The sequence below is a fragment of the Sinohyriopsis cumingii genome, chromosome 2, assembly GCF_028554795.1.
Source record: "Sinohyriopsis cumingii isolate HCF-2022 chromosome 2, ASM2855479v2, whole genome shotgun sequence".
Lineage (NCBI taxonomy): Eukaryota > Metazoa > Mollusca > Bivalvia > Unionida > Unionidae > Sinohyriopsis > Sinohyriopsis cumingii.
Window position 1 is genome coordinate 105118606 of NC_142962.1, and position 69730 is coordinate 105188335.

General features: G+C 39.3%; 1 protein-coding gene across 1 annotated transcript; it reads left to right on the forward strand.

Moving 5' to 3' along the window:
• Positions 1 to 23011: 23011 nt before the first annotated feature.
• Positions 23012 to 49783, forward strand: LOC149805542 (RNA 2',3'-cyclic phosphatase ANGEL2-like). Its single transcript, XM_089950148.1, has 4 exons — positions 23012 to 24091; positions 28715 to 28947; positions 37214 to 37283; positions 47759 to 49783. Exons 1-4 carry the CDS (start codon positions 23467 to 23469, stop codon positions 48844 to 48846), a joined length of 2016 nt encoding a protein of 671 aa, XP_089806274.1. The 5' UTR covers positions 23012 to 23466; the 3' UTR covers positions 48847 to 49783.
• The last annotated feature ends 19947 nt before the right edge of the window (positions 49784 to 69730 follow it).

Genomic DNA, 69730 nt, shown 5'->3' on the forward strand with positions numbered 1-69730 from the left:
TTCAGCCTTGAAATCTTTAAACTTCACCGTGTATTTGTAACCCGTGGTTCTAAATTTTCTAGAGGAGCGCTTTTCCGTCTCTCGAATGGAATAGTACTTTTCAGGGTTGACTAAGGGTGGTGAACTTGGTTTAGAGGGTTCAAATTCTGGTTCACTCATGTCCTCTTCAAAATCACTGGCATGAATTTGTGCCAAGACTTCAGCTCTGGTACGAGGCGATAGATCACGTTTCTGCCTCTTACTTTCTTCTTCTTCTTCTTTCTTCTCGAATGAATAGGATCGTTTCATCTTGAGTGCAGAACGTCAAATGACTCAAGTTTAAACACCATAGACTAATTTATAGTCATGGCAGACCAGCGTATATAAAAGGGTGTGTGTCTTGTCCTTTCACTATTCATTTCACTCTCAAACCGAGCACAACGATGGAAGAGACTAGCCTAATCGAACGTTTCGTCAGAGCTTTGCGAGGGGTCATTAGAAATTTCTCTTCAGACAAGCCGACGGACTACTCTCCTTCCTTTCGAGATAAAAGTCTAGATACTTGCTATATCTGTCAGAAGAAAGGGCATTGGTCTTCAGAGTGTCCAGACCGTCAAAAAAGAACAAAAACAGGGGCTAAAAAAGACAAAAGTCAAGATACCTGTTATTATTGTCAACAAAAAGAACATTGGTCTCCAGATTGCCCAAAAAAGAAACAAGAGGAGTCAGAAGAAAAGAGGAATTCTTCAGAAGAAGAGAGGGATTCTTCAGAGGAAGAGAGGGATTCTTCAGAGGAAGAAAGAAGACAATTTTATTTACAAGAGGCAAAGAAAAAGAAACAGGAGAAGAAAAGAAGAAGGGAAGAAAGTGAGGAGGAAGAAGAGGAAAAGACGGTGAAGAAATTCAAAAAACAGAGAGACTAAAAAAGGAGAAAGAAGAAGTCAATGAACTTTATATTAAAGTGTTCTGTTGTGAATTGTGAATTGGATTGTAACAATGGATAAAAGAATAAAGTAATTATATAAGGTAAGTGTCTTTGAGTTATGATTTTAAAATAAGAACGTACACTCACGCACTCATACAAAGACACGTACTATAGGGGGGTAAAATTTTTTTTTTTTTTTTTTTTTTGAGTTATTGGCAAATTGAAAGGCTATCTCTTTTCGAGAAATGTGGGTGGCCCTGACAAGGGCCTTTTTTTGGTGCAGGGGTGAATTTAAGCAATCAACTTTAACTGCCTTAAGCCTTTGCCACGGCCAAGGCCTACTTCTGGACTGCGTAATGTTGATGATTGGGTTGAAATCACTAAGGGTGGTACGGTAGGCTTAGTCACAGGGTTAACGTGTTTAGCTCGGGAAGGTCGTATTCTCTTCGGTCGTAATAAAGAAGTCTGATACATTTGTTTCAGACTTCTTAACTCCGCTAAAATGTCCAACAGTACCGTGACCGTTTGATTTTCACCCTCTTGTTTCTTTGCTGCTACTTCTTCTTGCTGTTGTTGCTGTTGTTTTTTTCTTACCTCTTCTTTTTGCTGCTGCCGTAGGAGAAAAGCTTGTTCCGCTTCCTTTTGTCGTTGTATAAATTTCTCCAATTCTTCTTTCTGTCTCTGTCTAAAATTCTCCACTTGCGGTAATGAAGAAGGTAACGAAGGTTCCGGAACAAATTCTTGCGAGGTAAGAAAATCCACAAAATCCCAATTCACCTCTTCTTAAAGTAAGTCCGGGTTCCCTTGGGCAGTCTCCCCTGCTGGTGCACCCCAATGGATCGTTTACTGAGTTTCCGTCATGTTGAATCACTGTCGCATAGATTGACTGTACACAAGCGCTAGCGAATCTGTAAAGACCACGTGACGTCACAGACTGCTCTCTTCGGATTGGATGCGGGCTGACTGAATTTTGTAACGCGTGTTCGGATTGGTGAATGAAAATCCGTTTCAATCCTTCCTCTACCTATAAATAAGCGCAGTTCACTGCATTGATTCACCTGTTCTCGTCGCTTCAAGATGTGGACCACAGTCGAATCATCCACCCTTGTGTCTTCCATGATGTTTAGGACGGACATGCTCATGTATGTCCGGTCCAAGTGCACCGTTGTCGACAAGTCAGACACCAGTCTGTGGATACGAAGAGTGTACGTAGAAAGACAAGGTTGCCTCAAGAGGACACTGATTTATGGCCCTCGAGTAAGACGCAGCTTCAGGACAAGAAGATGCCGCAGATTCCCTTTATGTTAATGGATACATTAACATAAACCCAAAGGCCCTTTTCAGGGCCACCCATATTTCTCGAAAAGAGAATGACTTTCAATTGCCTACCCTTTTTTTTTAAAAAAAATTATTTTTTATTTTTTTTTTTAAAAAAAAATTCCCATATTCAATTTCCCTTGACGCTAGACAGTCCCTCGATTTTTTCTCCATATTCAATTCCCCCTTGACGCTAGACAGTCCCACGATTTATTCCCATGTTCAATTCCCCTTGACGCTAGAGTAGCCCACGATTTATTCCCATGTTAAATTCCCCTTGACGCTAGATTGACCCACGATTTTTCTCCATGTTAATTTTCCATTGTCGCTAGAGTGACCCGGGGGGGGGGGGGTCTGTAATGTTAATTCCCATTGACGCTAGGATGACCCTATTCACTACTGCCGTTATATATAACCGCGCGCGCGAGCGTGCACACACACACACACACACACACACACAACAACAACAACAACAACAACAACAACAACACACACTCACACACACAGACTTACGAACGAACGAGTTGCCACCCAAGTAAATAAAGTCAACAACATTCAGTAAAATATGCTTTATGATGGACACGGTAATAATAATAATAATAATGAGGACTTTGTATAGCGCCTACTCTTTAGAAATTCTAAGCGCTTTACAACATTAGACAACACCTACAACATAAAAAACCTATATTGATAATATTTTTAAAAAAACACCATGAAATTAGAAAACATAAAAACATGCTGAAAATAGTTAAGGTAGGGAATATTAGGTCTTTAAGTTTGTTCTTGCAGTCGAAATAAGTGAGTTTTAAGAGCACTCTTGAATGGGACCACTGTGTCTTTGTGTCTAAGTTCAGTGGGCAATTCATTCCAAGTTGCTGGGCCCTGGTATGCAAAAGAACGCTGTCCATATGACTTCGTTTTCGTAGTGGGAATAATGAGCATACGATTGTCAGAAGAGGAGCGTAAGTATCTTGCTGGTGTGTACACATGGGTGAGGTCGGATATGTATGTTGGACTGTAGTCCGTCAGTGAAACATAGCACAGAGAACAAATTTTGTGTTGATTCTGGATCGAATGGATAGCCAGTGTAGGGTACAGAGCAGTGGGTAGGTGTGCTCTGATCGTGGTACTCTAAGTCTGATCCGATCAGCTGTTTTTGAACTCTTTGAAGTTTCTGAGGTAGATATTGAGATGAACCAGACAGAATTGAGTTACAATAGTCCAGTATTGAAAGTACTAATGAACATACAAGTGTTTTAGCTGCATCAGCTGAAAGATATTTGCGAATGGAGCTGATGCGTCGCAGCTCAAGATATGCAGCCTTGCATATGTTCATGACATGTTGGTGCAACGTGAGAGTACTGTCCAGAGTAACACTTAGGTTTCGTACTGACTGCGTGAATTTAATGTTGGTGTTACTGATATTTATTGTTTGTGGTAAAGTCTGTGACTGAGAATGTATTTATGTTGTGATCAGAATGGCCTCAGTTTTATCATCATTCATCTGCAGCTTGTTACATGTCATCCATGATTTCACATCAGAAATGCACCTCTCTAAACCTTGGATGGTAGCATCAACTTCAGTTGGGTGGCTAGATTCGTATATTTGGGTGTCGTCAGCGTACAATTGGTGAGACACTGGATGATGATCTATGACACTTGAGATCGACTGAGTGTATAGAATGAAGAGAACAGGTCCAAGAACAGACCCCTGTGGAACACCACAACATAGATTAACTGGGCTGGAGTGTATTCTGTTTGCAGACACAATTTGTGTCCTGTTGACCAAGTAGGACTTGAACCATATTAAGGCTATATCATTAATGCCAAATACATGCTGGAGACGGTGAAGTATATATCATGGTCTATCGTGTCAAATGCTGCAGACAAATCAAAGAGAGTGAGGACTGTAATCTTTCCACTATACAAAGCAGAGAGAATGTCCTTAACTACTTTTATAAAAGCAGTTTCAGTACTTTGGCAAGGGCGATATACAGATTGTACATTGCTAAAAATACTGTTTGAATTCAGATGAAATACATGGGATAGAACAATCGTTTCTAGGATTTCTGATATGAATGGCAGACTAGAATCTGGGCGGTAGTTCTTTAAATCGTTATGGTCGAATGTTGGTTTCTTCAGCAGAGGCTTTACAATGGCAGTTTTGAAAAGTGATGGGAATTCCCCGGATGAGAGAGAGAGAGAGGTATTAATAACATCAGCTAGTGAAGACAATACTGGATCCAAGCACTCAAGCAGCAGTGATGTTGGAATTGGATCAAGTTCACATGACTTTGGAGCACTCTTCATCATGACTGTACGTACTAAATCCATAGAGACAGGTTCAAATGCTGCTAATGGTTGCCGCTCAAATTCTGTATCCCAACTGTATGTTGACGACGAGTCAATTGAAATTGTGTTGTCAAGCTGATCTCTAATGGTTTGTACTTTGTCACGGAAGAAATTTGCAAACAGGTCCGGAAGGACGACTAGAGACAAGGTAGTTGGAAGTGGTGTACATTTGTTTCTTGACATTAGCTTGTTAGTAATCTCGAGGAGCTCTTTGCAGCTGGAACTTTCTATGATCTTAGTAGTGTAGTGGGCTGATTTCGCTTCATGGACTATGTGTGTGATGTTCGTCTTAGCGGCCTCATAGATTTGGTCATGAATAGTGAGTCTGGTGGAAAGCCAAAGCCTCTCAGCTTTATGGCGGTCTCTTTTAGCAGTGCGAAGCTGGTCCCTAACACTGTTATACCATGGAGAACACTTTTGAATTGATACTCTGCACTTGGTGGCTGGGGCATATTTGTGGAGCAATGAACGCGGGCAGTTATCGAGGTGTTCTGCTGTAGGAATTAGGCAAGTAGTTATGTTTGCTTGGATGTCATGCACTAGTTTGGTTCTGTTTATCATACGGAGGTTTCTCTTAGTAGCAAATAAAGGTGGAGGGTTAGAGACTGATACGTCAAGATGGCATATTATGCAGAGGTGATCTGGTGCAAGTTCGTGGGATACCAGGTAGGAACGTAGCATATTATCATCAGTTCTATAAAGAATCCAGTCTAAAATGTGACCATGTTTATGGGTAGGTTGGTTAACTGACTGTTTGAGGTTGAAAACATTAATAATAATAATAATAATAATAATAATAATGTTGGGCAAAATATGCAGATCCCTCACGTACACATAGGAGCAAAAAATCCCTACCTCGATATTACTGAAAATAAATGTCAAACATTGAAATCACGTTTGAAAAGAGACAACATGAAATCAAATATAGGGCTGATCTCACTATTGTTGTTAACACACACGCACACACACACACACACACACACACACACACACACACACTCTCTATCTCTGTCACCAAAGAATTTTGTGACTGATACACAAGCTAATAACAAGTTGTTATAAGAACCAGTTAGATACCAAGTACTAGATGTAAAAGTACGATTTTCTTTTCTAGATTAGACATGATCTTGTTTACAAATAGTAATGACGTTAGTTTTTCTCTTATGACGTCAACTGTATGTGGACACTCACGTTTGACCTGGTGCTGTATATCAAGCCCAAATTGTTTCTTCGTCTTTAATTGCTTTACCCGCGACAACAAAACATGCTGCACGAACAGAATGTGAAGAAGACGTGATGCACTATTTCAGCCACAGTTTTTGACGACACAATCAAAGAGAAGAATGTCGGGTACGTGTAAACAATGAATTTGACTTCACTTATATATTTATGCAGATGAAGATTGACAGAAACCAATAGTGCATACGCTTGAGAATTCGATATTTCCTAATATAAATAGGCAGTGGTGAACTAGTGTATTCACGAAGGGGGGGGGGAGGGGGCGGACGGGATGGTTACCATGGACGCCAGAGGTTTTGGGTCGCCAAAACAGCTGATAATGTTTGTTAGAAAATGGCCTGTTACTAAATGCGCTGTTTCGATTTTAAGTTTGATGTGTATGCAATTTCCAATTGTTGTTTACCACCATATCGTTTTTTTTTTTTTCAACAAACTAGACGATGGGAACTAAGACATGGATATGTGTGATTCCGGATTAAGATGGTAGGAGGCCCCGGAGCAGTTTCGAAAGGTGCCCCCCCCCGAGACGCACTGTATAGTTATTATTTCACTGCTCTGCGGGCCTTCACACGCCCTTTCCCCTTCCAGCGCCGGACTGTGGCTCTGGAGCAACTGTACCATTTGGTCCACCTTTAATCCGTCCTTGTATAAATGCATATTTGTGAATAAGCGGCATCATTTGGTATCCCTTACAATCACTGTTTCATTCAACTCGGTGAAATTACGCCGTCCTTTCCACTTCGTGCACTACCGTCTAATTTTCGGGGGGGGGGGGGGGGGGGGGAATGGGACTTGGGTTTACTTTCTAGCTGGGATAATTTTATTTCTTTTACCTCAAGATAATGTATGTTTCACGAATACAATGGATTTAATTGGTTTGATCTTCTATAAATCGGAGCAGGGTATTTGTTTAAAAAATATCGCCCCCTTTCTTGAAAATGTTAAATAGTTGGTCCCTTAGGCAGTGAAAAGTACAAAACCTGTTGCTTTTATTTAAGGAGAGCAATGGCCGATTTTTGTTATCTCAGCCGACAGAGAAATCATCTCAAAAAAGATCTACCCTGATGGAAAACGAAACTATTTATATATGCCCCATCTGCCACATTGATACACCCCGACTCCCATTTTCTCCTGTATGTCCCCAACCTAGCCACAATTTCGCTGGCATGTTTTAAAATTAGGTCTGGACTTGACATGTACGAATGTTTAAATTACTGGATTCTTGACTGAAGTTCCAGTCTATATTAAAGTTCTTTTAGTGAAATCAATGCCTAATGTACAGGGTTCTCAAGGTAATAAATTTCATAGATGTACTGACGGGTTATTATGCCGCCACACACAACGATATCCGAGTATGACGTCATGTGATAGTCCATCCAAGCACGCAGCTTCAATTTTCCCCTTCACGTACGGTGAATCGAGGTCAATCACAGCCACTGGCAATGGGTCTCGCGCGCTGTTCGCGTACTGAACCTCAATTACCTCCCCTGTGTAGTCCTCGGGCTTAGCATACTTCTTGTCGACAAGGGCGGGAACGCTACACCCTGTGTCGTACAAGAGGGTGGCACCATCTCCGTTGACGTTTGCTGGTTTACAGCTTGCCTTCGCCTCGCACTCCTTTCTAGCGATGGCATTCACTTGGGTGTGCCTGACCTGGGTGTGCCTGCAAAATACCCCGGGCGTTTGCAGTTTGAGCATGTCGGCGGCCATCGTCGTCCTGCAAGGCCCATTTTCGGGGGTGAGGCTTGTCCTGGTCTATGGGTGGCATCCTTACCTGTAGATCCCCCTCCGACCTTCCCGTTACCCTGAAGGTTACGGACAGCCAGCTCTTCCTCAGTGGGTCGGGGTCGGTCCGTTACCCCGGAACCTCTACTCTGCTTGTATCTCTCTGCCATGCTGGCGATCACTTATAGCCTGTCGTATTATCGTTCTACTTCTGTCATCGTTATGCACTTCTCAAATAACCCTCGAGCACGGGTGTGGAATTGAGATTGGGTTTCCGTTGCCTTTTTCGTCGAGTTCCGAAAAAGCTTACGGTACGTTTCGACAGTCAGCCGATAATGGCAAAGAGGGGCCTTCTTTAGCGCCTTGTAGTCGTCAGCTTCTTCTGTGGCTAAGTTATGGTAAACTTTGCGATCTGCACCCTGCAAAAAGGCTGAGACGTTTACCGCCCAATGTTGCTCGGGATTTTATGAACGCACGCGAGTTTCTCAAATTTCACCAGGAAATCTTTTTTGTCATTGTCCGCGGCATACTTATATGTACCATTCGGTGGTTGATAATCGGTCATACTCTCCCTCCTGGACTCGTACTGGATTCGTCCCTATCGGTGGTCCTAGCTTCTACCCCTAATTTCATAATCTGGAGAGCATGAGCGAGCTCTCTTTCTTTCACAGTCGCGGTTATCCTGGCCAGCTCCATCAATGTCTCTCTGTCCGCTGATATCTTGTCCAGCTCCTTCTGTGTGTCTCCGTCCGTTGCTATCTAGGCCAGCTCTCTTTCGGCTGCTGTTTTGGTCCTCCTTTCTTCGATTCTCTCCTCTATGAACGCTGCTAGGCGATCTCCCTCGTACCCTAGATTATCCGAGCCAATGGCGCGATACTCTTTAATCATCTGTCTTTCAGCAGCCATTTTATGATGATACTAAAAGTAAGTGATACCTTGTCTCGACTTACTAAACACTTGACAGCTGTTACACGTTCCTAACCCAATATTGACCTGTTGACAACAACTACTTTCGCTCAGATAAGATATTTTGCCCGATATTTGCTTCACAATTACTGCAAATAACTGAAAGCTACCAAGCATGCAAATATCAAATAATAACATACCCAAGTTGAAAAATCATAATTCAAATAAACAGGATGGAAAATATCTCACAACTGTTTACAAATACCTCATAACAAATAAAACTTTAGGCCGTAAAGATAATATTTGTGTCTAATTCAGATCCCAGACGAAGCCGCCCACTGTGATGTGGCGGGAAGTTATACCACCTCTGTGGTAGGTGTGTTATGGTTGGGGTGAGGTGCTCCCAATATTTTAGTTAAATTATTATAGAAGTCCCATCAAGGCTCAATTTTGGTTGGAAGTCAAATTAGTGAAAGATAGATGTAAAGCTCCGAGCCCCCAGTCACAATGCCGAGGATTAAATGATTGAATATACAAAAAGTGAAATTCACCGAATAACAATTTAATGACAGTTCAATAGTCAAATGATTAAAATTTCTCAAGTACTCTCCTTCCGCTCGACGCTGTGATAGCATATTTCAGCATTTGATTAGTAGTGTGAGATATCTTTCCACATGCCCTTGTATTCTACACATCTGTGTATTCCTATCTCCTACTCTTCCAATTCATTCTCCTCTTCCTCTCGACTTTCTCCGAATTCCTTCTCCTCGTCGACTTCTCTATACTACTCCTTCTCCACTTTCTCCTCCTCGACTCCTTTCCTCCTTCTCCTCGACTCTCTCCACCGACTAGGCTTGTCGACTCCAACTGCTCTGCTAGTCTCACTTCCGTCACCCCTCTCAGAGACTCGGGACTTACGTTATGTATATTTGATTTAATTATATCTGATTTAATATATATTTATTTTATTTTAATTGTTTGTCAGTTTTAATTATTTTTTATTTTTCATTACATGATATTGTAATGTAAACTTATTCATTGGAGATGATACATTTTTTTAGAAAATAACATGTGACATAAGACTTAAACTGAACCGGAAGTTCTGTCGCCAAAAAGCTTCCTGTTAAATCACAAGGACGTACAATAATTTACCTTAGCCCTCTCATCTCATTACACCCAGCCTATCGCTCCGGATGCGGAATATAGTGGGTTCGATCCCCGGCCGAGTCATACTAAAGACTTACAAAAATGGTAATAACATCTGCCTCGCTTGGCGCTCAGCATCAAGAGGTTAGTGTTAGGACTGGTCGGCCTGGTGTCAGGATGATGTGACTGGGTGGGACATCATGCTACATGTCTGCGGCATGATGCCCAAGTTCTAGACATCACTATAAACTGCCACAATGCAGACATCGAAGCGATATGACTGAAAAACTGTTAAAAGCTACGTTAAAAATCTAAATAACACACACACACACACACACACACACACACACAGCTTATCGTTAGATATTGGCTATTAAATGTCTTTCGTCAAGCTTTCATTCACATCGAAATACTCATGTTCTTGTATGGTAAAACAACGTTGTAATGAAAGCACGATATTAAATACTTCTCATACATACATCAATAAATTGCGTCACATCAGCACATATTCCTAATCCCATTATACTAAACAATATCACAACAATCAGACGCATTTCTTTACATTACATCTCATACAAAGTACACAAATATTAAATATCCATGCTCTGATATATCCATACATCCATCTTAACGAATTTTACACACTTCAACCATTTCCCAAATTCATAATTCAAGCATGTGTAAATTTTAATATTTCACACGAATAAGTGCACTAGTTTACTACAAAGTAACCTGATAACGAATTACAAAATGAATTCTGACCACAAGCTAACAATCTACATAATTCTCTACATAATACTCAAAAAATTATTGACCTTTACGAAACTTTGTGTTTCTTTAGAATCTCCTCTCTAAGTTTTAGCGCCAAACTAAGAGTGGCTTCCTCGTAGTAACCCTATATTGCTCAGCAATTTTCCTAGGCGAGACTACATTTTCGCTTGCTAGTTAGAAGTTACAATTCGGATCGAAATTGTTATCACACCCTCTGTCTCAATTCCGAGTGGGTGTCGCTTTGACCCGATCCAATCAAACTTAGCGGACAATGTCCTTCTCGTTGTCTGTCTACATGGGGATGGATTTAGAACACACCCGGTCCTTCGCGGTTCCTCTTATCTTAGCACTAAGCTGTAACACATAGGTGAAAAGTCGCGCGATCCAACGCCTGTGCCGATTCAAGTTGCCGGGTCCTCTCTCTGGTCACTGTAACCTTGCATAAGAGATTAACTCTAGCCTGCAAAAATGTTTAGACATATCAAGCCATGGCTTGTAATAATACCTTAGTTTATACAAGTAGTAAAGTGGGACGATATAGCGTCAATGGGACTTAATATTACAAACCACCCTGGGATGATATGGCGTCAATGGGAAATTTAACATTACGGAAACCCCTGGGACGATATAGTGTCAAAGGGAATTTAACATGGGAATATGGGACTGTTTAGCATCAAGGGGAATTGAACAGGGTGGGACTGTATAGCGTCAAGGGAAATTGAACAGGGTGGGACTGTATAGCGTCAAGGGAAATTGAACAGGGTGGGACTGTTTAGCGTCAAGGGAAATTGAACGGGGGAGAGGGATACAACACACACACACACACACACACACACACACACACAAAATAGACAATGGACATTTGTTAAAAAAAGGTAGGCATGAAAGGGAATCTCTTTTCGAGGCATGGGAGTGGACCTGAAAAGGGCCTTTGGTTTCATCATCATCTTCTTCTTTTATTTCCTCCACTTTTTCCACCAAGTTCTCACTTTTTCCATCATTCCTTTCTTCTTCTTCTCCTTCTCTGGCATCCAGTCTGGATGACCTATCGCTTTGAATTTCTCCTGTATCATGATCCAATTGTTGTTGAGTTTTTCAAAGGCCTCTTATTTCTTTAAGTTTTCCTTATCCTTTCGTTCTTTATTCCACTTGTCTTTGATCTTCATGACTTCTTCCTCCATCACTTTTCTCATAAGTTCTTCCGATTTCTTAAGCTGGTCCAGGCCTTTTTTGACAAAGGACCACTCTGTCCATTCCATTACGTCTTCCAAAAAGCAATTTACTTCTATCACATTATCCATGGCTTCCTTCAAGTGACCAATCTTTACATACTCTGGATCGATAAAGCCTCTTAGTCTTTTTACTTCTTCTATCATCTCTTTCACCAGATCCATAGCTAATTTCAGGTTTGTCACTTGCCCTCTGACAAAATCCCGGGTAACTTCATGCTTCCATTCACGTTCAATCCTTTCCACTACACAGGCTCCATCCACCATCCAATACCAAATGTCCTTCAACTGGTTAAACAATTCTGTTACAGCCACCATCTTCCTTGTCTTTATTCCTTAGAATGGTGCGAACGACGAACACTGTGGGTTCTTATATAAAAAGCGCGGACGTGAAGGAAAATATCCCCTACTTTTGTCATCTCATATTATATACTATCCACACAGTAATGACTAGATAAAAAACATAACCATAATCTACTATCCACACACACGCAAAGCAGCCAAATCAAACCCAAACTATACTATCCACACAAGCCAAGCAGCAAAAAACATAACCATAATCTACTATCCACACACACGCAAGGCAGCCAAATCAAACCCAAACTATGCTATCCACAAACGCCAAGCAGCAAAATCATATCCATAATCTACTATCGACACAAACGTACTTGAACACTTAACAAAACCCAATAATCTACTATCCACACAAACGTGCGTGAGCGCTTACAAACATAAACACATACACTCACACTAGGAAAAACAGAGTCAGTGTTTATATTCACACTACTCTACATACACACATTGGCAAATCGATTACTATTTCTTTTCTAGAGTATGGGGAAGCCCTGAAAAGGGCTGTTTTTTTCAACTCCACAGACACCTGTTAGTGGTTGCACCTCCCCGGCCTGGCACCGCAAACGCATCTCCTACTCCAGTCTCCTTTCACTCTTTTCGCTGGGAGTGCAGAGGCGGGATGAGTGGCTTCAGAATCCCAATCTTCTGTCTCTGGGATTCTGAAATTTCCTTGTTGTGGCTGTGGTACAGCCATTCTTCTCTCCTTTTCCTCCTCTTCTTTTTTTCTTCTCTCCTCCTCTTTCATCCTTCCTTCTTCCACTATAGCCTCTGCGGCCAGCTCATTCAGTATGAGCCTGGCATATTCCAGGCGCACATGAAGTTCAAGAAGTTTCGCTAGCCTTCTGCTCATTTTGTAGTGTTGATCAATCAACAAGGGTAGCTAGACAGCGGAGCGGTTTTTCAATTTATACGAAAAGCACGGACGTGAAGGAAAACATCCCCCTAAGACCCAAATCGTATATTACCTAGATCATCACTTAAAACGACCATTCACATCAAGACCACTCAGGGGAGAAGACCTAATTTGACACCGGACCAATACGCTATACCTATCTCGGCACGCACTCCGCCCTGATAGATGGTTTGTTCTTCGACTTTTAGATTGCAAATCCTTTGACCGCCAACTCCACACAGCTTACATATCCAACCACAGAGGCAAAGAGACCATTAAAATCGGATCTAACCTGACCGACTAGCAGCCATTAGCCGCCATCTTGACCAGAGCAGACAAAGGAAATCCAGCCAAGCAGCCCGCCACGCAGCCATTTTGGATCATACCACCTCGTATAATAACTAAGTACTTTAGTACAAGGTAGGAAAATTACTAAGCCTGCGGACAATTAAAACTCTGTGCTGTTTACATCTCACTATAATATATTTTACCTTACTTATACTAAATTCCGTATCTACTCAATTTGCCGCCTATTCTCTTAAACAGTCTCTAGGAACCATACTAGAACCGATTGGATTGAATCCACACATGACAAAAGCACCAAATATCATTGTGTGATTTTCAATCATAGAGATTAAATACGACAAATTACACAACTAACCACTACCATTTTCTCATAATAACAACTCAACACTGTTCCCGAAAACAGGTACTAGGAAACACACTAGTACCACGCCTTGTCAGAATCCTCACAAGTTACAAACACAAGTTAACCGCTGTGAGATTTTCCGATTCACGGAACGTAACAGAATCTACTCTCTCCTTGTTTCTTCCTAACCACAACCGCTATTAACAACAATAACTAACCTAAACCTTATTCAAAACCAAAGTAGGAGTGTCTCAATCAATCACAAACAAACTTAACTTTAACACTAGAAAACAAATTCTGGGAAACAATAGGCTTGAAAAGGAAATGAAATCATATAAACCCCCCCACCCCTATGACACCAAACCCGCAAATAATCATGGGGAAATTGGATCTCAGTGCAAACTCCAAGCACCTTGAACTTTGCGAGAAGAAACTCAACTTCTCATCCACTCCTGAAAGGAATGATTTAACAATACCGCATCTAACCACCCCTGAGAGAAATGAACTAATTCAAATATCAGCAGCCGACTTAAGTATCAACTCAACTGTAAGTTTCAAAAACTTACTAGATCCATCGGCAAACAATGAACTGGACGATAGAATACCTATAGAAACACCAATATCGCCATTCCAAAAACAAGACCGGCCACCCACCCCCAAATACATGGCCACTGCACAATCACCGGCAAAAAAAACTATAGCCATGATAATAGGAAACCCACCGAAAATAGGGCCCCACTCATGTAACAAAGGAAAAACTACACCCAAAATGGCGCCCAAGGGGACGATAACTCCACTCCCACCCATTCATATCAGTAACAACAAACCGAAATATCTTAACAGTCATACCCCTGGACCATCAAAACCCTTAACTGAAGAACAATTACTCAGCAGCCAAAACAAAACACAAGCTAACCCAACCACCCCAACCACTAAATCAAAACCCAACGTGTGGGATGGCAAGGGTAACGGGAAGGGACCCATGTTTACCAAGAACAAACCTGTCCCCCAAAATAATTCAAACTCACCCACCCCCAAAAAACCAAAGAAACAGGCCAAATTTTCATACCACCCCATAGAACACACACTTTATATCAGTAGCAACTCCAATAAACTGATAAACTTAACTGTTAACAGTCTCACACAGACCCTCCTTAGGGTTCATCAAGGACAATTCAAAATATTTAGGCCAAACACAAGATACATAATAGTACACTGCAGCACTCGCAGTCAAATGGCCAAATTCATAGAAATTGAAATTATTAACAACATTAGGGTTAAAGTCGAAAGACAAAAACAAATAGGGACAAAGAACATAATAACCAAAACACACAATAGCGACCAGACCCTCATAGCAATAAACAATAACACACGAACAAATGACTTAGCCACACCCCCCCCCCCGCACGAACAACCCCACATTTAAAGCAGTTCTAAAACTCACAGGACAAAATAAAGGGATAAACAATGAAACCCTCACTGCCAAACTCAAAGACAGTGGTACCCCCATAAATAGGGCGTATAAACTCAGAAATCATTTAGGACAGGAAACCAATACAGCGATACTAGAATCAAACTCTCCACTCTTAACCATGATAAGACTAGGTCACTCTGGGGCACGCCACCGCCTTGAGACCTATATAAACAAACCCAGGTTCTGCAGCAACTGCCAACACTGGGGACATTTCTCTAACAGATGTAGATATACCCAACTATGCTACAAAAGCGGGGAAACCACAAAGGTGTATGTCGTAGAACCACACCCAAATGTACCAACTGCAGGAGCCCCCACCTACCTAAATCTCACGAATGCCCCAACACTATCAAGGAATATCAAACCATAGATATCATGAACAACAAGCAAATCCCGTATCATGCGGCGAAAAAACTAACCCCCAGTATTAAAAATCACCACCATATCATGACCCCAAACAAACCAGCAACTGAAGCAACCACAGTCCAAATACCCAACCAACCAAGGTCAAACAAGGTCAACCAAGATCAAACAAGATTAAATAAACAAGATACATTCTTAATCAAATCCCACAAAGACTCACAACTCCACCCCGAAGAATCAGATAACACTAACACCAAAAACAAATACTGTCAAATCCGACAATAGAAAAGTTACTCATAGAGATCAAAGCCGAACTTATCAACAACCACCACTCCATCGTGGATAAAATAACACAGATAATAAGCAAAATCGAATCAAATCTGAAGTTAACATCATAACCCTCAACACAAAACAACCAATAAATGACCACCCCAATAATGGGTTATACAACAAATCGCAACATTATAATATGGCAATGGAATGCTAGAGGGCTAATAAGTAATATCAGTGAACTCAAAGCCAAATTACAAAACTTATAACACAAACCAGATATTATGTGCATTCAAGAAACAAAAATAACAAGTAGAACCAAATAAATACCCAAACTCCCAGGATACGCCCCAGGTCACTTCAAAAATCGAACCACGGGACAAGGAGGTGGGGGTTTAGCCATCTATATACCAGATAACATCCCGAATGTAACAACAATAACCATTACCAACCCCAGGTAGCAACGAAGCATTCGACATTCAGTCCCTCATAATTCATACAGGCAAGGGTCAAATACAAATATTGAACATTTATGACCCAGCGGGAACATCAGGGACAGCCAACTTAATTACTTACAAACAAATAAATGATCACAAACGAGTAGATCAGATCGTCATCTGTGGAGATTTCAATGCCCATAACGAGCTATGGGGGGGGGGGGGGGGCGGTGTGACGGACAAAAGAGGCAAATTGATTGAAGAATGGACCGCAGAATCTAACTTAGCCACTTTAAATGACGGTACAAAAACACGCCTTAACCCAGGAAACGGTCTCATGTCCGCCATCGACCTCACCATTTGCTCGCAGCACGATACAATTTCCGAACTCCTCTGTGAGGTGCAGGATGGGTTGAATCATAGTAAATGCTGGCTAACACCTTCTTTTTTTTTATAAGTCACCCACTCTTCGCTAAAGCTACTTTGAATGGGGAGAAATGGTGGTTTGGAAACGGCTTTGCGTGTCTGATATGCCACGGCCCAAAGGACTAGAAGTCGAGGGTAGTGGTGGCAGTGGTGGTGGTGGTAATTGGATGACTTTGGTCTTCTTTTCTTTTTTCACTTCTGGTTTCCCTTCTTTATTTTGTACTTATGCCGAAGGAGGAGTGAACATCATCTTTTTAACCCAAGCTTTAATTTCTTCTCATTGTGGAGTGGGGTCAGGATCACAAAAAAAACTGATTCACATCCTTTAACGCATGTCTTTTATACTGGAATTCGTCGCCACTGATTGTCTTTACGTCGTATCAACTTGATGACAGGCATCCCACTTTGTGGAGGGCCTCGCAACGGAATAAATCGAGACAGTTCCTGCTTGGACAAATCCAATAAACCCTGTAAAATGTCAGAGCTCTATTGTACTTTGATTTCGGACGCAGGTACTTTGTGAGCAGCTGCCACTTCAGCTAATGAGGAGGACGGTGTCACCTCTGGAGGAGAAGTTTTTGGAGACGTGGTTTCCATTGCTTCATCAAATGAGGAAGAACGGGTGTCAAACTGGGCTTGGTTGGCATCACTAGCAACGGAGAAGTGGATGAACATGAGGCTACTGGATACGTGGTCACCGACGCTGTAGGTAGTGGCTTCTTGCGGAAAAGAGCTGTTTTCTGTGGTGTTTTCTGGCCGCTTTTCGTTTTCTTTTTCTGTAGGCATTTCTTTTTCAGTTGCTGTGACCTGGTACTGACACCACTGCTCTTTTTCTTCTTCTGAGTATGCTTGGCTTTCTTGGGAGTGTTTTTTTTTCTTTCTTGGGAGGACTTTGGGTGCATTGGGATTCCATTTTAAGCGGTAACGAATGATTACACCACCTAGAGAACCGCTACCTCCAGGTTTCAAAATGATTTGTTTTTTGGTTTGAGTGTCGATGCGAAGATCGACCAGTTGCGTCAAGGCTACTTTGTTTCCCTCAGCAACAAAAAAACGTTTGGTTTGATATGGAAGGTGAATGGTTGCTTACAGTAATTGACGTGCTGTCACTGTAAATTATCGTAAGACTTCTTTGAGACTGGGTTCTAAGACATGAGCACGTATTTGTGGATTTTTGCGCGACTTATGCCGTAGAAGGCACAAGTCAATTTGACGAGAAAATGAGACTGAAAGAAGATCATGTTGAAGCTGTGTGAGACAGACTCAAAATGTCTGAGGGTTTTTTTTAAATAGGTTTTTTGTTGTTGTTGCTGTTAAGTCGACGAAGGGGACGTGCATTCGATAGGCCCTCCGTCTTGGCACCAGTGGTGAAACAAATGGGTACAAAATCGCAAATAATCTGGGGTATTAGATTTTAAATCCACGAGTAAATAGTTGTGTGGGGTTTGAGTGGCATCGTCGTACGCATGAGTCAGCCAAGGAGTGATTTATCTCTAGGGCTTTTAAACAAGACCACGTAATGAGCATTGAGACTGATGTAGCGATGGGCTTTACTTTGTTATAAATATTTTGGGTGATGTAAATGACACTGTCATTACGGTGATGTCCTTTGCGCGTAAACCACAGTTTAATTTCGTCTTCGTCTTCTCCTAACATGTCGTCGAAAATCACCAGATGGATTTTACTGGGGCCAGACACGATCCCGTCGTCTTCGTCAGGAATGCCTTCCACAAACATGATGGAATCGGCTTGACTTTCTTGCAAGTGAATGTACTCCTATTGTCACTATTTCTAACATCACATGATCCGTTGAGGTGGACGATCGATCAAATGATGACTATGTTCGTTCAAACGTTTGACAAATTCGGTTTTGCCTGAACCGCTAGGTCCGGCAATCAACATGTGAAAGGGATGGCGAAGATACAAGGCCTCCCAGCTGGCACGATCTTAGTGTTCTTCGATGACTTTGAAAGTGGAGGAAGAGGGAGCAGAGACAGAAGAGATAGCCATAGTGCAGGGAATGTCCTTTTTTTACACGAAGACAGACAATACACGAGTATTATACTTTTTTTCAGGACACGTTTTTTGCAAGTTAAAATGGAACAACACGAAAGACAAAAACACATAAAAGCCAAATGGTTAAGTACAGCGATAAAATACACATCAAAACGATCAAAGTGGAATATAAACAATTGACTGTACAACATTTTTTTGGCAACAGAGGTGTCTTGGGGACAGTGTGTAATGTTCGTACAGTCTCTACATTGGGTACAGTCACACAGGTATCCTCCCGGAATGGTCTTTCGGGAATGTCCATGACATTATGCTTCTGTCTTGAAGGGAATGATTTCCCTCGGTGTCAGGTTCTTCTTCTGGCACTGTCACTATCACAGGTTTAAAGTTACTTTTTTACTGGACGTTTGAATTTAGGATCACAACTCTTGAGCATAACTGGCCACTTCTTTGGCCCAAGCCTCGAAACCCCAACTCTTCTAGTCACGTACATCTATCCACTGAAGGTGTAAGACACATGTTACACACACATCGTAGTACACATCTTTAGTACCTAAAAGTTGACGAATCCTTTTTACCCGCAGAGGTCGATAAATATCCAGATGAAAACGCAAGGCTTTTAACAAAATGATTCTCTCGTGGACTTTAAAGGGGCCACTTTCATGTTTTATTTTGTAGAAAGTAATGCTCGTAAAGAGCCTAAAAGGAATCGGCTGGAAAACGAAATCCCAGAAAGCAAGTCACAAAGACACAAACTACATGACAACCCCAATTCATGGGACACAGTACTCGTAATAAGTGTTGATAATCCTCCACCGTCTGAATACTCTCACTGATTTCCTTCCACGGAATTTGTTGTATCACTTCAGATATATTTTCGTTTCGTCGGAGGCAATAAGTGTACTATCTGCACAGAGATGATCGTACTCCAGTAGCGAATCCAAATTTTTAAGTCACTAACTTACACATCACACTCCGTTCGAAGTTTCTCCTTGAACTAAGTTTACATTGTGTAAAAGATTTTGGTAATCCTCTAACTCTTCCTCTGGAACTCGTTGCAGTATGTCTACCTTGTAGTAAAAAGAATCAGTCACAACAAACCAATCCTTCTCGCCCACGTTCAGCTTAACAATGTTTGACCACTGGAACACTTTCATCTGAATCAATCCTCTTATAGCATTCAGGTACCAGTGGTTTCAACACCAGTGACGTAACGGATGCAATTGTTCCTTGCGTTGAACTTGTATTTTGACCAACTCTCGGTAAATGCGTTCTTTCAAGTCTAGAGTTAAACCACGAATGTTCTCTTGTATAGTATCCATGACGATTTCAGCCAGTGTTTATACCTACGTCACTTCTGGATGCCCTTTATTTTTTATTAAAGTGTCCATTTCTTTACTGGATGAGTTTGACAAACAAAAGAGTACAGTTTCTTCTGAGGCACTTTCACCCTATTGTCTATCCTTACAAAAACAGTATTTGTTGAAACATCTAACATACGTTGTGTGGATAGTAGAGTATGTTTTGTACGCGTTCGCGTTTGTGCGGATAGTAGATATTATGTTTGTATGCGTTCGCATACGTTTGTATGGATAGCAGATATTGTTTGTATGCGTTTGCGTACGTTCGTGTGGATGAAATATTTGGGGTTTGTATGCGTTTGCGTACGTTTGTCTGGATAGTATGTTTGGGGTTTGTTTATTCGTCTCCCCGTGTGTGGATAGTATATTTTGGGTTTGTTCTTTCCTCTTCCCGTGTGTGGATAGCATATTTGGGATTTGTATATGTTCGCGTACGTTTGGGTGGATAGTAGATATTGTGTTTGTATGTGTTCGCATATGTTTGTGTGGATAGTATATTGCGGGTTCGTATGCGTTCGCGTACGTTTGTGTGATAGTATATTTGGGATTTGTTTTATCTTCTTCCCGTGTGTGGATAGTATATTTGGGATTTGTATATGTTCGCGTACGTTTCTGTGGATAGTAGTGTGTTTGTATGTGGTGGCGAATGTTTGAAAATAGAAGAATCCCAAAGGCCCTTTCTAAGGACCACTGTCATGCCTTGAAAAGATCTGCTTTGTTGACAAAACTTTTTTTAGTCGGTTGTATAGTTGCTTGTGTGATAGAGTGATGTTTATCAATGTATGTCTTTGTGTTATATATGCATATGTCTCTACTGTATTTATCTCTGTCTAGGGTAGCGCGTATTGAGGTCAGCCACTTGCAACGTTGTTGCCAGTGTTCCGCCAAATTGAGGTCATCCCCTTGCTACATTTCTACCAATCTCCAGTACGGTGATATCACCCCACCTGTTCCATTCCTTGTGTCCCTATACAACAGGCCCAATATTCCCAATGTTCATTTCCCCTTGGGCCCCGAGTGGCCGAGTGGTCTAAAGCGCTTAGTTACGGATTACTGCCATCTCACCTCTGTCTGCGGCGGTTCGAGTCTAAGATTCAGCCAATGTGGGCATGTGAGAAAGCTTGCCAGTAGCTTCTCGTGGGTCGGTGGTTCTTTCCGGGGTTTTCCGGGTTCTTCCTCCACCATTAATACTGGCCGCCATGTATAGCCTATCGTGCTGAAAAATGGCGTTAAACCCCACAACAACAACAACAACATCATTTCCCCTTGACGCTAAATGTGCCCCGGGTGGTCTGAAAAATCTTGATGCCAAACGTGCGCACGACCTTTTCGACTGAGATTTCCGTTGTCGCTAAAGTGGCCCCTTTCACTACTACTGTTTCATCTTTGGTAGCTAAATTACCCATGATTGCCAGGTAAAGTGTGTGGCAATTACAGCAATCAGAGGATTTTCATGGATCCAAGCGCAAGCGTCTTCATTAATGTATTGAAATGTTTTTTTTTTTTTGTTTTTTTTTTTTCCACTCTGACTAGTACCAGAATGGTAGTTTTTGTGTAGTATTCTTAAGTGTCTTTTCGGTGATACGTTCTTGTGCCTCAAGCGTCCCAGGCAAGCGTTTAAGATGTAATCTGTCCTGAGCATCGGAAATGGCGCAGTCACGTAGATGCGATCCCACGTTAACCATTGCATACTTAAAAGTCAACAATATTTTATGTTTTCCAATAAGCTAAGATAATGAATTATTTGTTACTGTTAATTTTTAATCAGAGGCGCCCGCAGAATTATTTTGGGGGCGGGGTCATAAATGTAGTGGTCAGCTTTTAAGTTTTACTGATGTAGGCCAAACTATATTTAGATGTGAAATGGGGGCAGAGGTCACCCTGTCATATGTACGGCGGGCAGTACCGTATATTGATAACGGATTCTGGAGTATGAAACACCTGGGCCTCTCATAGTTCTTGTTCAAGCAAAATGTTTCTTTTATAAATATGAAAAGTGTTTTTCGGCCCGGGCCCCTTACATTCCCGTGTCCCGGGGTTATATCCCCCGGTTGCCCCCCCCCCGCCCCCCCCCCCCCGTCGGCCCTGTGTGCGGATGCCCATGTTTTTAGGCTGATATTGCCTTTATATCTCCATAAAGAAAAAGTGGCCATATGTCAAAATATTCGAAGAATCAAATTCATTAAACTATCATTATTTTCAGAGGTCCCGAGGGGCCTAGTGGTCTAAAGCGCTCACCGTTACGGATCATTATCATCTCACCTCTGTCGGGGCCCCGAGTGGCCGAGTGGTCTAAAGCGCTCACCGTTACGGATCACTGCCTTCTCACCTCTGTCTGCGTGAGTTCGAGTCTCGGATTCGGCTATGTGGTTATGTGAGAAAGCTTGCCAGTAGCTTCTCGTGGGTCGGTGGTTCTTTCCGGGGGTTTCCCGGGTTCTTCCTCCACCATTTATACTGGCCGCCATGTATAGCCTATCTTGTGCTGAAAAATGGCGTTAAACCTTACAACAACAACTCACCTCTGTCCGCGTGGGTTCGAGTCGCAGGTATGGCAAATGTGGGTATGTGCGAAAGCTTGCCTGTAGGTTCTCGTGGGTCGGCGATTCTTTACAACAACAACAACAACAACTGTCATTATTTTCATGATGTCATGATGGTAAAATGTATTATTTACCTGGGACAACTATGTAATTCAAATTTCAATTAAGAAAAATCTCGATGGATATGTATTATGCATCAGTCTGCCTTATTTAATGATAAAAAGACACCCACCTATTAGAGGGATGAAACTGCTATCGCAAAGGCGTTAGTTGGTCACATTCTTGACAGCATCGACCCAATATTAAAAAGCTCAGCATTAGCAGTAGCTTTGTTTGCACAATCCCCTGCGTGATGTGCTATCTAGGAAACGATGGGGGGGGGGGGGGTATTTAATACATGCTTTGTTTTGTTTTTTAACGAATAGTTAGTTATGTCATAAGCTAAGACCATTGCTGTAATTTAGACTACACACCACCTTATGTTTGCTAATTGATTACATTTCAAATAGTGCTACGTTGTTATATGTTGTATTAGATAAAATTCGTATGGGCGAGATTTACAATAACACCGACTTTTTAGAGGTAGAAGATACAAGCATGATCAGTGAGTGTTTATAGAGTAACAGATCTGTGCAACGTAAATATCTTCCTCTTTTAGTGTGACTCTTTTACGCATTATTTTAAACAAATTGTAAAATTATAATAGAAATAAAGAATGTCTTGTCTCGTGTCCGTTATGGACAAACATTAGCTCGAAATGCAAGCCTTCTTAGCCAGAAATATTCCACGTGAAAGGCTGTTTATCTCGCAATTTTAGAACCGTGACAATGACCTAGAACAAACATATCGGGCGATGTGTTTACGTTGTAGGACTATCTTAACAGTAGATACATGTTTGTGTATACTAAACAAAACGTTTAATATCGACATAGTTTACTTTTGATTATTACATTGGATTTGAAGATGTACAAGTGATTATTTTGTATCAACTTTAAATTACCTTGTTACAAAATCCGACGTGTCGCACATTATAAGTTTGAACTTACTTTTAAACAACAGTTTATTCTTAAAAGCTGTTTTGAATACAGGTTTCCCAGAATGGAGAAACCATTAGTTAATGCTTTTCATTTCTACAATTGTTTGTGTAGACCGGCAGAACACTTCCGGAAACTTAAACGGAAAGCTGCAAGAGTTACCGTGAAGTGTGTGAACATTAATCCTAGGGACATTAAAGAATTCAGAAGAAAACCCGTCATGCAGAGGGCTGGTTTATTTGAGCAAGGATTGGAGCAATTTCCTTTTATGTCCCAATTTTCTTGTGCAGTTGAGCGGCAGTTGAAGCTGGGCACACCGTTTCTTTATGTTGGAAGTTTGTGCAGGAGAAGAATTGTCCCTAACTTTCAAAGAAGGCACACATCGTATGCACATTTCGCCGAGTATGTCCCCATCGCAGCTCCACAGACCCCCTTTTATTTGCCATACAATGCCTATCACAGAAGCTGTGGAACCCTTGCACAGTCATCTAGTTTCAGTAGTGATGAAAAAGGGAATCCAGGGGAGCAGCGTCCTTTTTGCTCGGATTTTTCAAGTCCTACATCCGTGGAACAAGGCAAATCTGAAATGAATCAAAAAAGAAAATCAGTTGAAAACACCAGTTCGGACGGTGAGAGGGATGGACGACACAGGAAACATGGATATCAGAAACACTCTTCAAGGAAACGAGGTTTGCATTTTATTAGTATACTTGATATTAAGACACATTTTTATACACTTTTGTCATATGGTGAGGCATAATAGACTTTGATCATGTCTGCCTGGGTTTAACTTACTATAAACACCGAAATACACATGTATTTACATGTTCTTTTGTATTTACAGATATCGGTGTAAACATATTAATTATGATTTATTTTTGTTTGCATTTTAATTTAGAGCAAAATAAAATAGAATTCGAGAGATTTTGATACGAATTGGTGACTATCTCCTATCGGTCGTACTTTATTGGACAGGTATCATAATGGCTGATTGTTCCGTTCCGGAACGGAGGTGGTATGATAAAGACTGATCATTCGGAACTGGGGTAATATTCAGAACGGACGTTGTAAGTCGGTATAATTCATTATTATTCAATAGTTAAAGTAAATATCTTATATAACGTCGGCAAATAGTTTTGATTATTTTCATGATCATTCTGTGTATGTATTATTTCGATTATCTGTGTATCATATCGGTTGAAATCAAGTGTGTCTGAGTGGCGCTCAAACAAAAACACTCAAATATGAAAACATATGCATCCACAGTGAGAGTGTTAAAATAACTGGCACACATTTAGCCTGTTTCTGTTGCCTTCGTGTTTTTGGTTTTGAATTAGAACTTTTTCCTGTGATATGCGGATTCGTATCTAACATAGCAAAAAACGATAACAGAGATGATTTGCCAACACATTGCCTTTCATATGGAAAATCTTTAAAATGAATTGTGAAAAGAAGATTCCAGCTTACCCCGTCAGCCTTTTGTAAAGAAATTTGATAAGTAATGTTAGAAGTAACACTATCATGACTTGTTATGACACTGTCAAAGTTACTCACAGAAGTTAAGATGGTGAGTATAAAGTGCGAAAAGGACCTTTCCTTTTCATGAAAAGGACCTGCCATCAGCGAAAAGGACAGAGGATGCATTTACTAACAATATTTAACAATACTTCTATTTCGCAAATGAAAATGTTTTGTGTAGCAACTTATTTTACATTGCATTTGATGTATATATTTTAATATAAGGTGTTTAAAATTGGCCCATTTCACTATAGGAGTCCTTTTTGCCAAAGAAAAAGACCTGCCATCTGTGAAAAGAACACAGTACATTTTTACTCACAGTATAAATCAAATTTTTTATTTCACAAATGAAATTATCTTGTGTATTAACTCATTTTGCATGTCATTTAATATATCTTTCTTAATGTAAGTATTAAAGATGGGTCCTTCTCACTAAGTGAGTTCTTTTCATGAAAATGACCAATGCTTTTACTAACAGTTTGAATCAGTATTTCTATTGACAAATGAAATTAATTTGTGTATTAACTCATTTTATATAACATTTAATATTTCTTTCTAAGATAAAATGTTAAAAATGTGTCCTTTTCGCGAAAAGACTTACTATCTGTGAAAAGAACCCAGTACGCCTTTACTAACAGTTTCAGTCAATATTTCTATTTCATGAATGAAGTTAATTTGTGTATTTACTGAATCAGTATTGTATACAGATTTTTTTCTTTTGATCCAATATTGCAGTAACCGCAAAAATTGTCTCTCATGAAACAGACATGAACTCTGGGTTCTGTTTGCAGATTTTGCTGCGAATATTCTAAATTATTTAGATAATACTAAAAAAGATGATTCATTAGTCAAATCAAATAATCAGGGAAGGGAGTTGGGGTTGGTGGATATACATTCACTGCAAAGTAAATGGGCTCTAATGCAAAATGTAATGCTGTCCTGGTCATTTTTCAGATTTATTGTAATCTGTATTTAAAAATAGTCTTATTGCTCGTCCTTAAAAGTTGCAAAGAAATTACATTTATTTTTTAAGTACCTCATAAATCGAGTGTTTGGATAATAACTTATTGTTAAATTAATGATATATCAACACAAAAGGTCTAAAGTAAAATGACCTAAATTTGATTAACGAAAAAATTGCATACTGAATTTAAGTTCAACTTCATCACTGGGAATTTTTTATAAAAAAACTTTGGAAATGAAGAAAAGGTAAACAGTTCGTAAATATAATGGTGAGTATTTATCATATGTTTATTTCTTTAAAACTTTTAAGAGTACAATGGTGATCGTTGTTAGTGTAACAACTATGTAGTAATTTATTAGTATGTGTGTGTTATCGTGGCTTTGTTATACTGTTTAATACATTTGTGCATTTGTTTTGATCTTCCCTACCAGTCAGTATTTTGTCATCTCATGTTTTGTTTTATTTCTTATCTGGTTAAGTAAAATGCTTTATATTTTAAGAAAAAAATCTGATATCATTTCAGGCAATGAGTAGTCAGTCACTGCATTTTGGTTGTTAACAAGCTGCCATTTGTAAATTTGTATAATAATTATTGCAGGAAATTAACGATATGTAAGTAAATTTCACTTTGTTTTCTTTCAACCCTTATTTTTATACCTTGGCATAATTTGGGTCATGAGCCACCACGTTATGTCTGAAATAATTTGACATTAAAGTGTGTTATAATGAGGGAGAGCTACCTGTTTATATACTATGCATGTATGTACACAAAGTCTGTATTTATACTGCATCAGTTTGACTGCTTCGGTGGCCTATTAGTTAGAGCATCTGCCTCAGATGCGGGAGGTTGTGGGTTCGAACCCTAGCCAAGTCATACCAAAGACTTATAAAAATGGTACTAGTAGCTGCCTCACTGTACGCTCAGCATGAAGAGGTTAGTGTTGGGACTGGTTGGCCTGGTGTCAGGATAATGTGTCTGGGTGGAACATGCTACATGTCTGCAGCATGATTCCCCAGTGCTAGACATCACTATAAGATAGCTACATTACTGTCATGCTGATTCTAGGTGCTGGCATAATTTGTTTACTTGCTTGAGAATGTATCTTAACTAAACGTTGTTCAAATACTGTAGTACAACTGTATGTAATAGTCACAGAGCTGCTTTTGAATATATAACTACTGTAAAAAAATGTAAAAATGGCCCCGTTATTAATTGATGATATACAGATGAGTATGTGCAATTGTAGGATGGGTGGTGGATAGCTAAAGACCGTCGATTCGATTATTTTTGAACTAGCTATTGCCCATCCTAGGATGGGAGTAGTCAATTTTCAAGATAGAAATTTTGGTTTGAAAGTAAAAATACAAAAACAATTGTGATGAGTGAGTTTAAAAGAAGGTTTTTAGAACATAAAATGCAACAAAAGCAGTAAAAAAATAAAACTTGGGATTCCACCATTAATTTTAGATTTGCGACCTCACAGACAAATATGGGTGTTTATCTGTAAAGATTCAAGAAAATTAATTTCTTGGAATATCCTAGATGTGATTATGTTGAGTATAGTGGAAATGCTTAGGTGCCTAAATTGTGGAGCAGTTGTAATGATTTGTCTTGCTTGGATACTTGGCTTAATTTCCTGCATGTGTAAAGGCTTTTGCTTATACTTAATAAACATTGTTTTTCACTGTTCCTATATACACTGTTCCTATATACCCGGTACACTGCTCCTTTTTGAGCTTGAAAACTTGAGTACTTGGAACTGTCTTTCCATCTATCCCAGTCATGCCATTTTAAAGATCTAACTCACTTACATTGATCACATCACAACCAAATTTTAACCAATAAGAAATTTTAAATGCCATGTAAAATGAGTTAATATACACATTAATTTCATTCATGAAATAGAAATATTAATTGAAACTGTAAAAACACACTGGGTCCTTTAAACAGTCAGTAAGTCTTTTTCATGAAAATGGACTCCTTACTAACACTTTATATTAAAATGAAATTTTAAATGTCATTATGCAAAAAGGACAGATTTTTAACACTATGTTAATATATATATTGAATAATGTTTGAAATTTGTTACTGCATAAAATAATTTCATTTGTGAAATAGAAATATTGACTGAAACTGTTAGCAGAATCATCCTGTCCTTTTCGCTGATGGTAACTCCTTTCTCACTAATAGAGCTGATCTTTTTCATGAAAAGTAGTCCTTTTCGCACTTTATACCCACAGAAGACAGTGCATTGAATATTAGTGGTAATTTGAAAATTGTCGCTTTATACTAGCTATGACCTTTTGCAAACCCCTGTTGTGCTGATTCAGTTAATGATGATTTGCTCACTGACAAAATGAACCAAAATTAATCAATAACAGGGAACTGTTGTCCCTCTTGGCAAATGTACATCTTTATTATTGTTGTTGTTTTGGGTTTAATGCCATTTTTTAGTGCATGATAGGTTATGCATGGCAGCCAGCATGCCTGGTGAAGGAAGAACCACTGACATATGGTATGCTACTGGCGATCTTTCTCACATACCCACATAGGCCAAGCCCGAAGCTTGAATCCACATTGACAAAGGTTCAGTGGCAGTTATCAGTAAAGGTGAGCACTTTGGGTTCTCCTGCATTATTTGGGCACTATGAACTATTATTTCAGTTGTCCCTTTAAAATGGTGTATCCTCCAGATTTGGAGGGAGGGGGACATGGTGTCCCCTGCCCTTGGGATCCTATGTGCAGCACTGTGATGACTATCATTTATAGTTAGTTGTTAATAATAGTATGCACTGCATTACATGATTTATTATATATCAATAATTCCAGCTGAGCTTCAATCCTGGGAGCTTACCCAAAAAGGAGAAGAATACAAGGTCCGCACATCTGTTGAGAAACGTCTGAAGAAGGGGTTTGTCTTCACAGTCATGAGTTATAATGTGTTGGCGCAGCATCTACTGGAAGACAACATGAACTTATATACCCACTGCTCTCAGTCCAGTCTAGAGTGGAAACACCGGAAACACCGTCTCAAAGAGGAGTTTCAAAAACATGACCTGGATGTAAGTATCCACCTTATGCTAACTACGCAAGCAACCACAGGAAGCAAATGCAGACTTATTTCTTAAGAATGATCCATTTCTTTTAAATTTGGCAACACGCATCAAGAATGTGACTGTCAAGGACATGTTCCTTTTTATTAAAGGTGACTTTAAAGGAAGGTTTGATTGTACTGTCTACAATTCTACTGTTTATATCCAGTATATGCACTAATCGTGTCCACCTCCCCAAATTCTATACTAATGTTAACCTACATTGTTTCTCACTATATTTGTCCACTCAGAATATCTTTCTATCATTCGATTATGTCTGTTGGGTATCCTATCCTTTCTCTTAACTCCTCATCTTGTATATCACTGATTCTTATTTCCAACTACATTTTATCTCTGCTGTCCCTTTTCCTTTCTCTGTCCTCTTTCTGCTTTGTACCCTTCTGCTTTTTACCACACTATATATTGTATCTATCTATATATACATATCATAATCCCCACATCCAGAATATGATTGGCTAACCATTACTAGATGAATGACAGATCCCTTCCTCCAGGTCATACCATAACTAAATGGGCTGAAACAGCAGGAATATGACCCAGTTATCCAGATATGTCATGATTTTGACCCGTTGACCCAGATTTTCAAAGCCTTCCTGAAATCCCAAAACTTGAATAGACTATTGATATTTTCTCACACCCAACTTAAATTAGTTTCTATGATGCTGACCTAATTACCCAGATTTATCATTGCTTCCCTGACATATATCTCTGAAATTTTCCATATTCATACACCCAGCATAGGTAGAAACCTGATATTGGTACTGCAATATATTTTACTTTTTCCCACACTAAAATCCCTTTGGTCATGCATACTAAGAATCCCTTTGGGCATATGTGCCCTGCTTCCATTTTGAATTTGCTCCACAAAATTATTTTTACTTAAGCTACAATACAGACATATATTCTCTAGTATTACATATGTATCAGAAATTATTAAATGTAAGATTAATTTTTTTTTCTAACCAAAATATAAGCCTTCTTCTTTGGAAGTACTATATACATGCATCCTGGAGTAACTAGTTAACCCTACAGCATTTTGCTGATGCCTTATATAATTTCCATTTGTTCAACAATTTATAATCTCAATTGCCAATCAACATGAAAATAATGATGAGGTGGACATGACAAATAAATTTACATCAATACAGCAAAATCATGTTAATTGTGTTTAGAAAGTATCCATTTTTCTTTCTTCACTGTTTAGTTGAGTACCACCATCTTACACACACATGACTGTAGATTGGGCCATAGAGAATGATCACGAGCCCTGTGGTAAGAAACACATGGGCCTCTCCTAGTTCTTGTTCAAACAAACTTTTTCCAATATAAAATAAAAGTCTTGTTCAGTCTGGGCCCTGGTGATATATCCCCAGTTGCCCCTCCCCCGCCCCCCACAACTTGTCAGCCCTGGCTGCAGATTTCTGTGTGCACTAAAAAGCAAGCAAGGTAGACCTTACTTGATAGAGACAATATTATGAATATTTCTAAAATCATTACAATTAGAAATAACAAGGACCCTTATAAACAATTATGTCTCGTGTGGTCACATGAATGCTTCATGTGTCACATCTGCACCCATACACCACACCTTTATTTTTGATAAACATCTGAATTCTCAGATTATCACTGTATAACAATCTACTCATCCTATTTGACTACCCTACCATGAACTTGGCAAAAATGAACACCCTTTCCCAGAATGTGTATACATTTTTTTCTAATACCTAATTTCCTTTTATACAGTTTTCAAATACTGCTTCACCCTTTTCCTTCTAACCTGGGTCAGAAATTATTTTAAATTTTGCTAATTCAACTAGTGACAAACACTGCATGTTCAAAGGCCTAACTGTCAATTATTTTATGAGAGTGAAAATCGAACATTGCAAACCTAAACCAATCTTGTAATGAAAAAATACAACTGAAAAACCAAATGTCCTAATGAACTGGCCTAATTTTAACAAGTTTGACAAAAATTGGCTCTTGGCTTGCATTAAGATGGTCTCAAAAATATAAGAACGAAGGCTTAGAAAGCCAAATAGACATGTGTGTGGTCTCTTTAGTTTTATATTTGTGTCTGTTTCTCATCCCATGCATGTAATTAGGTGGTGTGTCATTCTTTTACTAATTATGTGGTTTGCCTTTGTGTTTTCTTTTTTCCTTGAGAGTTTTATTTATATGAAACTCTCTAATTAGGTAAGGGGATAAATCCTTCTCCTGCACCCAGATATATTCTTGTTTTTCTACCCATTTGACACGGTACCACTTGATGCCTCTACTAGGTATACAACATAAAATCTTGTCAACAGTTTGCCAGACTGTTTGACTATCTGACCTGCTTTGAGGTTCAGTATGCTGGTTGCCCACAACTTGTGGATGTGTAACAGAGTCTGTCTTAATATTATTAGGAGGGATCAGCTCTGGGTTAAATTCCCTTTCTCTGTTTATCCACTGGCCTGGTGGATTGGTGGGTCAGAAGAAATATATTCCTTAAGCCTGTTGACATGAATTAAAGAGCTTGCAATCCCACAGTTTAACCCTATGATTATCCAACACCTGGGTGAGATAGTATGGACCAACCCATTTATGGCACAGCTTGGCTTCCATACCTACTGGAACTTTAGAACAGTGTAAACAAACTCTCTGCCCCAAATGAAAATTAGGTGATTTGGACTTTTTATCATGTTGCTGCTCATATTTAGCTTGAGCCTGCTGAATGTTTTTCCTAGCCATTTCTCTATACAACTCATGACCTTCGAGGATTTTAGCTAAATGTGATTGAGCTGATTTGTCCATTGATGAAGAGGGTATTAATACTGTATCAATGGGTGTGTGACATTCCCGCCCAAACAGCAAAAAATAAGGTGATAACTGTGTTGACTGAGTTGAAGTAGTGGCCTTATAAGTAAGCATCACAATTTGCAACAGGCTTGGCCAGATTGACTAGGTTTTTTTAGCAAATAAAGCTCTGAGGGTAGTTGCTATGCTGTCATTCATGACTGCTCACAAGCTGCATTCCACTTTGGGTGGTAGCTTGTTGTTTGAATTTTTGAAATCTGGAAAATGTTGCACAACTCCTTGATTGGGCTGTATCCAAAAGTTTGACCCTGGTCAGTAAGAATGGACTCTAGTGCCTCATACCAAAATATAAACTCATTTAAAGAATTCTGGCTGTTCCTCCTGCCTTTTTTAAGGAATGCCTCTGGCCATTTGCTGAATGCATCCATAATTAATATGACAAATCTTTCCCCATTATCACCTTTTGGTAGGGGACCCAAGATGTCCATATGAATGCAGCTAAATACATCTTCTATTGGCAGCAGCTTTAAGGGTGCATCTCTGTGATTGTGTATCTAGTTTTACTCTCTGACAGGTCTCACATGATTTAACATAATACTGAAGATCCCTATACTTGTTTGTCCAAAAATGTTTTAACCATATGGCATGGTGTGTTCTCTCGATACCCTGGTGACCTGCAGTGAGAGCATCATGATATGGTAACAAGATTTCATTGCAGAGGGATTGAGGTACTGCTAATTTGTTTCACTATTCTATTACTCTTGTGTCCCTTTCCCCTTGGGTAATATACAAGGAAATGGATACCATTGTCAATTATGTACTCATTTGCCTCAACTACAATTAGGTGAGCCTTTTTCTTACATTCTGGCGGGACCTTAGTTTCTAAGTATTTGATCATCCCTTTTAACTCGAGATCAGAGAGTTTCATAACACTTCCGGAATATTATCTATATTCATATAGTCCTCTGTGGCCTGAATCATTTTCAGAGATAGATGTGACGGAAGCGATGATAAATATTAAAATAGGAAGACAGGTATTTCAGACTCTACTACATACATGTGTGTAGGATGTGTCTTGCATTTCAGAGCGGTCATACAGACAGGTGATACTACCTATATTAATAGGCCATTTAAGGGTGGTACAAACATTTCTAGTAATTGAAAACCTCAGTTACTCAGTTATATTAGACATAGATTTCTTGCAAAGCCAAAAAGCAAAAATAGACTATGCAAATAACTGCATCGAGGTACAGGTTGGTATGTCAGTGGTGAGAATGTTACAGTTAGAAACCTTATATTGATACTGCTATATACAGTGTACATGTATTTTACTTTTTCCAACACTAAAAATCTCTTTGGTCATACTACAAAGAATCACTTTGGTCATAAAGCCATCAAATAGCTGCTGTTGACATCAGTTGCACCAACAAACAAAGTCATACATGTTGACAGGCATGTGTTTTGATAGCTGATTGATCATTAACCATTTCCCAGACAAGTTAGTAACTATCACTGCCTGATTCCTGCAAGTTATCCTTTGATGATAAAAACATACAAATTTGTATTTTGCAACAATACTATATAAATAGCAATTTGTCTTAATAACGGAATCAGTGATCTGAAGATTATAACAGCCACGTGTACATTATTTTCTTCAGTTTGAAACTTGAAGTAAGCCAGTCATGGGGTATAAAACCTTTAAAAATGAAATTATGCAGGTCAGAAACATATGGGACAGTGTTCTTTTTTGGAATATTTGAGAAGCACTGTGAGGTCAGAGTTCTTTTATGACTTCACTCTATTTTGTGAAAATATGAAGAAAAAACAAAGCAAGTACAATTTAACCAATCCCTTACATTACTGCAAGTACATGGACTAATAATAATTACTTAAATTTGCAGTTCTTTCAATGGACTGTTGTAACGAAGCTATAAAGTGAGTGGTTACATTAACAAAACCCACTTTGTAAAAATAGATGTACTCACATGTTGGCTGTGTTCATTTGGAAAGAAGGCTTAGTTCTTTCGTATATCAACTTCAATGCATCAGTGTTTTGTCTGTGAATAGTTATGATAATGTTTTTGGAAACCAAGAAATTAGGATGAACAGTATGGTTTGAAGACATGTGCATTTGCTTTCATGTACATGGTACAGGGGTTTCAAACAAGTTTAGAAATCTTGGGAAGTGCCATTTTATAGTAAACTTTCGAAAAATAAAAAAATTATTGATTTAAAGGGTAGTTGATTAAGCATTTTTACTAACATGCAAGTACAATGCTATAATCTAGTTATTGTTAATTTTAAAGTTTTATGGCCATAGTACACTGCATATATTTTTTATACACATACCAAATGTTTTTATTCTATACATGCAACTCACTCAGATTTTTTTATGGGGAGTGTTCTCCCGTATTTGATCTTTTCAGACTAGTACAGGAGTCACCCCTGCCCTAACTGTAATGTTGCCAAAGCTTAATTGCATCATTTTGTGTTATTGTATATGTTGCTATACTTGTATGTTTTGTTAATTAATTCCATTTTTATGTTTTGTTTTTTGATCGCCGATATTGTTTTTTATTTTATTTTATTCCTCCTTTTTTCTTTTTTTTCTTTTTTCTTTTAGTAATTCATCAATTTAAAGAAAAGATTTCTGCATCGCCTCCTCATATTCTAGTCTTCTACATCTTTTGTTTCCCTTTTCCTGAGCTTTTATTTTTTCTTCTCTTATTCCCTTTCCTTCTGTTTTGTTTTCTGTTTCTTTTCTTTGTATTTGTGGTATTCTTGTCACTTGAGTGTTTCCATCTAGCTGTTTTATTTCATCATTGATTTTGTTCCTCATTGTTGTTATTGGTGTTGGCATGGGTTTCTCGATCATCTGTAATACTGTTCTTGTTAACTATTCTCTTTTTATTTGTGGTGGTGTTGTTTTTGTTGATGTTGTTTGTAGTGGCGTATTATTTAACCTCTGCTCCATTCCCTCTATGGTTATTTTACTCTTGTTTTTTGGTGTTGACATTGCTGCTGCTATTGTTGGTCATGGTGTTCTATTTCACATTCTCTGTACTTTTGTTGCTGTTGTGATCTCTTTCGTTACTTGTACCATTATTATTCTTCCTTCTTCTTGCATGTGTGTCAGTTTTGTTGCTGCAGTTATTACTTCTTTGCCATTAGATTTTGTCCTTGTTTCCTTCTCAGGAGTGATATTCTGTTGTTCTTTCAGATTTTTTGCTTGTGTTTGTGTTGGTCCCTTTATCTTTGGTTGGGCTGTCTTGTCTTTCCAGAGACTTGTTGCTGTTTTCCTTCTTTGTTGGTCGGACAATTGTGTGGTGTGTGGTTCTGCATCTGTCATATTTCCGATGATATATAATTTAGACAATTTTTTACTTGAATAAAAGTATTGCTTAAAAGCAATGTTAAATGTAAATATATGTATGCATACTCGGGGATTGCTCTGGGCTTCGCTAGTGTGGCAAATTGCGATTTTTGTTTTTAGGTGACCGTCCTTTTGTCTGTCAAAAAATTGTATATACAGTCTTGGGTTTGGAGATGAGATATTCAAAGGCGCCATGACAGGAAGCCACAAACTTGGATATAAAATTGCTCTGGAATCTATTGTTACATAAAAATCCTTTGTTCATATTGACAAACCACCCAAACACGGCATTGTTATATCATAATCTGCTTATGCTTATTTCTGGCCTTAGTACTATGTGCTGTAATAAAACCCAAATAGTCATGCTGCCCGACCAGGTGCAATTGACCACCTCTGAAGGCAGAAACAGGAACTACTACAGTCTACCAGACAATGTCACTTTTTATTTTTTTTTCTCCATTTTTGAAAAATGTACCAGAAAAAATAGTTTTGCTGAAACTTAAAAGAAATCTGATTATGTTTGAAGCATCATCATTCTGTATATGTGTGTATGTGTGTGTATGTATATATATATATATATATATATATATATATATATATATATATATATATATATATATATATATATATATATATACTAAGCAAATGAAAACAAAATTCTTTCTCTGTCAATGTTTTACAGTTATTTGATGTAGCCATAGCAGTAACAAATGGTTATTTGTTTGATCCTTCAAAGGGGGCCTTTAGCAGCGCCTTAAATAACACATGAACCTTCATCAAAGCAAAGCCTAAGACCTTTGATCAAAGAAAGTTAACAACAAACTTAAAGAAAAGAATGTTTTATTTTTCATAGTGATTGAAACATATTTTATTGTGCCGTGAAAGTGTCCTGTTTGCAAAAAAAAAAATCATGCTTATGATCACCACCAATCGCGGTTTAAAACCTTAAAGTTCCAATATTTTGAAACAATAGATAATATGGGTGTTGAGTTAAATGATGGTGGGACATCTCGCAATAATGTGAAACTTTTTAATTTGTTTACATGGTTTCATTTCCCTATGAATAGCCTCATCCCCTTTGTATCCTTGACATCAGGATAGTTGTCTCTGGCTGAACGAAATCTATGCCAATTTAAGTACATCTACATGTAGCACATAAACTACTATACTGCTATGTGCTACTAAGACAATAATAGCAGATGAATTATTTCCGTAAATGACTTTGCTGACAGTGGGATATAGATCAAATGAGACTTCCGTTTTTTATATATACGTTTTAATTGTGTTTTATATAATTTATCTAGATCCCAGGAGCACTAATATTATAATTAACTCATTCATTTTCTTATGTTACGTATATCCAATTTAATAAATATGTATTTTAATTTAATTCTTTGTCAGTTTTAAATTTTTATTTTTCTTACATGCTGTTGTAATGTAAATTTATTCACTAGAGATGATACTTTTTCAGAATTTTTTTTTACCTTGACTGTTTATAAACAACAGGTGTTGATCTAAATTCTGACCTGGATTCAGAATTAGTAAACAAAGTTCTATTTTATTTTAAAATGATTGGTTGTTGTCAAGGTCATGATGGGACTACATGGGTTAAGAAGTAAACACTTTTTTATTTTTTTATTCTGGGAATAAAATCATTATGCATAGTATAATGTTCATGTAAGCTGGTCCTCTGAATCATATATGCATAGTATAATGTTCATGTAAGCTGGTCCTCTGAATCTTATGCACAGTATAATGTTCATGTAAGTTGGTCCTCTGAATCATTAGCATAGTATATTGTAAGTTGGTCCTCTGAATCATATGCATAGTATATTGTAAGTTGGTCCTCTGAATCATATGCATAGTATATTGTAAGTTGGTCCTCTGAATCTTATGCATATTATTATGTACATGTACAGTAAGCTCAGCCTCTGAAAGTGCAAAATGCCCCATAAACTTGTAATATTTTCTAGGAAAGTTGGGGAAACACTATATATTAATTAAATACTCTATTCATTTGTTGTTTTTTTTTCTCTTAATTTCTAGATTATATGTCTTCAAGAAGTTCAGGATGATCATTATCAGGAGTTTTTCCTGCCTGAATTGAGCAAACTAGGTAAGTTTGTGTCTCAGTGTATGATCACTATTGCCAAAATTGAGCAAACTAGGTGAGTTTGTGTCTCTGTGTTTGGTGTATGAATTGAGCAAACTAGGTGGGCTTGTGTCTCTGTGTTTGGTGTATGAATTGAGCAAACTAGGTGAGTTTGTGTCTCTGTGTTTGGTGTATAAATTGAGCAAACTAGGTGAGTTTGTGTCTCTGTGTTCGGTGTATGAATTGAGCAAACTAGGTGAGTTTGTATCTGGTGTATGAATTGAGCAAACTAGGTGAGTTTGTATCTCTATTAGTGGATGAATTGAGCAAACTAGGTGAGTTTGTGTCTGTTTTTGTTGTATGAATTGAGCAAACTATGAGCTTGTGTCTCTGTTTTTGGTGCATAATTTGAGCAAACTATGTGAGTTTGTGTCTCAGTGTTTGGTGTATGAATTGAGCAAACTAGGTGAGTTTGTGTCTCTGTGTTTGGTGTATGAATTGAGCAGACTAGGTGAGTTTGTGTCTCTGTTTTGGTGTATGAATTAAGCAAACTAGGTGATTTTGTATCTCTGGTGTAGGGACCCCAAGTGGCCGAGTGGTCTTAAGCGCTCGCCATTACGGATCACTGCCATATCACCTCTGTCTGTGTGAGTTCGAGTCTCAGCCTCAGCTAACGTTGGTACGTGAGAAAGCCTGCCAGTAGCTTCTCATGGGTTGGTGGTTTTCCAGGGTTCTTCCTCCATCAATTATACTGGCTGCCATGTATAGCCTATCTTGTGCTGAAAAATGGCATTAAACCCTACAACAACAACATCTCTGGTGTATGAATTGAGCAAACTAGGTGAGTTTGTGTCTTTGTGTTTGGTGTATGAATTGAGCAAACTAGGTGAGTTTGTGTCTCTGTTTTTGGTGTATGATTTGAGCAAACTAGGTGAGTTTGTGTCTCTGTGTTTGGTGTATGAATTGAGCAAACTAGGTGAGTTTGTGTCTCTGTGTTTGGTGTATAAATTGAGCAGACTAGGTGAGTTGTGTCTCTGTGTTCGGTGTATGAATTGAGCAAACTAGGTGAGTTTGTATCTCTGGTGTATGAATTGAGCAAACTAGGTGAGTTTGTGTCTCTATTAGTGCATGAATTGAGCAAACTAGGTGAGTTTGTGTCTCAGTTTTTGGTGTATGAATTGAGCAAACTAGGTGAGTTTGTGTCTCTGTGTTTGGTGTATGAATTGAGCAAACTAGGCGAGTTTGTGTCTGTGGTGTATGAATTGAGCAAACTAGGTGAGTTTGTATCTCTGGTGTATGAATTGAGCAAACTCGGTGAGTTTGTATCTCTATTGGTGTATGAATTGAGCAGACTAGGTGAGTTTGTGTCTCTGTTTTTGGTGTATGATTTGAGCAAACTAGGTGAGTTTGTGTCTGTTTTTGGTGTATGAATTGAGCAAACTCGGTGAGTTTGTGTCTCTGTTTTTTGTTGTATGAATTGAGCAAGCTAGGTGAGTTTGTGTCTCTCTGTTTGGTGTATGAATTGATCAAACTATGAGTTTGTGTCTCTGTTTTTGGTGCATAATTTGAGCAAACTAGGTGAGGTTGTCTCTGTTTGGTTTATGAATTGAGCAAACTAGGTGAGTTTGTGTCTCTGTTTTTGGTGTATGAATTGAGCAAACTAGGTGAGTTTGTGTATCTGTTTGGTGTATGAATTGAGTGAACTAGGTGAGTTTCTGTCTTTGTGTTTGGTGTATGAATTGAGCAAACTAGGTGAGTTTGTGTCTCTCTTTGGTGTATGAAATGAGCAAACTATGAGTTTGTGTCTCTGTATTTGGTGCATGATTAGAACAAGGTATATGAGTTTGTGTCTCTGTGTTTGGTGTATGAATTGAGCAAACTAGGTGAGTTTGTGTCTCAGTGTTTGGTGTATGAATTAAGCAAACTAGGTGATTTTGTATCTCTGGTTTAGGGGCCCCAAGTGGTCGAGTGGTCTTAAGCACTCGCTGTTACGGATCACTGCCATATCACCTCTGTCTATGTGAGTTCGAGTCTCAGCCTCGGCTAACGTTGGTACGTGAGAAAGCCTGCCAGTAGCTTCTCATGGGTTGGTGGTTCTTCCCAGGGTTTTCCAGGGTTCTTCCTCCATCAATTATACTGGCTGCCATGTATAGCCTATCTTGTGCTGAAAAATGGCGTTAAACCCTACAACAACAACATCTCTGGTGTATGAATTGAGCAAACTAGGTGAGTTTGTGTCTCTGTTTGGTGTATGAATTGAGCAAACTAGGTGAGTTTGTATCTCTGTGTTTGGTGTATGATTTGAGCAAACTAGGTGAGTTTGTGTCTGTTTTTGGTGTATGATTTGAGCAAACTAGGTGAGTTTGTGTCTCTGTTTTTGTTGTACGAATTGAGCAAACTAGGTGAGTTTGTGTCTCTGTTTTTGGTGTATGATGTTGTTGTTGTTGTTATAGGGTTTAACGCCATTTTTCAGCACAAGATAGGCTATACATAGAGGCCAGTATTAATGGTGGAGGAAGAACCCGGGAAAACCCCGGAACGAACCACCGACCCACGAGAAGCTACCGGCAAGCTTTCTAACGTATCCACATTGGCCGAGCCCGAGACTCGAACCTACGCAGATAGAGGTGAGATGGCAGTGATCCGTGACGGAGAGCGCTTTAGACCACTCGGCCATTCGGGGCCCCTTTGGTGTATGAATTGAACAAACTAGGTGAGTTTGTGCCTCTGTATTTGGTGTATGATTTGAGCAAACTCGGTGAGTTTGTTTCTCTGTTTTTGGTGTATGAATTGAGCAAACTAGGTGAGTTTGTGTCTCTGTTTTTGGTGTATGATTTGAGCAAACTAGGTGAGTTTTTGTCTCTGTGTTTGGTGCCTGAATTGAGCAAATTAGGTGAGTTTGTGTCTCTGTTTTTGGTGTATGAATTGAGCAAACTAGGTGAGTTTGTATCTGGTGTATGAATTGAGCAAACTAGGTGAGTTTGTATCTCTATTAGTGTATGAATTGAGCAAACTAGGTGAGTTTGTGTCTGTTTTTGTTGTATGAATTGAGCAAACTATGAGCTTGTGTCTCTGTTTTTGGTGCATAATTTGAGCAAACTATGTGAGTTTGTGTCTCAGTGTTTGGTGTATGAATTGAGCAAACTAGGTGAGTTTGTGTCTCTGTGTTTGGTGTATGAATTGAGCAGACTAGGTGAGTTTGTGTCTCTGTTTTGGTGTATGAATTAAGCAAACTAGGTGATTTTGTATCTCTGGTGTAGGGACCCCAAGTGGCCGAGTGGTCTTAAGCGCTCGCCATTACGGATCACTGCCATATCACCTCTGTCTGTGTGAGTTCGAGTCTCAGCCTCAGCTAACGTTGGTACGTGAGAAAGCCTGCCAGTAGCTTCTCATGGGTTGGTGGTTCTTCCCGGGGTTTTCCAGGGTTCTTCCTCCATCAATTATACTGGCTGCCATGTATAGCCTATCTTGTGCTGAAAAATGGCATTAAACCCTACAACAACAACATCTCTGGTGTATGAATTGAGCAAACTAGGTGAGTTTGTGTCTTTGTGTTTGGTGTATGAATTGAGCAAACTAGGTGAGTTTGTGTCTCTGTTTTTGGTGTATGATTTGAGCAAACTAGGTGAGTTTGTGTCTCTGTTTGGTGTATGAATTGAGCAAACTAGGTGAGTTTGTGTCTCTGTGTTTGGTGTATAAATTGAGCAGACTAGGTGAGTTGTGTCTCTGTGTTCGGTGTATGAATTGAGCAAACTAGGTGAGTTTGTATCTCTGGTGTATGAATTGAGCAAACTAGGTGAGTTTGTATCTCTATTAGTGCATGAATTGAGCAAACTAGGTGAGTTTGTGTCTCAGTTTTTGGTGTATGAATTGAGCAAACTAGGTGAGTTTGTGTCTCTGTGTTTCGTGTATGAATTGAGCAAACTAGGCGAGTTTGTGTCTGTGGTGTATGAATTGAGCAAACTAGGTGAGTTTGTATCTCTGGTGTATGAATTGAGCAAACTCGGTGAGTTTGTATCTCTATTGGTGTATGAATTGAGCAGACTAGGTGAGTTTGTGTCTCTGTTTTTGGTGTATGATTTGAGCAAACTAGGTGAGTTTGTGTCTGTTTTTGGTGTATGAATTGAGCAAACTCGGTGAGTTTGTGTCTCTGTTTTTTGTTGTATGAATTGAGCAAGCTAGGTGAGTTTGTGTCTCTCTGTTTGGTGTATGAATTGATCAAACTATGAGTTTGTGTCTCTGTTTTTGGTGCATAATTTGAGCAAACTAGGTGAGGTTGTCTCTGTTTGGTTTATGAATTGAGCAAACTAGGTGAGTTTGTGTCTCTGTTTTTGGTGTATGAATTGAGCAAACTAGGTGAGTTTGTGTATCTGTTTGGTGTATGAATTGAGTGAACTAGGTGAGTTTCTGTCTTTGTGTTTGGTGTATGAATTGAGCAAACTAGGTGAGTTTGTGTCTCTCTTTGGTGTATGAATTGAGCAAACTATGAGTTTGTGTCTCTGTATTTGGTGCATGATTAGAACAAGGTATATGAGTTTGTGTCTCTGTGTTTGGTGTATGAATTGAGCAAACTAGGTGAGTTTGTGTCTCAGTGTTTGGTGTATGAATTAAGCAAACTAGGTGATTTTGTATCTCTGGTTTAGGGGCCCCAAGTGGTCGAGTGGTCTTAAGCACTCGCTGTTACGGATCACTGCCATATCACCTCTGTCTATGTGAGTTCGAGTCTCAGCCTCGGCTAACGTTGGTACGTGAGAAAGCCTGCCAGTAGCTTCTCATGGGTTGGTGGTTCTTCCCAGGGTTTTCCAGGGTTCTTCCTCCATCAATTATACTGGCTGCCATGTATAGCCTATCTTGTGCTGAAAAATGGCGTTAAACCCTACAACAACAACATCTCTGGTGTATGAATTGAGCAAACTAGGTGAGTTTGTGTCTCTGTTTGGTGTATGAATTGAGCAAACTAGGTGAGTTTGTATCTCTGTGTTTGGTGTATGATTTGAGCAAACTAGGTGAGTTTGTGTCTGTTTTTGGTGTATGATTTGAGCAAACTAGGTGAGTTTGTGTCTCTGTTTTTGTTGTACGAATTGAGCAAACTAGGTGAGTTTGTGTCTCTGTTTTTGGTGTATGATGTTGTTGTTGTTGTTATAGGGTTTAACGCCATTTTTCAGCACAAGATAGGCTATACATAGAGGCCAGTATTAATGGTGGAGGAAGAACCCGGGAAAACCCCGGAACGAACCACCGACCCACGAGAAGCTACCGGCAAGCTTTCTAACATATCCACATTGGCCGAGCCCGAGACTCGAACCTACGCAGATAGAGGTGAGATGGCAGTGATCCGTGACGGAGAGCGCTTTAGACCACTCGGCCATTCGGGGCCCCTTTGGTGTATGAATTGAACAAACTAGGTGAGTTTGTGCCTCTGTATTTGGTGTATGATTTGAGCAAACTCGGTGAGTTTGTTTCTCTGTTTTTGGTGTATGAATTGAGCAAACTAGGTGAGTTTGTGTCTCTGTTTTTGGTGTATGATTTGAGCAAACTAGGTGAGTTTTTGTCTCTGTGTTTGGTGCCTGAATTGAGCAAATTAGGTGAGTTTGTGTCTCTGTTTTTGGTGTATGAATTGAGCAAACTAGGTGAGTTTGTGTCTCTCTGTTTGCTGTATGAATTTAATAAAATATGAGTTTGTGTGTCTGTTTTTGGTGCATAATTTGAGCAAACTATGTGAGTTTGTGTTTGTTTGGTGTGTGAATTGAGCAAACTAGGTGAGTTTGTGTCTCTGTTTGGTGTATGAATTGAGCAAACTATGTGAGTTTGTGTCTCTGTTTTTGGTGTATGATCACTATTGCTAGTTACCAAACATTGGGGAAGGCTTGCAGCTGGAGTAAGGAAGCAGTCTGTTGATTTTGGTGTACAGTCAAGGTCACTAACTACAGAAGACAGATTGTTTTACATTCATTGATTTAGTTTAAACCTCATGTTGATCTTTTCATTTAGAACTGACCGGTATTCTTCAGCAGAATTCTGATATGGCATTTTGACGTTACTTTGGCCCAAAATCTTGACCATCATGAATGTACCATGTGTTTTATTGAATATACCTTAAACTGAACTGTGTCCAGTTCTTTCCCATTCTACTCTTCCAGTGTGTTAGCTGTGGCTTTCACCATCACCTTTCCCATACCTATGTCTGCATCATCTCTCACTGCACAGGGCTTGAGAATATCTTCAACAATTGTGTCAGTTCCATCTTTAATACTTAGGCACTCAAGAAAATGCACTCTTGGTTCACCATTTTTAATACAGTTTACATTGATGCTGAATAACTGTTACAGGAGTTTTATCAATGAGTCAAGCAAATTCAGACATTGAAATGTCTTTCTGAGCATTTTTAGCTATAAGAGAATATTGCTGTAAGCATGTCCACTGAGAACATGAGATATTGTGACAACTCATGAACTAATAATGTGATTGTTACGAGTCTATGCTCTTAAAATAAGTGACAAAAAAGAGTGAAAGACAACAAGCTTTGTTAAATTTAACAAATGTAATTTATTTTCCTGGAATACAAAGTGAAAATGAGAAAAAGAACTTATGGTATTTCAAATTAAATCCCAAAAGAATCCAAGAATTACAGGCACAAGTCCTAATAATTAAAGTCCTACATAAAATTCAGTAAAAGTCTGTAGACATCCAAAAACTGAAGGTGATGAGGTGTCTGTTATACGATAGCTTATAAAATGTTGATGTGCCAACATTCTTTCATTGAATCACAGTAATATAATTCCAGGTTTTAATTAATTATAAATTCCAATGAATGTCTTTATCCAAGAATTTTATCAGAGCACTTCTATTTCCTGAGAAAATAATCACTTGAATTCAATAATTTGAAGAAAAATATTCCAGCCCAAAATTGCTGGTCACATATAATATACAACTTGAAAGTGCTGGATGTTAAAGCACAAATGACCAAGTCCTCACATTTACAAGATTATATAGTAATCTACTTGATCTCAGGTCACAATTAGCATTCCCCCCCCCCCCAAAAAAAAATATTACCTACTGGAAAATAACCTTCTAGAATGATTCTGATGTTTGCAAAATCAAAACCAATACCTGGAGTACACACAGGAAATTCCAAAACTTTGACCCAAATAAACACATTTACTTCTGTTATTAATGATCCTGATATTAAGCTCATACACCGAGAGAATAATTTAACTATTGAGTTGTTTACACAAAATGAAATACAAAAATCAAATCAGGTCAAGCAGAAATGAACTGTTTTTGGACAAGGTCAAGTCCAGCATTCAATGTTACATTACAACAGCACATAATGAATGAATTTATTAAAAAAAACTAACAAACAGTTAAATTAAATATACATATCAATGATGAACTAATACATGCTAAGATGAGATGATCTAAAACATAAATCCTGTATTCATTTACCAGTTACATTCAGAATGTGATGTACAACTGTACAAAGGGATATTTTGAAAAGGTCTGAAGATTAGTGTGCTAACACCCTCAGTTAAGCGATTTATGATATCAGCTCCTTTTCTCTTAGGTTCATAAAAGTAAATCCATGTTTCATATCATTTAGATGTTTCTGGTTTCTGTGGCAAGTAGCTATGTGGCTGTTTTCAACCTGTGTCTGTTTTTGATCAGCTGTCAACAGATGCAGGACCCATTTTGCACACACCTTTCTGAGATCCATATTATTCTTCGATATATTAAAAAGAGCTGATGAAGTAATGCCATTGTTAATAGAAATATTTGCTTCCATCTATTGTCCTCTTCACAGATGCCACTTTCTGCTCACCAGTTGCAGACATCATTCTTCCAGAACATGGGTCATCTTACATGGATTGATGACCATCTTTAAAACAATCATGCTTGTAGGATATGACAAAGGATTGCTTACACAAACTTCTACCAAGTCTGATTTGATGTCAGTCAGAGATTGCCCATGAGCACCTGATTTTACAGTATGCTCTTTGCACAGTAGCAGAATTGTTCTTTGTTATTTTTATGTCAATGTCGTTTACCTATGTTACATCACATGTATATATCTCTACAGGTGTTCTTTGTGCTGCATATGCAGCTGCAGATTATGGTTTGGAAACATTTTGTCTTTCAAGCTGCATTCAATTTTGTGAGAGGTTCAAAAAAGAAAAGTTATAACAGAATTTCAGAGCTTTTCAAGTACCCCTTATTTTGTAAGGCCATTATGAATTAAAGTATGCCAGATATTTTGACCAAATCAATTAAGATGGTTCATAATTAAGAAAATTGCATAAACCAATCTTGTAATGAAAAAATCTGATATACTGTATATCTTTTTTTCGTTATAAATAATTGAACTACTGCTAAATATATGTTTTGACAGATCAGTGTAAATAAATGACAGTTCAGTGTAAAAAATGAAAAATAAGAATAACACAGTTACATGCTTTTCTCTTTCCAGGTAAACTTATTAGGCTTGTTTGTCAAATTGCCATGTTTATTGTTTATTTGGTCTATAAATAATAAATAAACTACACATTGGTTTAGATTCTATCAATTTTATGAAGCCAATAACTTCATTTTGCAGTGTTGTATATTGGATAGTCAAAACAATTTTGAACAGGTTAAAGCAAAAAGATTTTTTACTATAGTCTAGTTAGATTTAATTAGACTTAAGCTTCATATGAAAAGACTACTGAGCAGAGTGATTACACTCAGTGATAAGTGCTGGATAATTATTTGTCATGGCCATCCGATACAGAAAATACAATGAATTGAGAGGTTTTAAATTCGTTTATTTGACTTGTGCTGATCCACTTTAATTGACCCGTTTGTGGCTTTTGCCTACAAAGGGATGTTTTCCATTGATCCTGTAAAAAAAATGTCCATCCATGGGATGAACGTCCTTTGAAGATTGGGGATACATGGAGCATGTGTGATGCAGAGCTGTATGTACCTTTATGGTGAAGCTATAACCATTTCTAAGTTATTACCCCAGGGCCAACCCCCAAGAGGTAGAGGGAGACATGTGCGACTGGGCCAGTGCTGATTGCATAAATTACTTGGTCTTTCCATTCTAAGGAAGTGTATCATATAAATATTTTTGTTGGGGTACCTATATTTATTTTTTAATTTTGCCATTGATGAAGAGAATCTTGTCTTGAAATCCTGGAATTTTTTTCTTCAGGTTGTAGAGTATCGGTCCCTTTAAGGGACTCTTATTTCTTGTTATTGCTTTTTTTAGGTGAATAATTGATTTCAAAACAGTAGTATGTAGCACATTAGCAGAACATTAGCTATATGATACCAATAGAAGTTGAGTTCTACAAAATGTAAATGTTAAATCTTCAACTAAATAGCTTTAAGAAGGTAAATATAAATGCAAATATATAAATGTACTAGAAGCTTAAAGTGTAATACTACAGCTGATACAAATTGTCATTTTATCATACCGATTGTTTTGGCTTGCAGATAACAACCATATAAAATCAAAAAATGTATGCAATAGTGATTTTCATTAATTTGTCCATGTAATATAAAAACTGTCAAAATGTTTATCAAATATTATGTAAGTATTAAATGAAATTGCCTTTCTTTTTGATGATGAAAACTTGTTTCATATCCAGATATTATGTTCCAAAAGTAAATTTACTGACCATGACCTTGTCTGAAAACTAGGGGTGCTGTTGAAGAGTGTGCTGAGCAGAATTTAATTGTGACCAAAAATGTATGGCAAAGGCAGTATGCACAGTAATTTTTCATCTCTTGTTTTGTAATAATCGACAAAAATCACTGTTATTAAGTCAGCATTTAATCATGATGGCATCTTATTCTCTGTCATTAAGTTACTATATAATCATGATGGCATCTTCCGGCCGAGTCATAGCAAAGACTTACAAAAATGGTACTTACATTCGCCTCGCTTGGCGCTCAGCATTAAGAGGTTAGTGTTAGGACTGGTCGGCCTGGTGTCAGGATAATGTGACTGGGTGGGACATCATGCTACATGTCTGCAGCATGATGCCCCAGTGCTAGACATCACTATAAACTGTCACACTGCAGACATCGTAGCGATATGACTGAACATTTTTTAAAGCTAGGTTAAAATCTAAATCACACACACATGATGGCATCTTATACGCTGTTACTAAGTTACAGTTTAATCATGGTAACATCTTATACACTGTTATTAAGTTACAGTGTAATCATGATAGCATCTTGTTCACTGCTACTAAGTTACCATTTATCATGATAACAGCTTGTACACCGTTATTAAGTTACAGTGTAATCACAATAGCATCTTGTACACTGTTACTAAGTTACCATTTAATCATGGTAACATCTTGTACACTGTTATTAAGTTACAGTTTAATCATGAGAGCATCTTGTACACTGTTACTAAGTTACAGTTTAATCATGAGAGCATCTTGTACACTGCTGCCAATTTAGAATTTAATTATGATAGCATCTTATACTTGTCATTTTGTCTTCGACAGGATATGATGGCATATACAAAAGACGAACAGGGGATAAAAAAGATGGATGTGCCACGTTCTATAAAACCCACAAGTTTGTTGTTCAGGATTCTGTCCCAGTTGAATATTACCGTCCTGATGGTGGATTCATTCTAGATCGTGACAACGTAGCTTTGATTGTAAAATTGTGTCCCAAGACTGATGATCACATTACAAATGATTGTCTTTGTGTTGCAAATACGCATCTCCTGTTTAATCCACGCCAAGGTGGGATTAAGCTAGCTCAACTTGCTATTCTGCTTGCAGAGATGGATAAGCACATGTACAACAGAAATTTTGGGAAGCTCAGCAGCTTCTACAGTCCAGCCATAATCTGTGGTGACTTTAACTCTGAACCATTCAGTGATCTCTATAATTTTGTTGTACACGGAAAGCTGAAATACGACGGACTTCTGGCTAGATTAATCTCAGGCCAAAAAGAAGGTAATAGAGGAAATAACAGAACTTTGACAAAAGACTTGATTCCAAAGGAAGTTGGAATTTCTGATCATTGTCAGTATTTACATGTTATTCGTGAAAGAATCATGGGGCAACATTCTAAATCTAGTCCAATGGCATCATTAGAGCAGAAAATCTCGGATTCTGAGAGATGTCAGAAACAGGAGCTGGTAACATATCGTACATACGGTGATGGTAGGCATCAGACATGTCAGTCTGCTCCAGTAAGTAAACAGCATGAAAATTCTCCTTCATCATTCATGTTTGAGAGCAGTAGCAGCAGAATAATGCATAACTTCCCAAAGGATTATAAAGTCCCACAAAACTCGGGTTATCTGTCACATGGTCTAAACTTGAAGTCAGTGTACACTCACGAAGTACAGAGATATGGTAGGTCGAGTCCTGAGGTGACAACTCATCATCGTCTGGCAGATTGTACGGTAGATTACATATTTTATGGTGGACTTAAAAGGGACACAGACAGGAAACTCACCCTGCTGGAACGGTACAGTCTTCCAACAAGTGGCGATCTTGATTCCTGCGGAAGCCTTCCTAACAAAACAATGCCTTCTGATCATTTGCCACTTATAGCCAAGTTCTTGCTGTCATGAAGCACCATCATATATGCATGCACAATAGTGAGCATTAGTTCGCTCTAGGTGTGATATCTTTTTGTGTATAAACTAACCGAGGGAAAGGTGTTTGGTGTAATTTGATTGTCTGGTCAACTTAAATCTCAGGAACATTGGGGTTTTTTTTTGGTGAACTGTTGAATGCACACAAAAGTTAGGGAAAGGAAATAAATTTGTGTTTATACATTGAATAAATTTTTGATATTGTTTTGAAAGCTTTATATGGCTAGCCAATTAAAAGACATTAAATTAAATTGGTTTGTACCTGTTTACATGATTTGGAAAGAGAGTGTGGTTTTGTTTTGGGGATTGCCAAATTTACAGAGATCTAAATAAGTAGTGTATTTGCATATTTTTTGTAGATAGATAAACAAAATATGCATAAAGAAATTTTCCACAGCATACAAACTTATCAAAACAATTTAGTTTTAATTATTCACTCCGAAGTGTCTGCGTTGTTTAACATTATGATGATTAAGATCCAGTTTCATAGTGCAAGTTTTATGACCAAAATCCCTTGGCAATGATGAGTTTGTATTCAAAAGTGCCCAGCTAAGATGACATCACCATAATGCAGCCAGCAGCAGACATATGAGTGCAAAATCAGTCAAAAGGATCCAAATAATGGAGTTTACAGATAGAAATCTCATCATATTTGTTGATTTTCAAATTCAACACATTGGTATTCTTTCCAGTAAATATCTTTCTTTAATCCAAATGAAGAGATGAACAGTCCAATTATCCCAACCTCATTGTGTTCTTTAGATGTTGGTTTTGAACCCTTGTTTCACGAACAATGTGGTTTGGCACCGTGATTATTCTGAATTATTTTAATAGAACATTAATACAAGTTGTAAGAGATTAATTCCATAACATGCCTCTTATTTTTTAAATAAAAATATGAAATATTTAAAAATCAGTTAACCTTTCATACATTATATGTAATTATTACTCATATTTGTGAGACCACCCTCCAGAAAGCCCACCCCTCATACAAGGCTACTTTCCTGCTTCTAAAAGGGTGGCTTTTCAAGAAGAGTATCGCTGTTTTGCAGTTGTAAATCAGAAAGGTTGAAATACATCCTTAATACATGTGTGTAGTATAATATACAGCTGTAAATTTCATTATGGTAGTTACATCTGATGTAACATGCAATAGCATGACAAGCTTGGGCATAATGGCTCTTTCCCAAGACATTAATTTGTGATATTCCTTTTTTTCTTCTAATTTCTTCATGTCGGTTTCAAATTTATGAATTTATATATGACATTTTGATGTAAATATCAAACCGATTAGGAAGTGCAGGACATTAAAAACAACTTTGGTTCTGCAATTTAGGAATTATTACCCAATCTGACTTTTAACTTGGTGCAGTTTTTCAATAGAGTCTTGTGAACAGTTTTGCAGTTTTAAGTACATTGCTGTGAAACTTATTGGCATCACCAGAAATAATGCATCTTGACCAGTTATTTTCTTCAGCTTCCAGCAGTTTTATAAAAATTATTGTACTTGTAACAGAATGAACCTTGCCAATGCAACCAGTAATGTAGTTAAAGATGGATGTTTTTAAAACTTTTTATATATTGAGACTAGTGTTTCAGTGAGAAGCAAAGTGGCAAGCTAAATTGTAATATTTACCTGGGGTTGCAGGGGCAATTAAATGTTCAGGGCACAACATCCCTAATCAAGGGACCTATGGGGGCAATGTCCACAGGAAGCTGAAATATTGTGGTTGTATGAACTTGATTTAAACTGTCTCTCCTTGATGGGGAAAAGTGAAGAAAACAAATTCAGGTGAATATATTAAACACTTATCTGATCTTTTTTAAAATCTGAAAAAGCAAGGGATAATTGTGTGGGGGTGGGGGAGAAATATTATTTCTAGCTTTTCTGGTCATAGACCTGAAGAGCTTATGAGATGGCTTGTTTTGTTTCATTTAATGTCCATCTGGCCAATGACACCGTTTCGTTATTACACCTGATCAACTACTTGGAGGATTTCCATGTAACTTTATGCACACATTCATGTCTACTTGGTCTTAAATGAAAATGGTGCTGCTCAGTACTGTAAAGCCAGCACATCAGTCATGTTTCTCACTTCTCTTAAATGGATGGTCATGTCATTTTGGGGTTTTCACTGAAAGACTTCTTGTGATGTCTAGTTGGTCCTAAATGACAATGGTGCTGATACAATGTCCACTATAGCTGTGGCAGGTATTTTGAAAATCATGTCACTTATTATCATGAACAGAAAGTATTATCAGCATATGGTTTCACTACAAGACGTTTCTGATATTTATCTGTCCTAAATGAAAATGGTGGCAATCGGATCTCCAATATGGCCACCATTGCAGCCATCTTGAACATATTACCCCTTCTCCTAGTGCATATAGTTCTTTGCATAATCAAATATGTACTGATGAAATGCATTTATTTACAACATTAAATTTTTTATTGTTTTCTTATTGACAATATTGTTTACCTAAAGGTTGCTAGTATGAATATTATCATTGCAGATTTAGTTTGGCTGCTAATTTTGCAGATGTTTTTTGCTCTGGAAATGTTGGGATTGTCATTTTTAAAGACAGGTATATATCACAAAGGTCTAATGGTACTTTTTAAAGACAGATGTACATTACACAGACCTATGCATACTTTTTAATGACAAGTGTACATCACACAAGTATAGGAGTACTTTTTAAAGACAGATGGGTCGGTGGTTCTTTCCAGGGTTTTCCTGAGTTCTTCCTCCACTATTAATTCTGGCCGCCATGTATAGCCTATCTTGTGCTGAAAAATGGCGTTAAACCCTACAACAACAACAACAACAGATGTACATCACACAGGTACAGGAATACTTTTTGAAGACAGATGTACATTGCACAGATCAGAGGAGTTATTTTTAAATCCCAGTAATAATAATACATGTAAATTGAACAACACATTTGAAGCGAACATAAAACTGTCGCCTAATGTAATACAAAGGACATGGTGACCTCAATTTCGTTGTGATGGTAAAGGTTAACTTTTGCATTACACTCATGACCACATATTTTCATCATGTTACGTGTATACTACCAGCTCTAGAATCGTGAAACGTGATGAGATGCATCCTAATTAACACTAATCCCTGATTACAAAGATAGATTATTGTGATCCAGTTTGCTCGTCATTGACTTTAATTACATTTTGTGTGGAATTGGATTAGAATGGTTGTGTAGGGTTTAACATCATTTTTCAGCACACGATAGGCTATGCATGGCGGCCAGTATTAATGGTGGAGGAAGAACCACCAGAGGTGTAGCTATGATATTTTGCGCCCGGGGACGAACTATAAAATTGGCGCCCCAGCCCCCTCCCCGTTTAATCACATTTTTGAATATTACCCTTGTTTACTTATTATAATGTAACGTTGTAAGCCTCCTTTTGGCGCCCCTGTACCTTGGCGCCCGGGGACATATGTACCCCCCCCCCCCAGCTACGCCTCTGAGAACCACCAACCCACGAGAAGCTACTGGAAAGCTTTCTCACATACCCACATTGGCTGAATCCTAGACTCGAACCCACACAGACAAAGGTGATATAGCAGTGATCCATAACGGAGAGCGCTTTAGACCACTAGGGGCACCTGGATTAGAATGCTGAAATTGATGATGTTCATATTTTATATTTTATTGGCTTGGGTAAAGATTTTGCATTTTCTGTAACTCATGATCACACCAATTTTGACATGTTATTCTGTATATGCATACTATAGTTCCTAAAATTGCAACACAGGGCGAGGTATTACATCTTCATCCAGTACTAGTCTCTTATTAAAAAAATAGAGCTCTGTGACCTTAATCTCATGATTCGCTAACATTTTTTGAATATTTGCATTTATATTTAATTTACTGGTATGGTTTATAATGAAAATTGTTAATTAGATCCATATCCAATAATGTTACATATGTACAATCAAAGATGGTAGATGTGACCTACATTTGTACTCTACTAATATAGGTTAAACTCTTAACCATATCTTGATAATTTTGTTACTGTTACTCCTGAATGGAGAGCCATTTCTTGAAAATATTATCTTGACTTGGGCCAAATGGATGGTATATCAACATGGGGATTACACCAACAGCCTTCTTATGGATGCTATATGAACATGGGGATTACACCAACAGCCTTCTTATGGATGGCTATATCAGCATGGGGATTACACCAACAGCCTTCTTATGGATGCTATATGAACATGGGGATTACACCAACAGCCTTCTTATGGATGCTATATCAACATGGGGATTACACCAACAGCCTTCTTACGGATGCTATATGAACATGGGGATTACACCAACAGCCTTCTTATGGATGGTATATCAACATGGGGATTACACCAACAGCCTTCTTATGGATGCTATATGAACATGGGGATTACACCAACAGCCTTCTTATGGATGGTATATCAACATGGGGATTACACCAACAGCCTTCTTATGGATGCTATATGAACATGGGGATTACACCAACAGCCTTCTTATGGATGGTATATCAACATGGGGATTACACCAACAGCCTTCTTATGGATGCTATATGAACATGGGGATTACACCAACAACCTTCTTATGGATGGCTATATCAACATGGGGATTACACCAACAGCCTTCTTATGGATGCTATATGAACATGGGGATTACACCAACAGCCTTCTTATGGATGGTATATCAACATGGGGATTACACCAACAGCCTTCTTATGGATGCTATATGAACATGGGGATTACACCAACAGCCTTCTTATGGATGCTATATGAACATGGGGATTACACCAATAGCCTTCTTATGGATGGTATATCAACATGGGGATTACACCAACAGCCTTCTTATGGATGCTATATGAACATGGGGATTACACCAACAGCCTTCTTATGGATGGTATATCAACATGGGGATTGCACCAATAGCCTTCTTATGGATGGTATATCAACATGGGGATTACACCAACAGCCTTCTTATGGATGCTATATCAACATGGGGATTACACCAACAGCCTTCTTATTGATGCTATATCAACATGGGGATTACACCAACAGCCTTCTTATGGATGCTATATCAACATGGGGATTACACCAACAGCCTTCTTATGGATGCTATATGAACATGGGGATTACACCAACAGCCTTCTTATGGATGCTATATGAACATGGGGATTACACCAACAGCCTTCTTATGGATGCTATATGAACATGGGGATTACACCAACAACCTTCTTATGGATGGCTATATCAACATGGGGATTACACCAACAGCCTTCTTATGGATGCTATATGAACATGGGGATTACACCAACAGCCTTCTTATGGATGGCTATATCAACATGGGGATTACACCAACAGCCTTCTTATGGATGGCTATATCAACATGGGGATTGCACCAACAGCCTTCTTCTAATGCCTGGTCGCACGTTCTTAAATATTTTGATCACTAAACTCCTGAATAGATCATCAAAACAGTTATAATGGTGTCTTCTTTGTCAGAAATGAAAAATAGTGCAAAACGGACATCTAATATGTGCACCAAAACAGCTGATTTCATTTTGTTTAATCAATGAAGAATATAAGAAATGGTCTCGGCACTAGACAATGGAAAGGAAAGAATGCTCTTGTTTTAGAAATTTGGTTTGCCCAGTGATGTGTCAATCATTTCAAAGGAATCTTATTAATTCGTAGTTTCTTTACTTCGATATCATTGAAGAAAGAATTAATCTCATTTTCGTCTTCTGTGTTGTATGTCCAGTCACAGGAGACAACATCTTGAAGAAAAGATCATTTTAGTAGGATATATTTTCCATAGGATAATTAATGTTTACAATGGCTGCTGAAGACTGCTAAAGCTTCGTGGAGGTGAGCTATGTGCTGTTCGATTACATTCTGGTTTAGAAATCCTCAAATAATTTTATATGTTCAGGTATCATTAAAACTAATTTTCTTCCATTTCCACAAATCTTTCACTATTTTCTAACAAACTGATTGCAGAAGAATTTAGTTTTTGATTTTGTCTTTGGAACTTAAATTTTTTTATATGACCATAACCTATTCTTTGTTTATTTTGTAAAATCCACTTTGCGGATTTTTGCATTAAAGTTCTCATTTGTTTATATTTCAGTTCAACTTTACTTTTATTATTTTAGAGTTTTACTGTTCTTTGATATTTCAGGGATACATGTATTAATAAAATGTTAAAATCTGGTCAAGGCTTCTTGGGCCTCCTGTCCTGATTATTGCACTGTAACCTCCAGGTTGAAGAATGAATGCGCACGGTACTTCATGTTTTACTAATCCCGCCAAATTAATTTCAACTTCTCAGACGTAGCACTCAATAAATTCGTCAATCACAACGAGTACGCACCTCGATGTGTATGGCCTTGTTATGCCCGACTAATGTGAAATAGTCATATATGTTTATCTTTCTTGAAATGTTCTGCATATTTTACTTATTTGAAGTGGTAACATTCCAGTTGCATGTAAGGCTATTTAAACAGCGAAGAATATTAGGTCATATATTTTAATGTTATAAAGAATATTGCAGTTTGAGACTAAAATGAAGTTAGCAGCTTGACAGTTTTTAAGAGACCACATAATATGTTAAGTTTAAGAGACCTCTCAAAATTCGAGTTTGCCCAGCAGTTCTCGTTCCGTTGGCATCATCAGAATGGTATGTTTCAGCGAGTTGCTTTCTTCACACACTTGTCTGGGTTTAATTATGTCGTTTTTTCTTCAACTTTTTTCATTTAAACAGTAAATATTATTGCAGAAACTTGGACCGAACCTGTAGCACTGCTAGTAAAATACTTTTACATGTCAAAAACAATTCTCTTTTTATCTTGAATAATTTCCACAAGTATGAAAGCACCTGCCAAGAGGTTTTAATATTTTGGTGAGTTGAAATCAACTTTGCATGTTCACTATAAATAAATTGTTGATATGTATTATTTGGTTTGTGTCTCAGTGAAAGGTGATGTTTTTGAACCCTTCTGTGACCGACGGCTGTCTTGCCTAACGTATCATTAAACGTGGTGTGCTTCATGACAATCTTGACGTTTCTTTTTTACGGAAAGAAAATGGCCACGTTTTTTCCCCAGTTATTGCCAGAAACTTTTTTTAACGGCTTTTCATTAAAATATGGTGTTACTGATAAAGTCGTGGTAGCAAATATGTTGTTTAAAGGTAAATAATGTATTTTAAAGAAATTCTTATCAGCATTATCAGTAAATGTAGCTGATGTATAATGTTAAATAATGTGCGCTGTAACCAATTCTCAACTTCTGTTGTGGTGGCCGAGTGGTCTAAAGCGCTCACCGTTACGGATCACTGCCATCTCACCTCTGCGTGGGTTCGAGTCTCTGGTTCGGCCTATGTGGGTATGTGAGAGAGCTTGCCAGTAACTTCTCGTGGGTTGGTGGTTCTTCCTCCACCATTAACACTGGCCGCCACGTATAGCCTATCTTGTGCTGAAAAATGTCCATAAACCCCACAACAACAACATAAACTTCTGTTTTGGTTTTTTTCTTTTCTTCTAACGATGCCAGATTCAGTGTAAAAATCATAGTTAAATGCTTTAAGAAAAGATCTAACATAACAATCATTCTAAACATTCTTGTTAAACTAAAACATGGAAAGATGTTTTATGAAAGGGTCTTTTCTACGTCAATGACACCCACGAATATGTTCGTTTACACGTTTATCGACTCTGTAAACTTGTACATGCAGTAAACTAAACAAAGCCGTTTACACTTGTACTGGTTAATGCGTTAGGTGGAGGTGGGGTGGTTAATTATAAGAGTAAGTGTAGATAACTGCATGAGAGAGCCAAAACAACACTTGGCACACCAAAAATAATAAAAAGTTTTGGAATTATATTGTTTTGTGTGATAGCTAGACTTAGGTTGTCCGTTCTCAGCAACACATATCATTGAGTATCACATATGACATTTTGGCAAAGTGAACATGCGACTAATTTAATTACTAACCTCTTCATTAAACGCGAGTTCGTTGTGATGCATTACTCAACAACTCTTTTAGTAGGCCTTATTTTAAACTGAAACATTTTCTTTTATTTTCATGTCAACCGCTCCGGTGGCCTAGTGGTTATAGTGTCCGCCTCGGTGGGTTCGATCCCAGCCCGAGTCATACCAAAGACTTACAAAAATGGTACTAACAGCTGCCTCGCTTGGCGCTCATCATTAAGAGGTTAGTGTTAGGACTGGTCGGCCTGGTGTCAGGATAATGTGTCTGGGTGGAACATCATGCTATATGTTTCGGTATGATGTCCCAGTGTTAGACAACACTATAAACTGCCACACTGCAGTCATCATAGCGATATGAATGAAAATTGTTCGAGCTACGTTCAAAGTCAAATCACACGCAATTTTCATGTCATTGAGGTTTAGCATCCTGAGAAAAAAAGAAACGAAATAGTTCCAAATTTAGGTAAGAGTAAAGAATGCACACTACAGTGTAAATGAAGAATCAAATACAACCATGTACACCGCACACGTTTGATATTGGTTTCTTGCAAACAGATCATGCAAACAATTTGCATGCGGTACGTGTGAATTTTCCTTGCCAAAAGACAACGTAGATAATTGCATGCAATACTTTTCATTTTACGAAAAGTTGATGCAGACCATTTTGTACTCAAGTACATGTTTTCGTGCGAAAAGTCCAAGTTGACGATTTACAAGCATTACAGTTTTTTTCGGAGGGGGGGGGGGGGGAGGGGCGGCGGGGGAGAGTACATGCTCATATGTTGCAAGCAGTACTTTCTTGTTTTCTTGCGAAAACACCATTCAGACAATATGCAAGCTGTTTAGATCTCTATCAGCTTGTATGAAATTGTGTGAATGTCATTGTGATCATTAGATAAAGCCATAGTTTTATGGGGTTTCTAAGTTTCTTGACCAGTATTTCACGTAGCGGACATCCACATCTAAATTGTTTCATTTACCCGCAAATTTGGTTTGGGGTCAATGGCACGTTCAGACATACAGTATAATAACATGATTGTCTCCCTTGCTGGCAACTACTGGTTGAATCACCACCACTGATGTGCTCAATCTTGATTTGATAAAACCTTCGTGTTACCGCAACTATCTATATTCCGTATTTAATGCAGTATGGAGTCACAAGAAGTTAATATCTTGGTGCCTTTATAAGACATAATTATATTACATGCCAAAATGAAGGTAGAATCCCTTTTCATAACTAATATTTGAATTTACCTTCATGCTTGGGAAGGGTAATTTTGGAAAGAATTTGGTGTCAATACACAAAGACAATCTTGACCCAAGTTTTGCACGAGAGTTAGTCCAATGTTTACGGTATCGGTACACATTTTGATCACGATCATAACAGTGGAGGGAAGTTACTACACGTTTTAGACAATCGGTATAACTTGCATGTAACCATCAACCAACTGAAAGGTCACTTAAATTAAAGTATATATTCATTCGCTTTTGCACAATCACCATAAGTAAGCAGCTACGGAACAAACACTGCATCAGAAAACGAGAGAGAGAGAGAGAGAGAGAGAGATATCTAATGTATGAAAATTTATTTGTCTCAGATATACTAGATAATTTTATTAATTTTCTGATTCAAACATTGTTTTAAGATATAACAATTTATGAAATAAATAAATAAAATAAATAAACCAGTCAATAAATAAGATTTTTAGTGGCTAAATATAGCCTATTTCATCTTTTAAAAACTATCTAGTCATCATCTGATGCTTTTCTGTTGTTTTCTGGTTGAATTTGCATAATATTTAAGACAAAATTGAACTCTTTGCTTGTTTTGCTTCAAAGTCTTTGCAAGAAGTGCGCTCATTCATGTGGTGTTGTGGTAGATAACCATATTTTGTGTATTGGTTAATTGCAGCAACAACAAAAAAAAAAATGAAAAAATAATAAACTTGTACTTCAAAAGATTCCACCAGCATGTCAAACTATCCAACAATAGTAGTGAAAGGGGTGAGATTAGCGACAATGGGAATTAGCATTAAAAACACCCCCTGGGTAAGATTAGCGACAATGGAAATTTAACATTAACCACCCTGGGTAAGATTAGCGACAATGGAAATTTAACATGGGCAAAAAACCCTGGGTAAGATTAGCGACAATGGAATTTAACATTGGAGAAAGGAAAAAAAAGGAAATATCCATTTTAGCGACAAAGGCATTCGAACAATGGAAAAAAAAATATCGATTCTAGGGACAAAGGCAATTGAACATGGGGAATAGAGTTTGGGTCTGTCTAGGGACAAGGGGAATTGAACATGGGAATAGAGTTTTGGTTTGTCTAGGGACAAAGGGGAATTGAACATGTTAGAAAAAAAAACTACTTTAGGGACAAGGGGAATTGAACATGGGATTTTTTTTTTTTTAAATTTTTTTATAAAGGGGTAGGCAATCGAAAGGCTATCTCTTTTCGAGAAATGTGGGTGGCCCTGAAAAGGGCCTTTGGGTTTATGTTAATATTAATATTAACATAGACGGCATCTGTCACATCTTCTTCTTCTTAAACTCCTTCTAACTGCAGGTCCATACACAAGTACCCTCTTGAGGCATCCTTGTCTTTCTATGTAAACTCTTCTCATCCATAGACTAGTATCTGTCCTATCAACAACAGTCCACTTGGACCGGACATACATGAGCATGTCCGTCCTAAACATCATTGAAGACACAAGGGTGGATGATTCAACTGTGGTCCACATCATGAGGCGACGAGAACAGGTGAATCAATGCAGTGAACTGCGCTTATTTATAGGTAGAGGAAGGATTGAAACGGATTGAGTTCATTCACCAATCCGAACACGCGTTACAAAATTCAGTCAGTCCGCATCCAATCCGAGAGAGCAGTCTGTGACGTCATGTGGTCTATATAGATTCGCTAGCGCTTGTGTGCTGTCGAGCTATGCGACAGTGATTCAACATGACGGAAACTCAGAAAACGATCCATTGGGGTGCACCAGCAGTGGAGACCGCCCAAGGGAACCCGGACTTACTTTCAGAAGAGGTACATTGGGATTTTGTGGATTTTCTTACCTCGCAAGAATTTGTTCCGGAACCTTCGTCTCATTCTTCATTAGCGCAAGTGGAGAATTTTAGATAGAGACAGAAAGAAGAATTGGAGAAATTTATGCAACGACAAAAGGAAGCGGAACAAGCTTTTCTCCTACAGCAACAGCAACAGCAACAAGAAGAGGTCAGAAAAAAACAACAACAAGAAGTAGCAGCAAAGAAACAAGAGGGTGAAAATCAAACGGCTACGGTACTATTGGACATTTTAGCGGAGTTAAGAAGTCTGAAACAAATGTATCAGACTTCTTTATCACGACCGAAGAGAATACGACCTTCCCGAGCTAAACACGCCAACCCTGTGACTAAGCCTATCGTACCACCCTTAGTGATTTCAACCCAATCATCATCATCAGAAGTAGGCCTCGGCCGTGGCAAAGGCTTAAGGCAGTTAAAGTTGATTGCTTAAACTCACCCCTACACCAAAAAAGGCCCTTTTCAGGGCCACCCACTTCTCTCGAAAAGAGATAGCCTTTCAATTTGCCAATAACTCAAAAATCAACAAAAAAAAACCCATTTTACCCTTATAGTACATGTCTGTGTATGAGTGCGTGAATGTAGCTTCTTATTTTAAAATCAAAACTCAAAGACACTTACCTTATATAATTAATGTATTCTTTTCTCCATAGTTACAATCCAATTCACAATTCACAACAGAACACTTTATAAATTACATTCACTTCTTCTGTTTCTTTTTTTTACTCTCTCTTTTTTTTCAATTTCTTCACCGTCACAGTCTTTTCCTCCTCTTCCTCCTCACTTTCTTCCCTTCTTCTTTTCTTCTCCTGTTTCTTTTTCTTCACCTGGCTGCTTTCTTCCTCTGAAGAATCTCTCTCTTCTTCTGAAGAATCCCTCTTTTCTTCCGACGCCTCTTGTTTCTTTTTTGGGCAATCTGGAGACCAATGTCCTTTTTCTTGACAATAATAACAGGTATCTTGACTTTTGTCTTTTCTAGCCCCTGTTTTTGTTCTCTTTTGACGGTCTGGACACTCTGAAGACCAATGCCCTTTCTTCTGACAGATATAGCAAGTATCTTGACTTTTATCTCGAAAGGAAGGAGAGTAGTCCGTCGGCTGGTCTGAAGAGAATTTTCTAATGACCCCTCGCAAAGCTCTGATGAAAAGTTCCATCTGGGTAGTCTCTTCCATCGTTGTGCTCGGTTTGAGAGTGAAATGAATAGTGAAAGGACGAGACACACACCCTTTGTATATACGCTGGTTTGCCATGACTATAAATTAGTCTGTGGTGTTTAAGCTTGAGTCATTTGACGTTTTGCACTCAAGATGAAACGATCCTATTCATTCGAGAAGAAAGAAGAAGAAGAAAGTAAGAGGCAGAAACGTGATCTATCGCCTCGTACCAGAGCTGAAGTCTTGGCACAAATTCATGCCAGTGATTTTGAAGAGGACATGAGTGAACCAGAATCCGAACCCTCTAAACAAAGTTCACCACCCTTAGTCAACCCTGAAAAGTACTATTCCATTCGAGAGACGGAAAAGCGCTCCTCTAGGAAATTTAGAACCACGGCTTACACCTACACAGTGAAGTTTAAAGATTTCAAGTCCGACGTACCATTGGAGAAAGCAGAAGGGTTTATCACCGAGATGTGGGATTCTTTGCTCACCGCACTCAAGCGACAATGTCAACCCAAAGAAGACGATCGCTTGACACTATCCATAGATCACGACAGCTTGAAATCCCGTGTTTGGATCGAGTTTAGCAGACCCGCAGAACTAACCCCTTCCAAACTCATGGACAAGATTCAACACGTACAACAATCTAATGACCAGTTTGACATCACCGATGGTAAAGCCACACTGAAAATGGCCCACGTCTCTCCTCCTCAAGGGACCGGACAACGCAATAAGGTGTTATTGGTGAACGACCTTCGCAACACCAAAAAGAGTCTCGTCCAAATTCACAATTCTCAAGACCAGATGTGTTTAGCCCGAGCCATCGTTGTGGGACGAACCTATGCCAACAAGAACGACACGGTAGAATGGAAAAGAGCCTGGAAAACTATTCAACGATCCGACCGAGCCAAACAACAAAACGAAGCGGAACTCCTGTTACAACAAGCCGGACTGTCCAAAGACACACCCTGTGGCATTCCTGAGATGCAGAAATTGCAAGATGTCCTAGCTCCACTCTACACCTTGAAAGTGCACCCTCAAGAAATGCGCGGACCTCTGTTGTTTCGAGGCCAAGACTTTAAGGACGGAAAATACATTCATGTCTATTATCACGATGACCATTTCGATACCATTACCACTATCACTGGATTCCTGGGATACAGTTATTACTGTGAGAAATGTGACTATGGCTATAACAATCGAGAGCAACACAAACATTGCGGATGGAAATGCCCAGGATGTTTGGCCTCTCCATCCTGTCTGAGCGAAGGACAAGAAAGAGTACATTGTCCTGCTTGTCTGCGCACGTTTGTCAGCCCTGCCTGTTACCAACAACATCTGAAGACGCAAGGTTCACAGCAGAAATGTGCTTGTCAACTGCTGAGATTGTGCCCTACGTGTCGACAAGGCCTACGTACCAATAATGCCAAGGCACACGTATGTTCAGGAAAGAAAAAATGACACATTTGTCACCACATCGTGGACTTGGAACACCAATGCTACGTGCAAAAATACCAACCCCCACCAGAGAAAGAGGACGGTCACAAGAAGAAAGGCAATTTCATCTTTTTCGATTTCGAATGCATGCAAGAGACTGGCATTCACATTCCTAATTTCTGCGTGGCTCATCGAGCGTGCGAGAAGTGCATTCAAGAACCTATCTTCAGTCATTGCCCTCACTGCAGCAAGATTCCCGGAGGGCGTGAACAAATCTTTCGAGGACCGAACACGTTAGCCGATTTTGCCCAATGGGTCTTAGATCCCATCGACAAGACGTGGAGCCAAGAGGACATCGAACGTTACGGAGATTGTCATCGTCATGCCACAGTGATGGCTCACAATTTCTCCGGATACGATGGACAGTTTCTTCTCAGATACTATACGGAACAAGGCACCGAACGTCCTAAAGTGACTTTGAACGGAGCCAACATCACTTTCATGCAAGTGGGACAAGTGCAGTTTAAAGATTCGATGAGCTATTTGGCCATACCTTTGAGTCGAATGCCTAAAACGTTTGGAATGACAGAAATGGCTAAAGGGTACTTTCCACACTTTTTCAATACGGAAGCCAATCAACACGCCGTTCTACCCCATTTGCCTGAGGCTCACTATTACGACCCCGACAACATGCGTACCGAACAACGAGAAGCTTTCTACGCTTGGTACCAGGCTCACGCCTCCGACCCTTTCGACTGTCAGGAAGAAATGCTAAAGTATTGTCGTTCTGACGTGGACATTTTACGGCGTTGCTGTGGAAAATTTCGAGAACTGTTCATGGAACACGGAGGGGTCGATCCTTTGAAAGAAGCTTGCACCATTGCCAAAGCGTGTTCCTTAGTGTATCGACAACGATTCATGCCTGAAAACACCGTGGCTGTCATCAGTCCTCAAACGACCCACTATGTCAAACGTCAATACTCGGTCAAAGCCCTACGTTGGTTACATTACTTGTGCGACAAGGAAGACAAATGGGTTCAGCATGCCCGCAACGGAGGAGGCGAAAAGACCATCGGAACGTATTCGGTCGATGGCTGTGACTTAGAAAACCCCAAGATCGTGTACGAGTTTAACGGTTGCTTATTTCACGGATGTCCCGTCTGTTACCCTGATCGTAGCACTAAAAATCAGTTTTTACAAGGAACCATGGAAGACTTGTACCAGGACACTTGTCAGCGACGCCTAAAGTTAGAACAGGAAGGATACCAAGTGGTGGAAATGTGGGAATACGAGTACGATCACCGTATGAAAACCGATCCCGAGTTTAAACGTGCCGTGGAAAGTTACAAGCTGATGGACCCCCTAAACCCGAGGGATAGTTTGTACGGAGGAAGGACCAATGCCACCTGTTTGCTGTACCAAGCCGACGAAGAGAAAGGAGAAGAAATCAAATACTTGGACGTGTGTTCGCTGTATCCTTACGTGTGCAAATATTGTCCCTTTCCTGCAGGGCACCCACAATTGTTAACGGAACACATCGACCTGAAAAACATTCGACAATACGAAGGCTTGATCAAGTGTAAAGTTTTGCCTCCCACGAACCTATACCATCCCGTCTTACCTCACCATTGTCAAGGCAAACTGATGTTTCCATTGTGCCGTACTTGTCCCGAAACGTGCAACCAAGACCAACCTTGTCAGCACACCCAGGAAGAACGGGCCTTGACGGGAACCTGGGTCAGCGTAGAATTGTTCAAAGCTCTGGACATGGGATACCAACTGTTAGAAGTGTACGAAATTTGCCACTTTCCCAAGACACAACAATACCACAAGGGTGACCCCAGTCAGAAAGGCATTTTCGCCGACTACGTGGATGCCTTTTTGAAACTGAAGCAAGAAGCCAGCGGCTATCCTTCCTGGTGTCACACTTCCGAAGACAAAAAGACATTCAAAGAGAAATACTATGAACAAGAAGGCATTTCTTTAGACCACATCGAGAAAAACGAAGGCAGGCGGTCGTTTGCCAAAGTGATGTTAAATTGCTCGTGGGGTAAAATGGCACAACGACCGTGTTTACCCAAGACGGAATATTTGACAGAACCTTCCCGCTACTTTCAGATGATTCACGACAAAACTAAATACATGAAACACGTGGACGTCGTTCGCGAGGATTTGATCTTGGTCAATTACGAAGAAGATCTGGACTTTGTACAAGACGACCCCTTTGGAAATGTCATCATTGCGGCTTACGTGACAGCTCATGCTCGCTTAAAATTGTACGAAGCTTTAGAACTGTTAGGGGAACGTGTCCTGTACTTTGACACGGACAGTTGCATTTACATCCATCACCCGAGTCAACAGCACCCTGACATCGAAGGAGATAGTTTAGGAGCCTGGACAGAAGAACATCCTGACGACAAGATTCTAAGTTTCGTCAGTGGTGGTCCCAAAAATTACGGCTACGAATACCGGGACCCACAAGGAGAATTGCACACGACGTGTAAAGTGAAAGGATTGACTCTGAATTATCGTACCAGTCGTGTGGTGAACTTTGGGGTATTGAAAGAAGCCTTGCAATCGGGAGAGGATGCAAACTTTAAAGTGACCACCTATCAACCGAACAAAATTGTACGTTTACCCACTCACCACATCGTCAGTCGACCCTTGGAAAAAGTCTATCAAATCGTGTATCAGAAGCGAGTGCGACTTCCCAATCATTTCACCTTACCGTATGGACACGTCGGTATTGGTCTGTATATAAAAAGGAACCCTAGGCAAGATCGATAGTTCATTGTGACTACCAAGACCGAGCGAACAAGATGAATACTTTCAGAGAAACACAAAACAAGTTTAGACAGGCACAATTCAAGTTTGGAGCTTCTCAAGTGGGATGCGATTGTGAGCCTTGCGACTTTTCAACCTGTGTTAGTGACGGTGCCAGAAGAACCCGTCACCCAGGACGGGACTGTCGTGGACAGGCCTGAAAGACCCTTTCGGGAGGACACTTGTGTGACCTTACCCCCTACTATAGAACTGGTTAGAACATTACCCAAAACATGTTGTACAGACACTTGTGTTTATTCCACGTTGATGGTTATCATGTGCCTTTTATCCTTATACGTAAGCCTTTGGCTTTTATGTATTTTTGTCTTTCGTATTCATGTTTGAAACATTCAATAAACGTGTTCTGAAAAAAAGTATATAAACTCTTGTCTTGTTTCTTTTCGTGTCACAAGTGACATTTCTCACACTATGGCTACCTCTGCTGTCTCTGCTCCCTCTTCCTCTACTGTCAAAGTCATCGACGAACACTTAGATCGTACCAGTTGGGAGGCTTTGTATCTTCGCCATCCCTTTAACATGCTCATTGCTGGACCTAGCGGTTCAGGCAAAACCGAATTCGTCAAACGTTTGATCGAACACAAACATCATTTGATCGATCGGCCACCTCAACGGATCGTGTGGTGTTACAAAGAGTGGCAATCGGCGTACAGCCTCTTGCGAGAAAGTCAAGGCGATTCCATCGTTTTTGTGGAAGGCATTCCTAAAGAAGACGACGGCATCGTCTCTGACTCACGTCTAACCCATTTGGTCATTTTTGACGACATGTTAGGAGAAGACGAAGAAGAAATTAAACTGTGGTTCACGCGCAAAGGGCATCACCGTAATGCCAGTGTCGTTTACATCACCCAAAATTTGTTTCAACAAAGTAAAGCCCATCGCACCATCAGTCTCAATGCGCATTACGTGGTCTTGTTTAAAAGCCCTCGAGATAAATCGCAAGTGCAAGTCTTAGCTAAACAGTTAGGAACGCCTTGGCTGACTCAGGCGTACGACGATGCCACTCAAACTCCACACGCCTATTTACTCGTCGATTTGAAACCTACGACCCCCGACGATTTGCGATTTCGTACCCACTTGTTTCACCACTGGTGCCAAGACGGAGGGCCTGTCCTGTACACGTCTCCGTCCTCGACTTAATTTCACTCCATAAAAAAATCTATAAAAACCTCAGACCCCTTTCGTCTGTCTCACACAGCGTCAACATGACGTCCCTTCAGTCGCATCTTCCCGTCAAATTGATTCGTGTCTTGTATGGCATCAGTCGAGAAAAAAATCCATAAATACGAGCTCGTGTCTTAGAAGCTAGTCTCAAAGAAGTCTTACGATGGTTCACGGTGACGGCACGTCAATTACTCCAAGGAATCATTCAGATTCGTCATCAAACCAAACGCTTTTTCGATCGAAACAAAGTCGCTTTGGTCCAACTGGCCGATCCCCGCATCGACACTCAAACCAAAAAACAAATCATTTTGAAACCTGGAGGGAGCGGTACTCTAGGAGGGGTCATCATTCGCTCTCTCTTAAGATGGGATCCTAATGCCCCCAAACTTCTCCCCAAGAAAAAAGTCCAACGAACCCCCAGGAAGAAGAAAAAGACCAGGTCCCCAAGAAGAACTTCTCCAGTGGCGGGACCCTCCTCTTACCAGGCACCACCCCAGAAAAAGAAAAGAAGCCCCCAGAAAAAGAAACAGAGAAAAAGTCCCCAGAAAAAGAAAAGTCCACAGAAGAAAACTAGTCGCAAGAGAGGCACTTCGGCCAGGACGCAACTTTACACTCGCAAACCACGACCTGCCACGGCGGTGACCACATCTACGGCAGCCTCACGTTCATCCACTTCTCCGTTGATGACACCAAGAACTGAAGAGTACTTGGAGACGTTGATCACACCAAGAACTTCTCCGTTGATGACCCCAAAAATTACTTCCCCAGTGGCAGGACCCTCCAATTTAGTGGCAGTGGCTGCTGCTCACAAAGTACCTTCTCCCAAAATCAAAGTTCAAGAAAGATCGGGCATGTTACAAAGTTTGCTGGATTTGTCCAAGCAAGAACTGGCTCGATTTAGTCCGTTACGTACCCCTGCACGACGTGTCATGCCTGTCCTCAAATTGATACGACGTAAAGACAATCAGTGGCGACGCGTTCCAGTATAAAAAAGACCTGTGACCAAGTAGGGTATCAGTGTTTTTTTGGTGCTCCTGAAGACTCAAAGATGTCACCCTCCAGAAAACCCCAAGGAAAGAAAAGGAAAGGACTACCACCACGTTTAGTCAAACATGGGGACATGTTATCTGTCCTGTCCAAAGCTTCTCCACCTCTACGAAAAAAACTCATTCAATCGGCCTCCAAAGAGGTCATCGATACCGTGTGCGAATGTTGTTTGAACGTCTTGAAAGGCACGATCCCTTTGTCCAAACACCAGAAACAATGCTTAAGCAAACATCGTCACGTTCTTCGCCAAATGGTTCAAAAGAAAATTCCGATTCGTCAAAAAAAGAAGATGTTGGTCCAGCGTGGAGGCATTTTACCTCTCTTGTTAGGCCCCTTACTGAAAGGAGTCTTGGGAACCATGTTGGGAGGACTGGTGGGAGCAAGATAAAAAGGCCTTCGGAAGTCCCAAGATTTCAGAATCGACCCCTGACAACCCCATGGAAGGACGAAAACTAGCTTTAGTGCCTTACAAACGATGGATGGAATATCATCGGCGGCAAGAACAACGCACCCCGCATTTACCTCCCAATCCCCATTTGAGCGAGATGTCCCAGTTACAACACGAATTGCAGTCCTTGATGGATCGCCAAGATTTGTCCGAAACAGAAAAGTCGCAAAAGTACGGTCAACTCTTGCAACGACTGCAACTCTTTCACCAGAAAGCTTTAGACGAAACAGCTCTACCCACTCTGAAAGATTTTAAGACCTTGATGAAAAGTACACCACCATCACCAGTACCAGTACCAGTACCACCACTACCAGTGACCAAGACAGAAAAAGGAGAAGAAGAAGAAGAAGAAGGGTTTCAAACTCCACCAGAAAAAGTACGCAAGTTAACAACACCACCTACCTCCAGAATTGGATGGATTAAAAAGATGATGGCCACCCCTTCTTCATCACAAGAGAAAAAGAAAGTGAAGACAGAAGTGAAGACAGAAGTGAAACAAGAACCGATATCCCCCGCTCAGACATCCTCCTCTTCAACACCTATTGCCGGTCGCACACGCAAAGCATTGCAATCCAAGAAAAAACCCCAAGAGAAAAAGAGTAGCATCCTCCAAGAGTGGGTGTCTTATTAACACACCAACCAACACAAAAAATGGAAAAAGTCTTAGCCAGCATTTACTACGATCCCTCTCATCCTGCAGGTTACGCAGGAGTTCAAAAATTGTATCGTGCTGCCAAAACGCGACTGAAAAGTCTCCGTTTACCTCAAGTGCAACGATGGTTACAAGAACAAGCTACCTACACTTTACACAAACCCATTCGACGCAAGTTTGCCAGAAGTCGCACCCGAGTGGAAGGCATCGATCATCAATGGCAAGCCGATTTAGCCGATGTCTCTTATTTGGCCAGCTACAATCGTGGCTACAAATATTTGTTTTGTGTCATCGACGTCTTTTCCAAATTTGCCTGGGTCGTACCCTTGACTTCCAAATCGAGCAGCGAGTTAGTGCCAGCCCTGCAACGAGTGTTGAAACAAAGTGGCCGTCACCCTCTTCGATGGCAAACGGACAAAGGCACCGAATTTCTGAACCAAGCTTTCCAAAAAGAATTAAAGAAACGTGACATTCATTTTTTTGCCACCGAGAATCCCGAAACCAAAGCCAGCATCGTGGAACGTTTTCAACGCACTTTGAAAGAACGCATGTGGAAATATTTTACGCATCACCACACTCTGAAGTACATCGACATCTTACCGCACCTGGTGCAAGCGTACAACCAATCTTACCATCGAAGCATCGGACGTGCCCCGCAAGAAGTGACTCCCGAGAACGAAGTGTTGGTGTTTGAGCGCCTGTTCGGTACGTCCCCGACGAGGGCTGTCCCCAAGAAAAGCGGAGAGTTGGCCGTAGGAGATTGGGTGCGCATTGGCAAAACCAAACGCACTTTCGACAAAGGTTACTTACCTAACTGGACGACCGAATTGTTTCGTGTCACTGGACGAGTGCATGGCCGTCACCCTGTCGTCTATAAATTGGAAGACATGAACGGAGAAGTGCTCAAAGGAACGTTTTATTTGCCCGAGTTACAACGTGTCACCAAAAAAGAAGACGACGTGTACGACATCGAAAGCATTCTCGAACGCAGAACCAGTAAAGTGGGCAAACGACGTGTC

What these genes read in the sequence shown, in the direction of transcription:
- LOC149805542 (XM_089950148.1), top strand. Translation starts at nt 23,467, where the DNA reads ATGGAGAAACCATTAGTTAATGCTTTTCATTTCTACAATTGTTTGTGT. An exon ending in ACACTCTTCAAGGAAACGAG is followed by an intron (nt 24,092 to 28,714) that starts GTTTGCATTTTA and finishes CAATAATTCCAG; the next exon opens with CTGAGCTTCAATCCTGGGAG. An exon ending in GCCTGAATTGAGCAAACTAG is followed by an intron (nt 37,284 to 47,758) that starts GTAAGTTTGTGT and finishes TGTCTTCGACAG; the next exon opens with GATATGATGGCATATACAAA.